General features: G+C 40.5%; 2 protein-coding genes across 6 annotated transcripts; both read left to right on the forward strand.

Moving 5' to 3' along the window:
- The first annotated feature begins 40212 nt into the window (after positions 1–40212).
- On the forward strand, positions 40213–52313 carry LOC119262665. Of its 5 annotated transcripts, none has more exons than XM_037535736.1 (16): positions 40213–40233; positions 41495–41603; positions 42131–42293; positions 42420–42612; positions 43030–43125; positions 43449–43556; positions 44184–44291; positions 44919–45026; positions 45655–45762; positions 46391–46498; positions 47126–47233; positions 47860–47967; positions 48595–48702; positions 49333–49434; positions 49940–50008; positions 50305–52313. In XM_037535736.1, exons 2-16 carry the CDS (start codon positions 41501–41503, stop codon positions 51781–51783), a joined length of 3069 nt encoding a protein of 1022 aa, XP_037391633.1. In that variant the 5' UTR covers positions 40213–40233; positions 41495–41500; the 3' UTR covers positions 51784–52313. The 5 variants fall into 5 exon arrangements, with proteins under 5 accessions (XP_037391633.1, XP_037391632.1, XP_037391635.1 ...); XM_037535735.1 differs by lacking the exon at positions 40213–40233 and adding an exon at positions 40482–40560; XM_037535738.1 differs by lacking the exons at positions 40213–40233; positions 47860–47967; positions 48595–48702 and adding an exon at positions 40482–40560.
- Positions 51886–55894, forward strand: LOC119262666. Its single transcript, XM_037535740.1, has 4 exons — positions 51886–52313; positions 52400–52474; positions 53081–53218; positions 55577–55894. The coding sequence occupies exons 1-4, from the start codon at positions 51905–51907 to the stop codon at positions 55792–55794; spliced, it is 840 nt and encodes a 279-aa protein (XP_037391637.1). The 5' UTR covers positions 51886–51904; the 3' UTR covers positions 55795–55894.
- The last annotated feature ends 8602 nt before the right edge of the window (positions 55895–64496 follow it).

The following is a 64496-nucleotide window of genomic DNA, read 5'->3' on the forward strand; positions in this document are numbered from 1 at the left end:
TGGGACTTCAACTGGGACCGTGTGCTTTGGTCAGATGAAACAAAGATAGAGCTTTTTGGCAACAAATGCTGTAAGTGGGTCTGGCGTAACACAAGAGCTGAGTATGCAGAAAAGCACCTCATGCCCACTGTGAAATACGGGGGAGGATCAGTGATGCTGTGGGCCTGCTTTTCTTCCAAAGGCCCAGGGAACCTTGTTAGGGTGCATGGCATCATGAATGCTTTGAAATACCAGGACATTTTAAAACAAAATCTGGTGGCTTCTGCCCGAAAGCTGAAGATGGGTCGTCACTGGGTCTTTCAGCAAGATAATGACCCTAAACATATGGCAAGATCTACACAGAAATGGTTGACCACACACAGAATCAAGCTCCTCCCATGGCCATCTCAGTCCCCAGACCTTAACCCCATTGAAAACCTGTGGGGTGAGCTGAAGAGGAGAGTGCAGAGGAGAGGACCCAGGTCGCTGGATGATTTAGAGAGATTGTGCAAAGAGGAATGGTCGAAGATACCTCTTTCTGTGTTCTCCCATCTTGTGAAACATTATAGGAGAAGATTAGGTGCTGTTTTGTTGGCAAAGGGGGGTTGTACAAAGTATTAACATCAGGGGTGCTAATAATTGTGGCACACATTATTTGATGTTAAACAATTATTTCTTAATGTGGGATTTTTTTCCTACTGAATAAATGCACTTGAGATAAAGGTTGGATTTTGCTCTTTTTTCCATCGTGGTCCTATATTATTTAAAAAAACCCTCAATTTATTAGAAGCTAAAGAACACATCTTAACCAGGGGTGCCAATAATTATGGAGGGCACTGTATATATATATATATATATATATACACACACACACACACACACACACACACACACACACACACACACACACACGCAAGCCACTTTACTAGGTACACCTTGCTAGTAAAAGGTTGGACCCCTTTTGCCTTCAGAACTGCCTTAATTCTTCATGACACACTTTCAACAAGGTGTTGGAAACGTTCCTCAGAGATTTTGGTTGGTTATTTGAGTTCCTGCTGCCTTTCTATCATCTGGAACCAGTCTGCCCATTCTCCTCTGACCTCTCACATCAACAAGGCATTTTCGTCCACACGACTGACCGCTCACTGGATATTTCCTCTTTTTCGGACCGTTCTCTGTAAACCCTAGAGATGGTTGTGCGTGAAAATCCCAGTAGATCAGCAGTTTCTGAAATACTCAGACCAGCCCGTCTGGCACCAACAACCACGCCACGTTCAAAGTCACTTAAATCCCCTTTCTTCCCCATTCTGATGCTCGGTCTGCACTTCAGCAAGTTGTCTTGACCACCTCTACAAGCCTAAATGCATTGAGTTGAGGCCATGTGATTGGCTGATTAACTATTTGTGTTAACAAGCAATTGTACCTAATAAAGTGGCTGGTGAGTGTATGTGTATCTATATATATGATATAGGTTGTCATGACAGCAAGCTTTATTTGCTCATGCTCTTCTATAGGGGTGGGAATCTTTAGGCACCTCACGATTCAATTCATTTATGATTCAGAGGCTGCGATGCGATTATAAAAAGATTATTGATGCGTCTTTTTTTCTATGCAGGATTTCTATTTTGTGTGGCCTTGGTAGTTTTAAAACAAAGTATTTGAAATGATCCATAATGCATTTACTTGCAATATCTTTTATTAATAAGTCAAATGAAAGTGATCTAGAAGGCTCTCACTCACTGGTCTTGTTTGAAACGCTGCTGCCACTAATCTGCGATAAAATACACTGTTAGGGTGAAATAAGATCTTGTGGTAATGGATGTCCATGCAGCACGTTACAGCCACCCTAATTGTTTAATTCGGTGATTTTATAACTTCAGTTTTGGTCTTGTTGTAGAGACCAATATTTTCAAGACTGGACGCTGTGCGTGTGCAACATAGCGCAAAAGCCCTGGTTCTCAGCAACTGAGAAGACTGCAGGTCACATAGCAGCGCAGTCTCACCTGGCTAGTAGCTACAAAAAGGCAAATAGTGTTAAGACAAAGATTTGGAGATGAACGGACTCACATTTATAAGCACTGTATAACTTTCCTGGAACGTTAAATCAGCAAAGAGACTGTCAAACACTAAAAAGTTGAAGACGCTTCTCTTTCTCTTTCCCCAATCCACCTTAAATGATGCAGCAGCTACATTCTGAGCCTTAGGCAGAATTTAAGGTGGAACAAGAAAATTCGAAAAAGAAGCTGGAGAATTAGAAGCAACTTCAGCCTCGTAAAACAGCCAAACGTTGAGAACCGTTTACAATAAGCTGCTCTACTTCTGAGGAAAAGTGCTCTGGCGGAGAAAAGCAACTATAGCTAAAGCTTAAAGCAGAGCAAAGTAAGTCTGCGCTTTCGTTTAGATTTTTTAGCCTGTACTAGGACATCGGCACATACTGAGACATACTAGACATTAAATGTTGAGGCTCCAAGGTGGTTTGATTTTGTTGAAAGGACAAAATGCCTCTTCTTAACTTTTGGGTTGTGACTCCTGACCGAACCTGGCTTTAATGCAGTGCCGGTCGGATTTCTCACTCATCCAGTTGTGTTTTTGTTATGTGCCACCACAGACTGTCTAGGCACTGTCTTTACCCACTTACAAGTTTCCTCAACATTACAGTATTAATTAAATATTTAGAAAATGGATTTTTGACATTTATGAATCGATTCAGAATCGTTCACGTCCGTATGGCGATGCATCTAAGAATCAGGTTTTCCCAGCACCCCTACTCTTCCATGAGTAATAAGTTTAAAGCCAAGGGACAGTAAGAACCTGCTTGAATTGGATTGAATTGAATTTAAATGAATTGTAAATTCATTGCTTTATGTGCTCTCAAAAACAAATGATCAAAGGACTTATTAAAACACACTTTTTGAATTGTTGTTTGGCAAAAATCTACAGTTTGTGCTTATAAACAACATAACTTTTTTCAGCACTGAGAGAGAAAAATAGCACAAAAGGCAGAAAGGGTTTATATGTGAAGTAGCAGAACATGGCCTTATCGCTGTTAACACTTGCTGTTTGCAATACAATGTTAAGCCTGATGCTATGAGCAGTGGCTCCATCTGACAGCAGTTTGAGTGATGTTCACTTGGCGTCTGACAGTATGATAACCCAGATTTGAGGGAAAATACAATTACGTGGAAATGCAATTAATGGTTCTCCTGGGACACAATTAACAAGAGCTTTAGAAGAGCAGAAGCCAGGTACTTAAGCACAGCAAGAGGGTTTGCATAATACTCAGGCATTTGATATACATTACTCAGAGAAGTCTGCTAGATTGTAGGTATAAATAGCAGTGCTGTCAGACTCTTGCCATCTAGCACATGTTCTTCTGAGAGGAGGACGAAGAATGCAATCGAGCTTTCAGGATTTGCTCATGTTTGCCAAACGTGCAAAAGAATTCGCATCAACAGGTTCAACATAACACGTCCTAAATAATTTAGATATTGCTTTTTAAAATGGGATTTTCCCAGGGAAATTTGCTATTCACCGCAAGCCTGACTCACATTTGAGAGATGTCAGATATAGAAAAGCACCTGCCTGAATATATTCACAATCCAGAGACTGCTAACACAAATAGCTAAGAAAGTTGGAGTGAAATGTGGTCCACTTTGTCTTTTCTGTTGACGCATAATGATGCATCAAAATAACGTTGGAGTGACAGCTGAAAACAAGTTCACAGGAACTAAAATAAAATTCTCTGTCATATAACAGTAAGCCACCTCTTTAAGGCCTGCAGATGGAAAAATAAGGCAATTTACTTAAAAAGGTTTCTTATCACGGATTCTTTCACCTACACATAAATTTCATGAATATTAACCTGTGCTTCACCCACCACTGCACTCTTTCATGTCTGCTGGTGCTAGCCTGGACATGCTTTGCAGAGCATTCACAAACACCTGATGCAACTTGAAGTTTAGCACAGTTTTTGTTCAAATATCTTAGATTTAGTCTGCATCATGAATTTTAAATTAATTTTTCATGCATATGGAACATCACACTCTTAGGATGACAAGCGATCACACTCTTAGGATAACAAGAGATCACACTCTTAGGATGACAAGAGATCACACTCTTAGGATAACAAGAGATCACACTCTTAGGATAACAAGAGATCACACTCTTAGGATAACAAGAGATCACACTCTTAGGATAACAAGAGATCACACTCTTAGGATGACAAGAGATCACACTCTTAGGATGACAAGAGATCACACTCTTAGGATGACAAGAGATCACACTCTTAGGATGACAAGAGATCACACTCTTAGGATGACAAGCGATCACATTAATTGAGCTAACATTAGAACGGTGGCATTGTCATATCTATATGTAATGTAATGAATTGGGTTTCTACCGGGAATGAATTATGGACAAATAGGTAACATTTACTGATGTAAATGCAGAGCAGACACTGTATTAACACATGTTAATGTTACCTGCACTGTGGAGGTACATTTTTATTTATCAAGATACAGTCAATGTTAATGTACCTAAAGTTACAACAGTGGGGTTACAGTCCAGTTGTGTGCCTTAGAAAAGTTTTTTCTAAGATCAAAGGTGCATATCTATATTCATATTTTATTTATTAATAAAATAGACAAAGTGAAAGGCCTGAAGACATAACAAGGTGGATGGAGTGAAAAATAAAAACAACAAATATAATTTTATGGAATATGGTAAAATGAGCTACTAATAGTACTGAAGATGTACTTTTTAGGGTAGGACCCCAGCGATATAAGGGGTACCTCTCCAGTGACTTAAAAGGTACCACCCCAATGAGATCATGGGTACCACTCCAGTGACATAAGGGGTAACACTCCAGTGACACGAGGGGTACCACTCCAGTGATATAAAGCATACCTCTCCAGTGACATGATGGGCACCACTCCAGTGATATATGGGATAACTCTCAAGTAACATGAAGGGTACCACCCCAGTGACATGAGGGCAGGGTTGGGATAATTACTGAAAAATTAGTAGTTAGTTAGTTTGTAGATACTTTCTCAAAATGTGTAGCTAGCTACAATTCAGCTACTTTACCAGAAAAAGTAGTCACTACTTTTCAGCTACTTTTTGAAAAGTAGTGCACTACTTTTTAGCTACTTTCAAAGCGCAATTGTCAAAATATTTGTACACCTGACACATCAAACAAGCCCAACTGACGGTGTGAACAAGACACTGCATTTAATGATGTCCCAGAAAGAAACATACCATTGAAAAGCTGCAAATACACAAAAAGATCACCAAAAAGTGGTGCAGTGCCATATAAGCAGTGGGAGATTGCAAGGAGGCCCTTGGTGGCTTGGTCCCTGTGGCAGAAACTGGATCTTCGTACATGGAATGTCACCTCATTGGGGTGGAAGGAGCCGGAGCTTGTGCGGGAGGTTACCAGCTCTCTGTGTGAGAGGTACCAACTAGATATAGTTGGGCTCACCTCCACCCAGCTGGATAGGGGTTGGTCCCTCTCCTACTCAGGGGTTGCACAGGGTGAGAGGTGCCAGGTGGGTGTGGGGATATTCACTGCAGTTGAAGTTTGTCCTGGTGGACGAGAGGGTCGCCTCAATGTGAATTAAAATCACAGAGAGGAAAACTCTGACTGTTGTGTGTGCTTATGCACCAAACAACAGGTCAGAGTATTCAGCCTTCTTAGAGCAAGTGGGCGGGGTTCTGGAAAGGGTCCCGCCTACAGACTCCATAGTCTTACTGGGAGACTTAAATGCTCACATTGACAACGACTGGGAGACCTGGAGAGGCGTGATTGGGAAGAACGGCCCAATCTAAACCCAAATGGTGAATTGTTATCGGACTTCTGTGCCAGGCATGGATTGTCCATAATGAAAACCAAGTTTGAAAACTAGGATGTTCATAAGTGTACATGGTACCAGAGCTCCTTGGGTCAAAGATTAATGATCGACTTAGTTTTCATTTCATCACACTTAGGACCATATGTTCTGGACACTCAGGTGAAGAGAGGTGCTGAGCTGTCAACTGATCACCATCTGGTGGTGAGTTGAAACATATGGCAGGGAAGACTGATGGTCAGACCTAGTAGGCCCAAGTGAATAGTGAGGGTGTGCTGGGAATGACTGTTGGAGGCCCCTGATCGGAACGATTTCGACTCCCACCTCCAGGACAGCTTTTCTCACATCCCAGAGGAGGTAGAGGACATGGAGTCTGAATGGACCCTGTTCAAAACCTCGATTGTGGAAGCTGCCAGGTGTAGCTGTGACCAAAAGCTTGTGGTTGCCTGTCAGGGCAGTAACCCAAGGTAAATCGGGAGGCTGTCAAGCTGAAGAAAGGCCTTTAGGGCCTGGATGGCCCAAAAGACTCCCACCTCAGCAGATAGGTACTGACAGGCAAAAAAAGACTTTCAGTCGGCCTCAAGGAGGTTCTGAACAACTCTCCTTAAAACTCAGGAGAGGTCAGAGTGGCTGCACCCAAGCTGTATTCGGCAAGGGTAGAGAAACTTTGACTTCGGGTCAGGAGGACACTATCTGCGAAGGCCGGAGGGGGCATCTCTGCTATTTGCAGATGACGTTTTTCTTTTGTCTGGATCACATGGATGCCTCCAGTGCTCACTTGAGCGGTTTGCAGACCATGAGTCCATGGTCTTAGCCCAGAAAAGAATGGTATGCCCACTCCAGGTAAGGGGAAAGGACTTGCCCCAGGAGGAGGAGTTTAAGTATCTCGGGGTCTTGTTTACGAGTGATGGGAAGAGGGATCATGAGATCCGTCGCAGGCTGGGACAGGTGGCAGCAGTAATGTGGTCACTGTACCGGACTGTAGTGGTGAAAGGGGAGCTGAGCCATAAGGTGACGCTCTCTGTTTACCAGTCGGTCTACATCCCGAACCTCACCTATGGTCATGAGCTGTGGGTAATGACTGAAAGAATGAGATTGTGAATACAAGCGGTGGAAATGTGCCTCTTCGCAGGGTGGCGGCTACACTGTATTTGATAGGGTGCAGAGCTCAGTCATGCGGGAGGAGCTCGGAGTAGAGCCACTACTCCTTTGCCTTGAGAGGAGCCAGCTGAGGTGGTTACAGCATCTGATCTGGATGCCCCCTGGATGCCTCCCAGTGGGGGTGTACCAGGCACAGCCTACCAGGATAAGACCCCGGGGTCATTCTAGGACCTGCTGGAGGGATTACATCTCCAAGTTGGCCTGGGAGCAGCTTGGGGGAATGAGCTGGAGGAAGTTGCCGGGGACAGGGTCATCTGGGATTCTCTGCTCTCTCAACTGCTACTGTGACTATCTGGACTAAGTGGTTAACAATGATCAGGGTTGGGATGGCTACTGAAAAGTTAGTAGTTAGCTAGTGTGTAGCTACTTTCCCAAAATTTGTAGCTAGCTACAATTTAGCTGCTTTTCCAGAAAGAGTAGTGGCTACTTTTTGAAAAGTAGTGCGCTACTTTTTAGCTACTTTCAAAGCGCAACTGTCAGAATATTTGTGAATCTCCACCTGACACACCAAACAGGCCAACCGACAGTGTGAACAAGACACTGCATTTAATCCTGTGCCAGAAAGAAATGCACAATTAAAAAGCTGCAAATATACAATAAGATCACCAACCAACAATCAAACTTATACACTCAAAGGCGTGATATCCAACAAAAATTAAGAGTCAATCATTCCAGGTTTTTTTTAATAAAAATCAACAAAAATAACCAACAAACCAGAGAATTTTGTGCAAAGTGTTGTCAACTATTGAAACAAAACTGCTCCAATTGAAATATTCCAGCAAAATACACTGACATAACATTATCCTTGTTTCTACACTCATTGTTCATTTTATCAGCTCAGTTACAGACTGTAGTCCATCTGTTTCTCGGCATATGTTGTTAGCACCCTTTTACCCTGTTCTTCAGTGGTCAGAACCCCCATGGACCCTCTGTCTAACTCTGTCTGTCGTTACTCTTTACTTACCTGCCATATTACCCCACTTATCTGACTGTCACCTCATTGATCCCTTTCTCTGCCACTATATACACTTTAACTGCTGCTACACTCAGCACTTTAACTTTAGACCCATACTTTGCACATTGCAAGGTTTACAGGTATGACTGTGTGTGTGTGTGTGTGTGTGTGCGTGCGTTTGTGTGCGTGCGTGTCTGAGTGAGCGATGGTAGGAATGCATGTTTTATTTTATTTGATTTTGTTATATTTTATATATATTTTATTTTATTTTATTCACTACATGTGAATGTCTGATTCTGTGCTCTGTGAGCTCCTGTAACCAAAACCAAATTCCTTGTATATGTAAGCAGACCTGGCCAATAAAGCTCGGTTCTGATTCTGACTCTTCTTTTACTATTTCACTCTTTGTCTTTCTTTCTTTAGCTTTCTTACGCTTTTGCTTTCTACTGTTCCTCATTCTATTACTTTCTTCTGTTTCTAGATTTTTCTGTCAGTCTTTTGTTCCCTTCTTTCTTTCTTTCTATTTTTAGCATTTTCACTCTTCTTTCACTCTTCATTCTTTCTTTCACTCATTTTTCATTGTCTTTATTTTCTTCTTTTCTCTCTCTCACTTTCTCCCCGTTTCTCTCTATCTCTCCCACCCCCTGTCCCTCTCTCCCTCTCTCTCTCTCTCTTTCTCTCTCTCTCAGGTATGTGTGAGTGAGGAGTCTGTGTGCTGGCTGCTGGAGCGGTGAGGATTTATGGCTGCTGAAAGTGAAGCTGTCATGTCGTGCTGGTGTTTGCCATCGTCCCCCCACTCTCTCTTTCTGCTGAGGCTGAGTTTGTTTTGGAGCCGAGTGCTACTGCATCCTAATGAAGGGCAAACAGCAGATGGGAGAGACCACACCACGCCCTCTGAGACACGGAGAAGATAAAAACCCAGGCACCACCACAAGGAGCTCAGACAGAAGCAAAATGGCGAAAGCGAGCAACAGGGTCAATGCAATGTCATGCGTGGCAGTACTGCAGTATATAGCACTAAAAAATACGCAGAATACTCAGGATGATTAATTAATCTCTACATGACACAGCAATGATTCATTTTTTTATAGTCCAAACCATATGATTCTTGTTCTGTTCTATCTCTCTGTCGGTTCATGGCACTGTGGGATATTTTGCCTACGCCTGAAATAAAAGTGCAGCCAGCCAAAAAGGGCTCTATCAATCTGGCGCTGTCACATTGATTTACATTTTCCTGACAGAGGGGCAATTTATGACTAGCGGAAATCCAAGATTTTTCCACCCCTCCCTCTCCCCCTCCCTGCGCCCCACATTTCTTCCTATGCACTTTTGAATCTATCACAGATGATATAAAGAATCACAGCAGAGGGGAGTCTATCTGAAGAGCTTCCATTGATCATCGCTCATCAGCTGCCTGACATGTTCTTTATCTTAATTAGCGCTTTGCAAAAGGATACTCACATTCACTATCTCAGCTGCAGCTACCTCCATCCTACACCTCCGTCGGGGTGCATCACACAAGCCGCCGAGCCTGAGTCATCGACCCTTACCAATCACCTGAAAAAGATTCATGTTAAATATAGCAATGGTTTAACCAGAATGCTCATTCAAAGAAGGTCTTCTGCAGAAGCCTGTAGTGCTGAGGACAAACAAAAATGAACACGGCAATCCTGCCAAATGAAATGAAGCAATCTTCCTGGAGAAATGGAGAACAATCAGAAAAAGCAAATCACACAGCAGCCCTGACCAGACAAGCATGGCTCAAAGTGCCAAATAAAGATGTGAGAAAGCTCACCACGGAGCTAAAGCTTTTAATAAGCACAAAGAAACTGGCACTTTACAGAGGGACAGCACTCTGTCTTTACTCTCCTCATCGCTGTAGTTCTGAAGATACACAAGAAGATCACTATATCATTGCTGTGGGAACAACATTGTAGTTCAAGTAGCTTTTCATTCATCATAAAATGTTCACACAACATAAAACATTATAAAAAAATGGAAATATATCATTTATGTGCACCCTTGTGGACAAATTACCTGGTTTGTTGAATTTCTAAGTAAAAATAAGTTAACACATCCTCTACAGAGTACACACTTTCTATTTATTTGCTGATTTGAACATTGTGTTCAAATCCTATTTTCAATATATTGGGGATCCCATTGTCTTTGTATATGCAATATTTGAACCTTTACAAAAGTGAACACCCTTGTAAGTGTCAACCACCATCTCCTTTGTCTTGTTCACATTCAGATATTGACTGTTGACTTTGCACTAGTCTGTCAGTCACTGCACCTCCTCCCTGTATGCTGACTCATCGTTCTTGCTGATGAGACCAACCATAGTAGTATCATCAGCAAACTTTATGATATGGTAATACTGTATTCCACTGCTGGTTCTGGTTGCTACCTCTGTGACTACTATGCTCACATAGTGTACCTAATAAAGTGGCCGGTGAGTCTGTTGCTAGTAAAAGGCTGGACCCCCTTTTGCCTTCAGAACTGCCTTAATTCTTCATGGCACACTTTCAAGAAGGTGTTGCAAACGTTCCTCAGAGGTTTTGGTTGGTTATTTGAGTTCCTGTTGCCTTTCTATCATCTGGAACCAGTCTGCCCATTCTCCTCTGACCTCTCACATCAACAAGGCATTTTCGTCCACACAACTGACCGCTCACTGGATATTTCCTCTTTTTCGGACCGTTCTCTGTAAACCCTAGAGATGGTTGTGTGTGAAAATCTCAGTAGATCAGCAGTTTCTGAAATACTCAGACCAGCCCGTCTGGCACCAACAACCACGCCATGTTCAAAGCCACTTAAATCCCCTTTCTTCCCCATTCTGATGCTCGGTCTGCACTTCAGCAAGTTGTCTTGACCACCTGTACATGCCTAAATGCATTGAGTTGTGGCCATGTGATTGGCTGATTAGCTATTTGTTAAAAAGCAGTTGAACAGGTGTACCTAAAGTGGCCGGTGAGTGTAGATCTTTAACAGGCAGTGAACAGTTTTTATTTAAACACGTAAAAAAAAAAAGACAGTTTTATTCAGTTTGAAGGTTTCGTCGATATTCATTAATGATAGAACAAGTTTCAGTGTCTAATTACTTCAGTACTTCAGACACTGTTGCACTCAGCTGGTCTCAAGAATGATTTCTGAGTGCACCTTACCCCGAGACCGAGGCAAGATTGAGACTTAATTTACATTCTTAAGATCACTCATGAGACTCAGAATGGACTCGAGGATAATAGCGCTACTGAGCAGCTTCTTACTGCGGTTTTGTTTAATGGTTGTATTTTACAGGGTAAAGCACAGAGAATGAACACACAGCGGCAACATAACAGCTCTGGAAAAGTTCATTAACCAGCAGCAGGGAGCTTATGTCTGTTTATCATCTAATATCACGTTATGTTTTTAATTTGATAAAGTACATAAAGTTTCATTTCCTCATCAGTTTTTCTGGAAGCTGCTGTCATAGTTCATAGTTAAGGCTGGGCAAGAACAGAAATATCTGATCAATAATATCCATCCATCCATTTTCTAAGCCGCTTCTCCGTCAGGGTCGCGGGGGGGTGCTGGAGCCTATCCCAGCAGTCTTCGGGCGGAAGGCAGGATACACCCTGGATGGGTCGCCAGTCCATCGCAGGGCAGACAGACAGACACAGACAGTCACTCACACACTCACACCTAGGGGCAATCTTAGCATGTCCAATTGGCCTGACTGCATGTCTTTGGACTGTGGGAGGAAACCAGAGAACCCAGAGGAAACCCACGCAGACACGGGGAGAACATGCAAACTGCACACAGAGAGGACCCCGGTCACCCGGCCGGGGAATCGAACCCAGGCCCTCCTCACTGTGAGGCGACAGCGCTACCCACCACGCCACGTCTCATGGTGGGCCCAAAGTGTTAGTGCACGCTTCTATAAACTAAGAATAGTAGTAAATCTTAATATGTAATAAGCCTGGCATTTTAGGGAGTTGTTTAATCTAAAAATTAAGAAAATGCATGCATCTCTTTTTATCCCCTTCAAGGGTTTACATTTTGATATGAATTTTGGTTATTTTATTTGACATTTACTGTTACTACCAAGGCTTTTTAATTTAATATGTCCAAATAAAAAAGTATGGAAGCAAATCTGCTCATAAATAAAGCATGGTGTAATTTGATATTATTTCTAACTTGTAGCTGATCGGAACAAGTGGAGAAGCTCTGTCAGAAGAGCAAATTCTAGATTATTAATAGATGATACAATTTTATAGATAGACTGTGAGCAAATGTTATTGTGTTTACAATCTTGTTTTGCAGGGAAAAAAATTCTTTCTACATTTTCCATGATTTTTTTATTACTTGACCTCAAAATAAACAGGAAAAAGTTAAAAGTGCAGACTTAAATTGTCAATATAGAATGTAAATCAAATGTTAATGTAATTCATTACTACACATGTAATAACTGTAAGTACATGTAATAACTGTAATTACATGTGTAATAATGCATACATATTTGAATAATGTAGCAAAAAAGCAGTAACTTCAAAAGGTTGAAATACACTATATGGCCAAAACCATATGGGCTTGTTGGACATCTCACCCCAAAACCATAGGGATTGAAATGGAGTCGCCAAACCCTGCAGTTATAACAGCCTCCTTCTAAGTAGGCTTTCCACAAGATCCACAAAGTTGGAAGCATTAAAGTGTCTAAAAATTCTTTGTATGTCCCCCCCCCCCCCTGAACTGAGCAGCTGAGCTTAAAACCTAATAAAGAGCCTCTGAAACCATTATCCCTCCTCCTCCAAACTTTACTGTTGGCACTATGCATTTATGTAGGTAGTGTTCTCCTTTTATTTTATACATCCATTAGCAATGAGTGCAGCTGAAAAACCTTAACTCAATAATTAGAAGGGGTGTCTGCATACTTTGCCCTTATAATGTATTTTTTACCCTCTCCCTAACAACCAGCGAAATTTTCCTTTCATGTCTCCACATCATGGAAACAAACCCCCTGATGTCCTAAGGCTGCGTGGTGAATTGGCTCACATCCAGTCATTATCAAAATTGCCCAGCCACCTGCCAGCACCACAACAGCACAAATTCAAAAGACAAACCTTACTACGCCAAAAGGCTTATATATTTCAAGTATATTACAGAGTGTATTTAGGAGTAGTTTTCGATGTGTTGTGTTATTTTCAATTTCTGTACAAAAGTGAATGCAATTTTTTGTGCAGCTCCCAACAGACCTGAGCCACACAATCAGCATTCTGGATCTAGTCTTTGATTACCTGGCTAAAATGTGCACAAGGCCTGCAAGAACTAAACTGTTGATTAGACATTCTGAAGTGTGTAAACCATTGTTCTGCAATAGGACAGACTGTTAGACTAGGCAAACATCATTTAAGCATATTTATTCCAAAAGACTTCATTTGAATTCAAATTCTGGCAGGGGTGGAGGTGGAGAACTGAGGGCCAGAGTCCAGCACAATTTGGTGACTCTCCTGCTCTAGCACACCAACTAAACCTATTAATTAACTGTAAGTAATTAACTGATACGTTGAATCAGGTGCTCCTGAGCAGGAAAATCATCAAACTGGGCAAGGATCAGTACACACGGCCCACCCCAGCACTGTAGTGTCACAGCTTGAACTGATGTCAGAGTGACTGCTGTTTTTGAAATAAGATGGTCAGTTATCGTACATGATTTTAAAAAGTGCCAAAAAATGTTCTTGGGAGCAATGCCAAACAAAGAATGTTCAATAGATGGTTATTTGTATCTGTGTTTTAAACAAATCATCAGAGGCATCTAGCTAGGTTCATGCTTTCGGTCCTCACATAATTCTCATGATTACATTATTTTATATTATGTAGTTATAGTTTCATAAGAGCTACCAAATAATGTTTAGGTACAGCATGATGTTCAAATATTAAAAACTGAACAATGAGACGAAAGTTTAAATGGCTAATAACTGGTATTTTTCTGTGAAATAAAGAATTGTGAAATGTGTTTTCTTTACATATAACATTGCTTCTAAATCTCTTACAATAGGTCACATATGTCAGCTTCAGTGAATGTAACTGGGCAAATAAGACATTGCACTTCATTTTTTATTCAAAAGCAGGCACACAAATTTTCCACTGGTAACATCATGTTAACGTTAACACCAAGTCTCTTTTTTTAATCCACTTGACATGATAGAAAAACGTTGTCTTTCATGAATATAAGCATGAGCATATTTATTCTTTCAACTTCTTTGTGAAAGTAAAACCATGTCAAAAAGATGTAATAATAATTATATTTAAATAAGCTGTGAGCTGTCATTTGGAAGTGGTACAGGGTTGAAGTTCCTCCTGTGCACAGCTACAAGTTATCCCTTCAAGGTACTTTAAATTAAACATCAGTCTTCTGCAGACTATTCCACTGTGTACTTCAGACACATATGCCCACGTTGAAGTAGAACTGCTTTATAACAACTAGGTTTTGTGTTTAGAGGCCTAGAGAGCTGGATACACTGAGGAGAAATAACAAGCCAATCTATAGAGTCTCATAGCAGTGCGTGACAGCTGTTCTTTCAATGCAAGGAGTGTGACACCTTGCAAAAAATATATTTTTTTTACATGATTCTTCTTTTGGATTTTCTGTTTACTGTTCCAGTGTAATTCTCATTCAGTTGTTGGTATAAACACTGGAACACTAGCACCACAGGTAATTGTTCGCCTTGAGTCTGGATCTTTTTTAGAGTGAATAGGAGGGGGCTCAGTACACATCCCTGGAGGCCCCCCCGTGGTCAGGGTGATGGTGCAGGATGTGTTGTTGCTGGCCTGTTACCGCCTGTGGTCTGCCAGTCAGGAAGTCTAGCAGCCAGTTGCACAGTGAAGTGTCCACTGCCCCAGCCTGTCCAGTTTGAGAATGAGCTGCTGGGGGATGATGGCATTAAAGGCGGAGCTGAAGTCTATGTAAATCTATGTATAAATCTCATATGAGTCTTTTTTGTCCAGATGTGTGAGGGCTGAGTGGAGGGCAGTGGAGATGGCATCATCGACCGAGCGTTTAGGCCAATATGCAAACTGGAAGGGGTCCAGGGCAGACATGATGTGTTGCATGACTGGCTGTTTGAAGCACTTCATGAGGATGGGAGTGAGTGCAATTGGACGGTAGTCATTGAAACAGGAGGGTGATGCTTTCTTTGAGACAGGGATAATGGTAGTAGCTTTGACTCAGTGAGATGTTAAAGATATCTGTAAAGACATCTGTGAGTTCCCCAGCATAGTCCCTCAGCACACAACCGGGTTTGCTGACAGGACCAGGAGCTTTTTGAGTGTTGATCCTGCTGAATGATCTCACACTGACTGGGCACTGAGGTCAGCACATGGTCTCCAGGAAGGGGCGGGATCTTCTGTGCAGGCATGTTCTTGTATGCCTCAAACCGGGCGAAGAAGTTGTTAAGCTCATTTAGCAGAGAGCTGGAGCTGTCACAGGTCTGCAGTGGGGGCTTGTAGTCTGTGATCATCTGTATCCCCTGCTACAGGCTCCATGTTTCTCTGCAGTCACTGAAGCAGTGGGCTATCCTCCTGGAATACTGCCTCTTTGGCTTTCTGATGCTGTGGGACAGGTTGGTCCTAGCTGCCCTCAGGCCCACCTCGTCTCCTGCTGAGAAGGCAGCATTCCTTGCCTTCAGTAGCCTGTAGACCTCCACTGTCAACCATGGCTTCTGATTGGCCCGAACCGTGATGTTCTTGAGAACAGTTACATGGAGATGTAGCCAATGACTGTGTCTGCATACTCCTGGAGATCTGTGGTGTTGTTGTAGGTCGCTGCTTGTTTAAACACATTCCAGTCTGTGGTGTTAAAACAGTCTTGAACCGTCTCTGAAGACCCTTCCAGCCACACTTGTACCTGCTTCCAAACTGGTTTAGTGACTTTAGCCAGTGGTCTGTATGCTGGCATTAGCATAACAGTGATGTGGTCAGAGGCACCAAAGTGGGGGAGGGGAATGGCCTTGTAAGCTTCTTTCTGGGAAGTGTAAACATGGTCCAGTGTGTTTTTCCCCTGTGTTGGAAAGTCTATATGTTGATATATTTTTGGAAACATACTTTGGGTTTGCATGCATGAAATATCCAGCCAAGATGAAAAGAGCAAGGTGGGCTGTCAGCTGCTCACTGATGTGTCAATACAGCTCATTCAGTGCATTACTCCTAATATTGTTATTTGAGCTCAAACATATATAAACAGCAACGATTATAATAGCAGTAAATTCTCTCGGGATTTAGAATGGTCTGCACTTAAAAGCCATAAACTTCACTAATAGTGAGCAGTGTTTGCAAACCACAGCAGCGTTATGACACCAGGCATCATTGATGTAAACACAAAGCCCATGGGTCTTACCTCCTTCAACGAGAGTTCTGTCCGCTCGATAGCATGTTAGCCACTCGAGCTAAATGGCATGGTCCGAGACGTTGTTACTGAGCCATGTTTCTGTAAACACAAAACACACAGTCTCTCACAGACTTCTGGGTTGTGCATAGCAGACGTATGTAGTCCAATTTGTTGTCCAGTGAGCGTACGTTGCCCAGTACCATGGTGGGGATGGCCGGCTTGTGTGAGCTAGCTGCTGGCCTAGCTCGGATACCTCTGCGATTACTTACCCCTCTTCTTCTTCTGCTCATGCCTCTTGTGGCGACTCCACTCTGGGCGAGATGCAGGATTGGGGGGCAGTGTTGGTGCTGGACTCCTAAGTTAAAACTCTACTATGCCACGAAGAAATCTTATCCAGAAACAATATCACCTTCTCTGGACATGAGCTCATTTAAATGGACTGAGGTGAAGTGTAAAAGTGTCCTGTGGTCCAACAAATCAACATTTGAATGTCTTTTTTTTTACATCATGGACACTGTGTCCTCCAGGCTAAAGACTACTGTACTTGTTATCGGTGCACAGTTCAAAAGCCAGTGTTCATGATGGTATAGGTGTGCATTAGGATATATGGGAGGGGTGACTGGCACATCTGAAGGCATCATTAATGATGAACAATATATACATATTTTGGCAACAAATATAGCATTGCTCCAGGGCTAAACTGGCCTGCCTGCATTCCAGAAATGTCAACCACTGAAAACATTTGGCACATTATGAAATGAAAAATACAATAAAAAAGCCCCCAAACTATTGAGCAGCTGAAATTCTATGTTAAGCAAGAATGGGAAAGCATTTCATTTTCATAGCTACACTAACTGGTCTCCTCAATTCCCAAACACTTGCACAGAAGAGGCAATGAAACACAGTGGTAAACATGCCCCCTTCCCAACTTTCAAAAACAATGAAATTTCTTAGTTTTAGCATTTAGTATATTGTCTTTGGTCTCTTGTCAATTAAATATATAGTGAAAATAATTTGCTTGTCACTGTATTTTATTTTCATTTACATTTTGCACAGCACCCCATCAACCCTGGAAATAGGGTTGAAAATAAAGGCCTGAAATTTATACAACTACATTTTTTAAATAGTTAAATATTTAAGTACTGGCTGGCATTTACTTGTTGAATTTTATACATACTGTATATAAACCACTACAGATGTGCACATATAAGCACACAGCAGCAAAAACAGTGAAAATGTTGCTTCGCAAAGGCTAAATCAAGGAAAAAGGCTCTAATTACCCCAAGAGACTTTCAGTTCCTAACAACATAGATGAACATGAATTCAGACTATACAGAGAGATGAGCGATTACTGAAAGAAACCTGGTGATGTTGTGCAAGGTCTTTACTGTAACTGTCTTCAGTTTCTGCTTGTTCTTGGTGTGTTTTGCCTTCAGTTTTCCTTTCAGCAAGTGAAGTGCATGCATTATTGGACTGAGATCAAGTGATTGACTTGGTCTTTTAAAATTGATTGACTTCTTGTCTTTTAAAAAGAGTTCAAAGGGTTTTGAAGCATTTGGCTGAATCTGAGCAGATAATAAAGACCTGTACACGTCAGAAGTCATCTTTCTGCTTCATCAGCAGCCACATCATTAATAAATCCAAGGAAATTAGTTTCATTGGCAGTCATACATGCCCATACCATAACACTACCTCCACCATGCTTGACAGAGGAGGTGATATGCTTTGAATCATGAGCCGTTCCTTGATTGTTGACTTTGATACAGATATGTCTACCTCCTGGCGGATGATCTTAATGTGGTCAACTGTTGAGAAGGAAGTTTTCTTCACCAGGGAAACAATTCTTCGGTCACTCACTGCATTTGTTCTCCATAGTCTTCATGGCTTTTTGATGTTTGAGTTCACCAGTAAATAACTAAATAATTACCCTATAATCTATACAGTTATAGTAAAATATCTTAGAGCCTCTGCCCTAAGATGATCTAGTGACCTGTACAGGGCGCCCAATAAGGCCTTAGCTTCCCCGCAACACAGGAGGATAAGCAGTTTAGATGACGAATTAATGAACTAATGAAGGATGAATGTCTTAGAGCCCAGTACCAGCATGCCATATTGTTCAAATCGCCAATAGAATACTAATTGACTAAAAGGCTTGCAAAATATGTACTATTACTGAACAATGGAATATTTTCTCATCATTTTCTTTAGCTCTGTGCCACCTGCACAAGTAGTCCATGAAAAGAAAGGAAATATTAAAAAGGAAATTTTAAAAGGAAAAACTGCAAAAAAAATGCTTGAAGTTACCCTATTAATATGGAGCTATTAAAAATACTTGGTTTATGACTCTACCACATAATAGAACTTGTACCTATATGCACAAGTTGTTATATTGTTGTACAGCTTTCATGTAGCTAAAATATTCTATTCAATGTTTTATGTAAATTGTCTGACTAATGCAGTAGAACAGGGTGGATGCAAAACCGACTGTTCATTCATAGCTTTTTTGATTAGTTCCTGTCCCAACAAGAACAGAACACAGACACAAGCTGGGACAACAGTGGAGGTAGAATCCATCTTTGGGGGAACTAAGGCTGTAGGAAAAGTTTGTTTTGAGCCTCAGTGCCAGCCTGAAAGGAAGTTTATACTAAATTTTTTCTCCTGGTTTTTCTTTGTTAGTGTTGTACTTGGATTAAAAGTCTGGGATCAAGCAGGGAATGTTTTTGTGCTCTATTGGGCCCTTTTTGTGTATGTCAGAAGTAAATCAGTAGCAACTACTGACATTGATATACACTCACTAGCCACTTTATTAGGTACACCTTGCTAGTAAAAGGTTGGACCCCCTTTTGCCTTCAGAACTGCCTTAATTCTTCATGGCACACTTTCAACAAGGTGTTGGAAACGTTCCTCAGAGATTTTGGTTGGTTGTTTGAGTTCCTGTTGCCGTTCTATCATCTGGAACCAGTCTGCCCATTCTCCTCTGACCTCTCACATCAACAACAATCGTCCACACAGCTGCCGCTCACTGGATATTTCCTCTTTTTCGGACCGTTCTCTGTAAACCCTAGATAAGGTTTTGTGTGAAAATCCCAGTAGATCAGCAGTTTCTGAAATACTCAGACCAGCCCGTCTGGCACCAACAACCACGCCACGTTCAAAATCACTTAAACCCTCTTTCTTCCCCATTCTGATGCTTGGTCTGCACTTCAGCAAGTTGTCTTGACCACCTCTACATGCCTAAATGCATTGAGTTGCGGCCATGTGATTGGCTGATTAGCTATGTGTGTTAACAAGCAACTGAACAATTGAACAGGTGTACCTAATAAAGTGGCCGGTGAGTGTACATCACAGTATATTATTTGTTGAAACTAAGTAATCCATTGTGATTTCATTTGATCACTTAATTTAGTTAAACAAAGACAAGCTAAGTCAAGTCACTCAATTTTTCATCCTTGAAGGATTCTGTGTTTGCTTTTGTCTTGGAGCCATTTCTTTATGGGAGTAAGAGTAATACTGCTATATAAGGCTCAAGGTTGTGAGCTACGTGAGTGCAGGGAAAAAAACATCATTAGCCATCAAATCACCCCATGCAACACTGCCTGCTCATTACTAACTCTTTATTTTCATGTGAATCATATGTCTATTTCTGTAAATCAGCAAGGGACTGTTTGTTTGAACACAAATCCTCAGGTACTATCAAAACTGAAATATGATGCTGGAAGCTGTTTAATGTTGATCTGCTGTGTTACAAAACTAAACACAGAAAAATTAAAGGTCTTCCATGAGAATATGTTGGAATTGATCTCAAGAAATTGCAGAACAATCCATCATTATTCATTCTGCCCTGACTTTGGAATAATTCAGCACTTTTTAATCATACACCCACACGACCCATGGGCTCCGAACAGTCCTCGACCACAAAGCTGCTTCTTTCCAACGAATCATTTGATTTATGGTCTTTGCTCCACATGGGGCTACATAATAAGAAGTGCGGTCAAACTAAGTATCACAGTGACAAGTAGAAAATAGGGTTTTGTGGTGCAGGAGACAATAAATGCCAAAAGTTATACAGAAAATAGCTGGGTATTGGTCACCCATGGAGGAATTAATTTATGAGGGGCCAGTCATGTCCACTGTTCCATGAAAAAATAAAGAAATAGTAAAATATTATTTCCAAAAAGTTACAGTTTATTCTGTTGCAAAATGTTACAGTCCAGTCTTAGCCTTGCTTACAATGGTGCTCAACCTAATCCCACAGATACTCCACATGGGCCTAGTTAAATTGGAAAATTTCTCATATCTCATAAAAAAACAACTGCAACGTTGCCTTTAACCCCCATTAAGGAAGCAGGGCATCATAATGCATAATGCATACCACCAAGCAAACACAGGTAGACAAAAAAGTTCAACATTTTTTGTGTGTAAGCAAACAGTTTGGGTAATGATGAGGGTTGGAATCCCAGGGAATGTTGTTGAGCTACATTAAGTCGGTGCACTAAATTAAACCATTACTTACTGACTGTTGGTGGTTTTCTGATTCTTAAAAAAAGAACAAAAATTAGTCTTAAAACTAGCCGTTTAAAATGTTCAAATCTATATCACATTAACAAGCTAACTGGCTTTCTAGTATATACCTAGCTTGAGTCAAATAACATTAACTACAAGCTACATAGCATCAAAGTCCTTATAGGTCCAACAGAAATAGACCAAGGTGTATACAACCAGGGCGTGTCTTAACCAGCAAGCTGGTTGTCTTATTTTACTTTTTTAATTTATGGCATCTTTGACAGAATAGAATTTAGAACCATTTGTCACTGTGTTTGCACACTGTGAAATTAGACCTCTGCATTTAACCCATCCGTGCAGTGAAACACCCACATACATGCACTCTAGTGAACACACACACTAGGGGGCGGTGAGCACACTTGCCCGGAGCAGTGGGCAGCCCTATCCACGTTGCCTGGGGAGCAATTGGGGGTTAGATGCCTTGCTCAAGGGCACTTCAGTCATGGACTGTCAGCCGAGGGGATCAAACCAGCAACCTTCCGGTCACAGGGCTGGTTCCCTAACCTCCAGCCCACGTCTGCCCCACATCATTGACTAGCTAGGTAGCTAGCTAGCATATCTAGCTAAATGATAACAGTATGATGGCCATCTTCACGTATCAGCTGACAAGAAATTATGGGCAAAACCATCAATGATTGAATGTTCTTCTTTTTCTGTGCCAAGCTTGTTGACAACTCCACTATTTCACAGCACCTTTTAAATGACATAATTGCAAAAGTGGTCCTGTGCACAGTTTGTGTGACAAGCTTTAGCTTAAGTACATCAAATGTTAATTTCAGATGCATTATGACTGCATATTGCAGTAGAACCAAGGCAGTGTTTGTGCTGCACTTGCACTTACACATACATAAAGTTGGCAGGATCAAATCTCGCAGCAAAGACGGAGGTATCTTCACTGCTCTCTTGTTAACAGTTTTGCTCTAGGTGATATACAATTGCATGAAAATATTTTATGATTCCTGCTCACACAGCTATTTACACTGAAATTCTCTTCTTTATTATTAGAATTAAAAGTGGGGCAGCAAAAAGGTGTGTTTAACAAAAGTGGGTATACGAGTGTTCCACTTGCTCTAGTATTCAAGTGCCTCAGCACATGTATGTTAGAAGCTGGTCTCAGCTGTATGGGGCACCATCTAGCATGCAAACTCCTTCAGGCATTTTATGCCAGGCTGTTGCCATATGTATTGCATTCTCTCTCTCTGGGGTCTGTTCCACATGGTGTTTCCACAGCGTGCAAGCTTAGGGGTCAAATAGGACACGCTGGCTTCCACAGTAATGCTGACATTTGTGCAGTCTGCTGAAAATCAGGCGTATACACACTAGCCCCAATGGCACAACTCTGGCAAATGCCTGCAGTGGAAGCTCACGATGTCCAGCTCTGTGTGTGCATTCAAGGATGGATGGATGAGTGGAACAAGACACCTGAGAAACAGTACAAGTCATGCAGCATTCTGTGGCTGTGTATTATGACATGGATCAATGCAGCAAGTAGTATTGTGATGGTACAAATAGCACAGTCCACAATCCTGCTTATATTCTCCACATATACCTACAACCCCAATTGCAATGAAGTTGGGACGTTGTGTAAAACATAAATAAAAACAGAATACAATGATTTGCAAATCCTTTTCAACCTATATTCAATTGAATACACTACAAAGACAAGATATTTAATGTTCAAATGGATAAACTTTATTGTTTTTTACAAATATTCACTAATTTTGAATTTGATGCCTGCAACACATTCCAAAGAAGTTGGGACAGGGGCATGTTTACCACTGTGTTACATCACCTTTCCTTTTATCAACACTCAATAAGCGTTTGGGAACTAAGGACACTAATTTTTGAAGCTTTGTAGGTGGAATTCTTTCCCATTCTTGCTTGATGTACAACTTCAGTTGCTCAACATTCCGGGGTCTCCGTTGTCGTATTTTGCGCTTCATAATGCGCCACACATTTTCAATGTGAGACAGGTCTGGACTGCAGGCAGGCCAATCTAGTACCCACACTCTTTAACTACGAAGCCACACTGTTGTAACATGTGTAGAATGTGGCTTGGCATTGTCTTGCTGAAATAAGCAGGACGTCCCTGAAAAAGACGCTGCTTGGATGGCAGCATATGTTGCGTTTCTGAGTGTTGTTGATATACGGCTTTCACTTTGCAAGGCAGAGTTTTAACTTGCACTTGTAGATGGAGCAACGAACTGCGTTCACTGACAGTGGTTTTCTGAAGTGTTCCTGAGCCCATGTGGGAATATCCATTACAGAATGATGACGGTTTTTAATGCAGTGCCGCCTGAGGGATCGAAGGTCACGGGCATTCAATGTTGGTTTTCTGCCTTGCCGCTTACTTGCAGAGATTTCTCCAGATTCTCTGAGTCTTTTGATGATATTATGGACTGTAGATGATGAAATCCCTAAATTCCTTGCAATTGAGAAACGTTGTTCTTAAACTGTTGGACTATTTGGTCACACAGCTGTTCACAAAGTGGTGAACCTCACTCCATCCTTGCTTGTGAACAACTGAGCCTTTCAGGGATGCTCCCTTTATACCAAATCATGACACTCACCTGTTTCCAATTAACCTGTTCACCTGTGGAATGTTCCAAACAGGTGTTTTTTGAGCATTCCTCAACTTTCCCAGTCTTTTGTTGGCTCTGTCCCAACGTCTTTGGAACGTGTTGCAAGCATTAAATTCAAAATGAATTAATATTTGCAAAAAACAATAAAGTTTATCCGTTTGAACATTAAATATCTTGTGTTTGTAGTGTATTCAATTGAATATAGGTTGAAAAGGATTCGCAAATCATCGTATTCTATTTTTATTTATGTTTTACACAACGTCCCAACTTCATTGGAATTGCTCAGATCTGAGTTGAGTCTCAAGTCTTACTGAATTTTAGTTTAGTTTCATTATTAGCTGCAGACATCACATTTCAGTGCCTGCAGGTATTTGAGTACTCAGTATACGCTTTCAATTGCTTGTTAACACAAATATATAATCAGCCAATCACATGGCCGCAACTCAATGCATTTAGGCATGTAGAGGAGGTCAAGACAACTTGCTGAAGTGCAGACCGAGCATCAGAATGGGGAAGAAAGGGGATTTAAGGGACTTTGAACGTGGCGTGGTTGTTGGTGCCAGACGGGCTGGTCTGAGTATTTCAGAAACTGCTGATCTACTGGGATTTTCACACACAACCATCTCTAGGGTTTACAGAGAACAGTCCGAAAAAGAGGAAATATCCAGTGAGCGGTCAGTTGTGTGGACGAAAATGCCTTGTTGATGTGAGAGGTCAGAGGAGAATGGGCAGACTGGTTCCAGATGATAGAAAGGCAACAGGAACTCAAATAACCAACCAAAATCTCTGAGGAACGTTTCCAATACCTTGTTGAAAGTGTGCCACGAAGAATTAAAGCAGTACTTAAGGCAAAAGGGGGTCCAGCCTTTTACTAGCAATTACATTACATCACAGTGCACTAATATTGAGAACTTAAAATAATGAATGAAGATTTTTGCATTTTTCTCTGCAGCTGATTTTGTAGTCAGTTTTCTTCATTTGTTTAACTAACTTAGATTTGTTTGTTTGTCCAGTGTGAGGCTGTCAGTAACATTATTTCTTTAAAAAGGGACACTTTCATGGTAGTTGGCAGATATGATTATCCAGAATTACTTCCAGTCTAATTATGTTACAGAGGTAACTAATGAAGCATTGGGAATCTTTTCCAAGGACTTGTGGCTCCAAGCTTTCCAAAGCGAATATTCAAACCCTGGTCTGGGGTTTGAAAGGCAGCAGTGTTTCGCCCTACAGCTCACTAACCATTACCTAAACAAAAGAATTGGTGTTTTGAATAGCATAGCAGGTAATACTTTTGGTTTCTGATTCATATTTACTTATGATTTCTGATTTATATTCATTTATAAAGATCTAATAAAGTGGCTGGTGAGTGTATTTGAATTTAAATACTGACATCACTATTTGAGTATTTGTTGTGTTTCATCACTGGAAGATGGAGAAAGTATACAGACCAATAATTCAAGAATTTAATATTTTAACAGAACTGTGAAATGTGAAAATGTATGTTATACTTTGCTATTCTGAAACACACGTGCCTTAACATGGCCAGTTTGCCAATGACAGGTTGTGAAAGACATGACTGGAAAGGTGGACAGAATGAGTTTTACTGCTGAATAGGGTAAGCTGATGTTAGTTCCAGAAACAAAATACATTTCTCTGACAAACTAACATGTTTGCACAACATCCACTGAAGAGAGAAACACCTTTACAAGACATTCGCCATCAGCATCCAGTGTTGTGCTGGTTAGCTGCTGTTTTAGTTTCCATTATGTTTCTCTTCTGGTGCAAGAACCTAGATTTTTCTCATGGCTATTTTTGAATCAGAAACATGTTTTGAAATGGATTTCTCTGTGTGATGCGATTTTTGTGCAACATCAGTGCTGTTCTACACTAATTTGTCGATTTTTTTTTTTTCAAATTTTTTTTTTTTTTGGCATTGTATTTGAACAATATTTGTTCTCCTGTTCAAATATCAAAACTAGTCAGAATGCACATCCCTAATGACACTGCACAAAAGTAAACCACAACTAAAATCTGTCAGGTTCAACATGGCTTCAAATAACAGGCCTTTCATTGCAGAACAACTTTCAATATGAGGAACAGAACTAAAGTGCTACACACAGTAAATGCAGTGTTTAGAGACAGGAGGTAAGACAACTCAAAATAGTTGGCTACTCAGTAGTTTGTAAAGATATTATGATAACTGGTTTTAGTACGCTGTAAAGGAATGTGTTCTATGACTGCAACTAAAACTTTAGTTAGATTAGCTGACAATTTCTAGCTATTGCGTTTCTCTTGCACTTGCTTGTACTTGGTAGAAAACGGCTTCCTACAGTTTTGCCTCTTTCCTTAAACCCCTTAAAATCCCAGGCTTATGACATACTAAGGCTTATTATTCATTAACAACAGGGACTCAAACTGATTGAGCTGTTCTTATGTTATAATGTGTAAGTGATCTGAGCATCTTGACCAACAAACTATATTTTTTCGGTATTAAAGAATTAGAAATATAATCTTTACAGAAGTTTCTTTAAAATGTACCAGTGGGAATATGTTCTTTTGTGCCTAGAGCTTATTTGTGTGATGGTCAAGGTTGTCTGGCTTGAGGGAAGCTATCAGAGTCAAGCTCCACACATACACACACACACACACACCTACACGCACACACATACGCACACACATACGCACATATACATACCTACATGAAAACCTCCTCACGCATAGATTAGAGGGGCAACTATCACTTCAATTGACAACATTTCAACGCTTGTTGACAGGGAGGGTCTGTCTGGTGGGGATTATTAGTTAGATTAGTGGTTTCTGTGCCTGGAGGCACTTTCTTTACAATGTTCAAGGCTGTTTCTATCCAGGGAATGGGAAGATATCACATACAACGTTAGGCTCCATTAAGTCTGCACATCATACACACACACACACACACACACACACACACACACACACACACACACACACACACACACACACACCTTTCACCTCAATTGATTACACTTTATCTTTAGGTAGTATAAAAATCAGGTATTACGATGTTCTTAGGTGTACTACAACGTATGTTTCATAATGTGCAGTTGGGTCGTTCATCTCTGTAGGCCCTGACAGTGAGTGCTTGTCTCTCTGGCGAATGCTGACTAGGTGAAGAAAGTCACTTCAGATATGCAGGGCTGTTATAAATTCGTTTGGTAAAACCTTAGCAGGCAGTTCGGGCAGGGGCACAGAGAGTTGGGACTTGGAGAGATAAGCGGGAACTCATTGTCTTGGGAAATTGACTCAAAAAGAGCGAACCGGAGTCCACACTCAGGTTTACTGGGGTGATTGGTGCCCTAAAGGCTCTCAAGCCTATTCTTTCCATTTTATTTATTTTTTCTTAAATTTTTCATATTTAGCATGATTTTTCTATCTTGATTTCTATTTTTCATATGTCCTAATATTATCATAAAACTGTTTTGTCCAGTGGTTTCATCCAATAAACTGGCAAAACCTCTTTTGGACTCTTTGGTTGTTTTTTTTTTTTTTACACCACAATGGACATTTTTTCCATTTTCTTACAAATGTAAGTGTGTAATAAAACTGCACCCACAGGTGGGCCCTGGCACAGCATCTGTCATGTAGCGGTCAATCTCTGTCAATCATTTTCTGTGATGAAAGGCTCATTATCTGAAGCTGTATTGAACCCGATGCTGTGGCATTGCAGTCTGACTGCATATGATCATAGCAGATGTGACAGGAAAAAGACAAATGCATAAAGTTTTAAAAGACAGGCTTTATCCAGTTACTGCTGGAAGGTTGGCACTAAAATTGGTGACAATTTTAATGCTAGACTAAGTCTAGTCATAAGTCAGTCAGCATGTGACGTGGGTGTGATTTGAGTCCTCATCTCTGCAATGTGCAGAAAGAGATTATACCATGTGGATTTCAAGTTTAAATGAATAATTAAAACCGTGAACAATGGAAAGCAATAGTCTCCCTATAGCTTTACCAGCCTACGGAATCAAATACATCATTTTTGATGCATCAGAGTATATTAAAAACGCAAGAAAACAGCGCTCCATGAATCTGGCAGCCTGAAACTCTTCATCTGAATCAGGCTGCACAGTGGCTAGAGCTCAGACAATAGAAACTGCCATCAGCTTTTTTCTGCTCAATGTCACAAGCACTTGTCCACACAGCGAAGTTTCTGCAGATGTAAATTGATTTCATGTGTGCCATGCTGTTGCCATGGTGATCAGTAAAAGAAAGACAGGGTTATTTTTTTTTCCTCCCCCAGCAGTTTAGCAGAGGGTGAAGGTCTAATCCTGGAGCAGGAGAGAAAATGACATCACAAATGCAGAACAAACTCTTTCCTGAATGCAGTTTTTTTGTACCCTGTTATCCCAAACTCTGCTTTTGTCTTATTGTAAGGGCCTTGTGATGACATTGTGAAGTGGACTTTACTGAGGTTTCACATGATTATGCATGATTCATATGTATGCTTCCTGCTTCTTCAAGAGCCATTAGAGATCTTTCCATACCTTGAGCACACTATTGATTTCTTCTTGTTCCCTGCATGTATATATGGTAGTCTTGGGGCAGTTGTGAGCTGGATGTTAGGGAACTGGCCCTGTGACCGGAAGGTTGCCGGTTCAATCCCCAGTGCTGACAGTCCATGACTGAGGTGTCCTTGAGCAAGACACCTAACCCCCAATTGCTCCGCGGGCGCCGTGGATAGGGCTGCCCATTGCTCCGGGCAAGTGTGCTCACTGCCCCCTAGTGTGTGTGTGTATTCACTAGTGTGTATGTGGTGCTTCACTTCACAGATGGGTTAAATGCGGAGGTGGAATTTTCCTGTTTGTGGGATTTAAAAAAATATCACTTAACTTAAAATAATATGGCCACATTTTCCAACAAAATCTCTATGTGGTGGATTACTACACACACTAATTTATGCCCAGACTTTAGATAACTAGAAGTTATATAATGATCTATTTGGGTGGCGCTGTCGCCTCACAGCAAGAAGGGCCTGGGTTCGATTCCCCGGCCGGGTGACCAGGATCCTTTCTGCATGTTCTCCTCATGTCTGCGTGGGTTTCCTCCAGGTGCACCGGAAATTAGCTGAGATTGTCACCATCGAAACATCTGGTGAAGTTTCAAAGGTGTTCTTATTGTATCAGTAGTCACAAAATGGAATGTTTAATAGCTTATTTTAACAAAATAAGCATATTTATAGTATAGAGCATTGAAAGAAATACTGTAGGTTTTTAATATGAAGTCCAAGTCAGTTAAACGTCCAAAACGTGTTTTCAGCTCTGACTTTGAGCCAATTTGGTAGAATGAGGCATATAGTATAAGCCATAATATAAGCCAGTGGGCAGTTACTGAAGCTGGTAGGCAGATACTGAAACAACTGCCCTTTGGTTTTTATAAGTGCACTTTGAGTCTGTTTTTTTTCCCTGAGTACAGAAAAGCACATCAGAACAATTGTCTGTAATAATTGGAACATACCATTCAGATGTAGTGGATTGGAGATCAGGTTGATCAAAGCCTGAGAATCCCCTTAACGTGGTGCAAGAGTAGCTCACCCACAGTGGTGCCCTCCCCAAAAATAAGCTTCACCCAGAGCTGCCACTCTCAATATGTTGTGTTTTTGTTTCCAGGCTGCTATTACAGTATGACAAATATAAACAGGAATTAATTTCCCCCAACAGACCATTGCCAGATTTGCTTGCTGATTAGCGGGTCCCTTGTTCTCCCCCACTCCTATTACATTAATGCCGACAAAATTAATTTCGTTTCATTAGGATGATGGGATGAGAGAAATTAATTAATCAGCCTATTCATAGACAGAGTGGCGGACGCATGTGAACATTGGCTCTTTTAGCTTTGCTTTTGTCATTGTGAGCTACTGTTCCAGGGTGACTACTGTTAAAAGAATACTCCAGCAATTTTAACTTAATCTCTATCCCTGCCCCATCTGTATCACGCCATCGATTACCACAGACAATCATTTTAGACACCTTTCCCTGTTCGTACAAAAGAACAGAAAATCCATTGACTCAAAACTGAATTATAATTAGAAGCCAATGTGCAGCTGCTGAATTCCGTGAGTAAATGTTCAGATATAGGGCTTTCAAATGATTCAAATAATTAATCATGATTACTCACAGTCTTGCATGGAGTTGTTGCGATTAATGGGATCTGTCTAATTTTCTCAAATTTGGCCCTTGTGAAAGATTTTTTTGTCCATTTAAAAAGCACGGAGTGAATAAAATAAGCTTAATCAAAGTGTATTTATTACTATTCAGTGATTCAATAACATTAGTTTTATTTGCAAGATATGCAAGATGCAGCATTCCAATGAACCTGAATAGAAAATCATATGATTTCCAGAGGAAATACAGAGTCACTCTCACACCTATATGTTTGTGCTTTCCACTTTACATTGATTTATTTATTTATTTATTTATTTGATTATTTTTGGTGAAGATTGCTGTTCGTTGGCTGCGTGGTTCTCGTGGTCAGCACTGTTTGGTGTAGTCCACTGAAATATGGATATTGCCTTCATCAGCAGGGTGTTATGTTTGTAGAGAAACTCCTGAATCTATGTAGCTCAGGGGTGAACAAATTCACAGCCTTGTAGTGGCTGGAAATAACTTTTCTAATAGTTTTTTTCTAGAGAGCCACAATGGAACTTGCCTTTTAAAAAGCTGTATTTGAAGGAGGGCTACAGTTGTGGAGTCATAGCAATGGTGCATGAGCAGCTGGACTTCAGGGTGGAGCTATGAATAGTTTGATTGGTCAAAGTAGGAAACACCAAGTTAACAGCATTAATCATTTATCACATGAATGCATTATTAATGTGTTAAAATTTACACCTGTATTTGACACATTTGAATAGTCTGTTATACTCTAACAATACAGGTCTTAGGATAGGCGTAAGAATATCTTACCAAAGCTGTTTCTATAAAGTTTTATACAACGTCATTACACTGGAGCATCACAGTCAGAAAAAAAGCAATTCAGGTCCCATTCACTTACTGGAAGGTTTCCTGCTGTCCATTCATGATCAAGCTCCACTTACACCACTATGTCACAGCTCGATTTACTGTCATTGTAGAATTCGGTAGCACTGCTCCTTAACACTCCTACATAACATTGATATAACCATGCTAGAAGCATGCAAATTTCTTATGCTATCATGAGATGTCATGTCTGGTCGCTAGCAAAACCAGCACATTGTGTCTTTTGGATGCTGGTCATCTGGTCAGCAACAATAGAAGTTAATATGTTAATGACCTGCAAATCTAGAATATGTTATGTTGTGGATGCTGGTAATAGACTGCCATTAAACCGGCACAGACCAGCTTAGACCTGTGCCAGTTTCTCTAGCATGGTTTAGCAGTCATGACATCAAACGTCATGGCATCTCCCAGTAATGGTAGCATGACATTGTTTCTGGACAAAATCGGTCAAGACAACTCATGGCAGCATATGACATCTGCCATGACTTGTTTATGGTATGATTATGTCAATGTTACGCTGGAGTATTCATTTCAAGAGAAAGCAGGTGGACATGGAGCTACACAAACTTTTGGGTCATTTAAGCTGTCTGGAAAAAGGCATTTGCTCGATACTAAGGTGATGTCTCATCTGTTGGAGACGAACCTCAGATGTCTCGATGTGTTGTTTATGCATGGCAGAGGCGGCAGCTCTGCTGCAAAGAGCTCATTTATTAAATCGCTCTGTTCACCACAGACACAAATTTCCCCCACATTATAAAAGGACTGGAGTCAGGCGACAGCCGCGCCTCTCTCACCCAGTGATAAATTCCATTAGGACATAGTATGCTGAAGCCTTAAACATGGCACATGGGTACACTTACACATGCGTTTAACATGCCTAAACACATACTACACAGTGAGCATTACTCCTTCAAAAGTGGTTATTGACCTTTTTGTACCTACTAGGTTCGTGTCTCTATTCCCTGGTCATATTAAGCACAAGTCATATATCAGTCAAAAGACGAATTATTTTCTTGTAATGAATGTGTATTTACACTCACCAGCCACTTTATTAGGTACAGTGTGTACAGAGTGACTTGACTTAGCTTGTCTTTGTTTAACTAAATTAAGTGATCAAATGAAAATCACAATGGATTACTTAGTTTCAACAAATAATATACTGTGATGTACACTCACCGGCCACTTTATTAGGTACACCTGTTCAATTATTCACTGGCTTGTTAACACAAAGAGCTAATCAGCCAATCACATGGCCACAACTCAATGCATTTAGGCATGTAGAGGTGGTCAAGACAACTTGCTGAAGTGCAGACCGAGCATCAGAATGGGGAAGAAAGGGGATTTAAGGGACTTTGAACGTGGCGTGGTTGTTGGTGCCAGACGGGCTGGTCTGAGTATTTCAGAAACTGCTGATCTACTGGGACTTTCACACACAACCATCTCTGGGGTTTACAGAGAACGGTCAGAAAAAGAGAAAATATCCAGTGAGTGGTCAGTTGTGTGGACGAAAATGCCTTGTTGATGTGAGAGGTCAGAGGAGAATGGGCAGACTGGTTCCAGATGATAGAAAGGCAACAGGAACTCAAATAACCAACCAAAGTCTCTGAGGAACGTTTCCAACACCTTGTTGAAAGTCTGCCACGAAGAATTAAGGCAGTTCTGAAGGCAAAAGGGGGTCCAGCCTTTTACTAGCAATTACATTACATCACAGTGCACTAATATTGAGAACTTAAAATAATGAATGAAGATTTTTGCATTTTTCTCTGCAGCTGATTTTGTAGTCAGTTTTCTTCATTTGTTTAACTAACTTAGATTTGTTTGTTTGTCCAGTGTGAGGCTGTCAGTAACATTATTTCTTTAAAAAGGGACACTTTCATGGTAGTTGGCAGATATGATTATCCAGAATTACTTCCAGTCTAATTATGTTACAGAGGTAACTAATGAAGCATTGGGAATCTTTTCCAAGGACTTGTGGCTCCAAGCTTTCCAAAGCGAATATTCAAACCCTGGTCTGGGGTTTGAAAGGCAGCAGTGTTTCACCTTACAGCTCACTAACCATTGCCTAAACAAAATAATTGGTGTTTTGAATAGCATTGCAGGTAATACTTTTGGTTTCAGGTGAAAATTTGAGTTTAATCTTGTGTCTCTGGGGTGCGAGTCAGAGTCAAGTCATGAATCTCTTGAGGTGTGAGTCAGAGTCAAATCTCAAGTCTCTGGAGTGTAAGTCTAAGTTGAATCTTGAGTGTCTGGGGTGCTGGTCTTAGTCAAAGCTCATGTTTCTGGTTTGTGAATCAGTTCTTTAAATAATAGGTCTTATTATGGAAAAACCATCAGTCTGAGGAACAGGACTAAAGCGCTCAGCCCAAAAATACAGTGATTACAATAAAAAGGCAAAACAACTTAAACGACTATCTGTAGTTAGTCAGTGTGCTAGCTGGTTGTGTGAAAGTCATCTGCTTTACCAAGTTTTAAAGAAGTCTGATGTGTAACTTATTAAAATTTCAACTCAATTAGCTGACGATTTCAACTAAAGTAGGTGTAGTTTTGTGTGTGTGTGTGTGTGTGTGTGTGTGTGTGTATAGAGCTATGTGCAGGTTGAAGGTAATGTGATATACGACATAAATCTGGTTTTGTGGTTTGGTCGTTTGGTCGTTCACATTGTTATGGTAATGTGGCCCATATCTGAGCCTGTACAGATCATGTTCCTGAACTGACCCACTTGTGGAAAAGAACACCAAACCACTCGGCCTGCTATCCAACAAAACACAGCTGTGCCCTATATTTCCTTAAGATTAAAAGACTTCAGTGAGACATCAGTATGAACTGTAAGAACAGCTACTTTAAACTTGAAGGACAAATAGCAGACATTCATCCACAGCATGCTGGACAAAGTAACTGAGTAAAAATTGCGAATTTCTGTGCCTGTTTTAATTGTGGGTGCCAAGCAAACAGAGAAAAGAGGGTTAGTTTCTTTCCACCATGAAGAAGAATGCGAGCAAAGGGATGCAGACTCAGTGCCAAAAGTGTGACATTGACTGGATAAAGAAATTTGATCTGTGTCAGGCTCCTCTAGCTCTTTTGTTTCTCTTTTTTCAAAATATCTTTGAAGTAAACATGATTTTGAATAGCTGTTCGTCTCGCTCGTCCTCCAAAGTGAAAGAAGCGAAGTGTAACCATAGTAACGCATGTTGAGGTGGCCATAAAGGGTCTGTTCCTGCAAGCAATTATGATGAACATTCAGTTTGATTGACATTAAAGTCACATGAATTCTGGCTGTTCACAAACGGTCCAGAGGTGACATACCATGCCTATCGGCTTTGAGTACCACATTTGAAAGTGGCTCAAATCTGAATTGAAACTGTCAGATTTTATTTGTTTTACAGTGTCGCTCAAAATATAAAATTTGTGTCACATATAAAGAGAAAAAGATCAGATGTGAACGCAGCCTTTTTGGCATCTTTATTTTCAAGTGTAATACCTGGTAGGACAGGCTCATCTATGCTGCACTCTGAACTCTGGAATTTAACAGGCGTGCATGAGCAATCGCCAACAGGCTTTATTTTGCCTGTATTCTCTAAGGAGCAAAGCTCACAGCTCGGAGAATTGAGCTAGGCCAGAAACTGGGCCTTTTTACACATCAGTGGGTGCATTATAGACTTCATTAATGTGCCATGCAACACAAGAGTAGCTGACTCTGACCTAACCTGTGTGTGTCTTTCCGGGGATGAATAATGTAGGTCTCGCTCTGTGTAAAAATTAATTAAAACCCAGGTAAACACAGAATGCCTTAAACCTCGCTTTAGCTCACAGAGTTTATTCAAGCTTTTGAATCCAGACAGCACTAATACAGCTGATGTTCCTCATTGCTAAAACCCATCTGTGTCAGCAGCGAACCATGAGTATTAGACAATTTGACCATATAACCACTCCTGTGAAATTCTACTGGTTTGTTAGTTCAAAGCTATTAGTGATTCACACGAATATTTTTGGGACATTCTAGATTAAACATTTGAAGCTTCTAAAAGATGTTCCTTGTTTTTAGTTCGAGCTTTGTGACATTCATGTCGTGGTTTCACTGTGAACCTTTCACTAGTGAGCTTGGCATAGAGCTGCTGCCGTCCTTTTCCATGTCTAACGACTCGGTGATTAGGCTGCTGCTTGTATTCGCAGTCTGTGATCTATCTAGGACTACCAGAAGGCCTAGAATGACCCTTTTTTCGCACAAAATTGGTCCGGCCTACTATAAACATTTAAATGAGATTGGTTGATTCCTCGGTCACTTCATAATTAAACTAACACATTAGGACCTGTCTTCAGTTCCTGGAGTTCTAACCAATAGGAGAGCTTACTTAGCTGTGTCTACCTAAATATCTCAATGAAAAACAATTCCTGATTGGCCAGTTTTTGAAGACATTTGAAGACTTTAACCATTTTGTTTCCATGGAGAACTTAACAATGAAACAAAATCAGTACTATAATACTTGAGTTTAAATACCAGCAAGAATACGTTGAATTAAAATTTGTAAAAAAAAAAAAAAAAAACCTTTGAAGTATGCTTAAAATGGGTTGTTTGATTTAGAACCTGAAAATGTGTCAACATTAATTGTAAGTGCACTTACTATATTGGGGTCACAAAGCCACTATAATGACTCCACTTAATTTTTCTCTCTTAGCTTTATTTTAGGCTCATCGTGGGTTTGTCCTTCTCCCTGGTTTGGCAATACTGTTAAGTCTAAAGTGAAAAACAAAGGCAGAGTGATGACTGAATGGTCGTGACACACCAGATGACAGGGTTGTGTTTCTCTACAGTTCTGCGTTTGAACGTTTTTGTTGTTGTTTTTTCTTTTTTTTTTTTTTTTTTTATTAGTATTTCTCACCTGCCTCTCAGCCTGAGCGCTGGGTGTAGAGAGTGTCCACGGGACACGGTCGAGACTTTTCACGGAGGAGCTGGCGTCATTTACCACCTGGGGACCCCCCTCGCTTGTCTGGCTTCCAGAAGCCCAGGAGGAACTCGTTTGGTTTGGGGGCAGGGGGTGTGTTTGAGGGGGAGGAATGGGATGGAACAGGGGGGAACAGTTCAGCAGGGCGGAAAGATAGCGCTTTGTCCCCATCAGCTCCTTCGCGGCACAGCGCTTATCGAGGACCCCGGTGCCTCCAACGTTTCCACTCGACTGGGGCCAGAGCCAGCGAGGAGGATATGCAGAGCAGGAGGGGTGGAGGGGTGGGAGGATGGGAGCTGAGTTATCGCCAGACAAATGCTCTGCCAGATAGATTGCTGTTGTCACTTCTGTTTCATTTATTTACCCTTCGCCCTTATCGCGCTCACCGCGCTAGCATACACGTCCAAACACAACACTGTCACAATTAGGAGCACAGAGCGCTGCTCTAATGAGGGCAGGAAAATAGAGAAATGGGCGAGTCAACGGGAAACAGGCGAGCTTAGCCATACGATCTGCCTTTCTATTAAGGCTTTATATCATTGTGCTGTGCTGGTGGACAGCTCCTGTGAAGTCATTGCTACTATTTCAGGATAATTCTATGCTTGTGTGTGTGTGTGTGTGTGTGTGTGTGTGTGTGTGTGTGTGTGTGTGTGTGTGTGTGTGTGTGTGTTATGGTATTCATCACATTGTGGGGACAAGATTCTGTTTACACAGTCACGTCATGGGGACCAATTGCGGTGTGGGGACAAAAAACCTGGTCCCCATGAGGGAAACCATTTTAGATGAATAGAAGAGCTCTTAAAAAGGTGCCTGTGAAGTTTTTAGCTTTGACCCATACCGCATGTTTGGAACAGAGTGCGCGTGTGTGATGGCGCCCCCTTATAGTCCCCGGCTGGTACTGCACCCACTGCTCTGCACACACACGTATTCCAAATATGGTCAGATACCGCCCACTTCCTGGTCCCCATTAGGAATGATTTCAGCCAAATAAAGACATTTTCAGTGTTAAAGGTGCCAATCCACACTGTGGACAAGAAAGAAGAATATTTGCAGGCGATGCCACCTGAAGAGCTAAGACCTTGTGAAGATGAGCAAAAGTGAAACACAAGGTAAGCACATTTGTATGACAAACCAGTATAGATAGATAGAGAGATAGAGATAGATAGCGAGAGATCACTTTTAATACAGAATAAAGAGGGAAATTCTTCTATTGCAGCAGTACAAATACAGTGTAGAGAAAAACAAGCCCAAAACAGGGGCAAAAGTATTGCTGTACACTATTTACAGATGCATTAATTGAAGTAAAGATTAATAAAACAATAAACTAAAACAACAATAAATAAGTGTTAAAATCACATTCATGTTATGCAGTTGATAATGCAGTGGTGCATGTCCCCTCCAGTAAATGAACCAAGTGACTGTAAATGATAACCCATGTTAACAGTTGTGCAGTATCAAATATTCACGGACGTATAACCAGTGTTCAACCCTTAACTTAGTTAAATAGCTCTAATTATTCTGCAAAAGAGCTAGTTAGCTGTAATTAACTATAGCATCTGGGTGTAAGCCTCAGATGTTTTATTACGTTTCTCCAATTAGTTATTATTATTGATATTGTGAATAATATTAGCTAGTTGCATGTAATTCAATGTGAGTTTATGCAAATCAAAAAGACACAATTTTTTTTAAAGAACTTTCACCTAATTGATTGCATACAGAGGTATGTGAAATTTTAGTAATTTTCTGGCCTTTATAATTTTATGATTTTTATTTCACTATGATAAATTCAGAATCACTTTTACTATATTTCCAAAAGTATTTGCTCATCTCCTTCATAGGCATATCAGCTTGAGTGACGTCCCATTCTTAATCCATAGGGTTTAATATGATCTCGGCCCACCCTTTGCAGCTATAACAGCTTCAGCTCTTCTGGGAAGGCTTTCCACAAGGGTTAGGAGTATTTATGGGAATTTTTGACCATTCTTCCAGAAGCGCATTTGTGAGGTCAGACACTGATGTTGGACAAGAAGGCCTGGCTCACAGTCTCCGCTCTAATTCATCCCAAAGGTGGTCTATGGGGTTGAGGTCAGGACTCTGTACAGGCCAGTCAAGTTCTTCCACACCAAACTGGCTCATCCACGTCTTTATGGACCTGCTTTGTGCCCTGGTGTGCAGTCATGTTGGAGCAGGAAGGGGCCGTCCCCAAACTGTTCCCACAAAGTTGAAATTGTCCAAAATCTCTTGGTGCTAAAGCATTAAGAGTTCCTTTCACTGGAACTAAGAGGCTGAGCCCAACTTGGTTTCAGCGGTGCAGCTGGTAGCTGCAGCAGCCACTTCGGGAACAACAAAATGGTGCTTGTGCTTTTTGCTACTTTGGTTTACTGTTTGTTGTGTAACCCCACCAAGACAAATCATCATGACTGCTTCACCGTCTACCTACACCAGAGCCTGCTACAGCTGAGAAACCAACCACAGTCTCTGCTCACAAACGAACTGTGGGAAGAGCTGTGCGAACTAGGCCTGGTATGATCCACGGCACTGCATGAGCCTGCTGGCAATGCACAAGAAGGCAGAAGCAAGGCAAGTGCTGTTCAGCTCAACGGCCTGTTGTGCTTCCTGTGAGGACAGAGACGTGAGTTGAGCGGTAAGACTCAAGGAGTGGGCCTATGTGTTTACATCAATAGTGAGTGGAGTAAAAACGTGGCGCTAGTCTCCAGTCACTGCTCACTGCTGGTGGAGTTTGCGATTGTCAGAGCCAGGCCTTTTCATTCGCCTAGAGAGCCGAGTTCGCTGTATATAATAGTGGTGCATATAGCTCCCAGTGCTAATGCTAAGGCCGCACTGAACAAGCTGTTCAGTGCAATCAGCGACCTCCAGAACACAAACTCAGACAGTTGCCAGTGATTTCAACCATGCCAATCTGAAGTCAGTACTCCCCAAATTTCACCAGTATGCAGACTTTGCAACCTGTGGGGCTCGCGTGCTGCATCTTGTTTACACAAACATCCCCAGCGTGTACAGGGCTGAGCCCCGCCCCCCACTATGGCTACTCAGACCACATCTCTGTGATGCTCATCCCAGCATACAGACCGCTCATCAGATGTGCCAAACCAGACCAGAAGCAAGTGAGAACCTTGCCACCAGGAGCTCTCTCTGCTCTTCAGGACTGTTTTGAGCACACTGACTGGGAGATGTTCAGAGTAGCAGCTACTACCGGTGACTCCATCAACCTGGAGGAGTACACAGAATCAGCGACTGGCTACATCAGCAAGTGCGTTGATGATGTTACAGTCTCCAAACTCGTCACAAGTCACCCCAACCAGAAACCATGAATGACTGCAGAGGTGTGCATGCTGCTGAGAACCCAAGACAAGGCTTTGAAGTCAAGGGACAAAGCAAGCCTCAGGGTGGCAAGAGCCAAGCTCTCCCAGGCCATCAAAGAGGCTAAGCGCGCCTCCTCAAAAAAAATCCATGATCATTTTCAAAACACTGCTGACACACGGTACATGTGGCAGGGCATCCAGGCCATCACCAACTACAAGTCACCTCCACCTTCTTATGACAGTGATTCCTCCCTTTCAGACATGCTTAATAACTTCTGTGCAAGGTTTGAGGCACAGAACGGCATGATGGTAAGGAAAACCACACCTCCTCCAAGTAAACAGGCACTGTGTCTGTCCACTGCTGATGTGCGGAGAACTCTACATAGAGTCAACCCATGAAAAGCACCAGGATCCGACAGCATACCAGGCAGAGTGCTCAGAGAATGCGCCGAACAGCTGGCTGATGTTCTCACGGACATATTCAACATCTCTCTGAGCACTGCAGTCGTTCCGATGTGCTTCAAGTCCACCATCAACATCCCTGTGCCAAAGAAGCCTCCAGTGTCCTGCCTCAATGACTACTGTAACTGTGAGATCTCAGTTAGTCAGGATGGGTAAGAACACCTCCAGCACCACCACACTGAGCACCAGTGCCCCTCAAGGCTGTGTGTTTAGTCCACTCTACTGATGGCAAAGTACAGCTCAAATCTCATCATCAAGTTTGCTGATGACATGACTGTGGTGGGTCTGATCAGCAAAAATGACAAGTCAGCATACAGAGAGGAGGTGCAGTGGCTAACGGACTGGTGTGGAACCAACAACCTGTCTCTGAATGTGGACAAAACTAAGGTGATGGTTTGGGAATTGCTCCACCTCGGATTGCAAGACCCTACCGTGTATAGTGAGGACAGCTGGGAAAATCATCGGGGTCTCTCTCCCCTCCATCATGGACATCTACATCACACGTTGTATCCGGAAAGCCACCAGCATTGTGGACGACCCCATCCATCCCTCACAGGGACGCTTTGCATTGTGCTTCGTGGTGTAAAGCTTGGATGCAGCTGCTCGGCCATGGAAACCCATTCCATGAAGCTCTCTACGCTGTTCTTGAGCTGATCTGAAGGCCACATGAAGTTTGGAGGTCTGTAGTGATTGACTCTGCAGAAAGTCGGTGACCTCTGTGCACTATGCCCCTCAGCATCCGCTGACCGCTCTGTCATTTTACATGGCCGACCACTTCGTGGCTGAGTTGCTGTCGTTCCCAATCGCTTCCACTTTGTTATAATCCCACTGACAGTGGACTGTGGAATATTTAGTAGTGATGAAATTTCACAACTGGACTTGCTGCACAGGTGGCGTCCGATCACGGCACCACGCTGGAATTCTCTGAGCTCCTGAGAGCGACCCATTCTTTCACTAATGTCTGTAGAAGCAGTCTGCAGGCCTAGGGGCTCGGCTTTACACACCTGCGGTCATGGAAGTGACTGGAACACCTCAATTCAATGATTTGCAAAGGTGACTGAATACTTTTGGCAATATAGTGTGTGTGTATGTATGTATGTATGTATGTATATAAACACACAATTATACATTTACATTTTAGTGACTTTAAGTGAATTCATAGAATACACATAAAACCACAGATTTTGACCTAGAGTGCTTTATAGAGAAATGTAATACAATTAACTTTCTTTTTATCTGCGCGTTACGTTGGCAGACTTTTAATTTGAAGCCACGTGTACCTTCATCATTAACACAGCTGGCATTAAGCTGTACATTCAGCAGATAGAAGTGATTTAAAGCCCAGAGGTCAGCAGGCAGGGAGGCGTTGAGAGGTGTTCAGTAAGTGTCCAATGTTTCTGTGAAATGTACCGAACCGAACCCGGCAGAGTTTTGCGTGTTATGGAGAAACACGTTCATAAACCTTTCTCGTGGTAAGAATCGTGCCCTGGCTAAAGTGGGCTGAAGATGGCTTCCGTTTCGCCAACGTCTAGTTCGAATTTTGCCGTTCCACCTTAAGCGGTGCAGCAATTACATTATGGCGCCTCAGTTCTTATAACATTAACTGCCGCTTCATTTAAGGTGGAGCGGGCCAGTTCGAAACACAAGCCAGTTCCAACCTCGCGGTTAAGCTCTTAATCCCTTCCATTCCCGGCAGCCGCGGCTGAAGTGGTTTGTGCCCTACGACGTTAAAACAACATATTTCGGCGTTGGAGCATCAGCAAGTAACAAAACCGAAGGGAAAAAGTCAAAGCACTGAAAGCTAAACCGAGCTAAACCAAAGTGAGAGCATTGGGCCAGCTATTTAACTGAGCTCGAGGTCTTAGGCTACTACTTTTTACTGCACAGACCAGGTTGACTTTGCAGCCCAATTTCATGGTGTCATTCACTTTACTAGGTTGTTAAAAACAAACAAACAAATAAAACATCTTGATTATAGTTTATTTCACAGCTATATTTTATATAGATATTGGCCCTGAGTGATTTAACACTGGGCATGGTAAACCAGAAGCTGGATTATACAAACCTGTTTTTACACTGAACTCTACCACATTCCCATTTTTGTTTTATATTTGAGTTTCATATGTTACTCAAAGGCTTTTCAGAGGTGGTGGCCTGAAAAAATGAGAAATCTTGAAAGTATGCAGTTCCTTTGCTGTTGAAGTATCTGGGTATAAGAAATAAATTTTAAAAATCATATATAGGTAATCATTGTAAAGTTCTCAATCCTTAATTAAATCCATTGATAACTAACTTGTGAAATATTTCCCTGCAGTTTGAAATGCCACCCCGTATCAGTCCCCTTAAGGATGCAATTCAGCACGTTGTTTCAAAGACAGACAAAACATGCAGACTAGAGGTGAAATACATCAATGCAGTGAAAGGTAAGGTGGTGTCTGATAGATTTATTAGTTAGTAATTATTAATCTAACACTGGTTGGGTGATATACCAGTTCATGTGGTTTACCAGGTGAAACTCTTTTTAAGGTATTAGTTTTGTCATTACTTTTATACCAGTGTGCATGTAAATGCAGATAACACAACATACAAACAGTGCAGACCTCACTGACTCCCTCACCTCTTGTGTAGTGAGCTGCAGTAAAAGTCAGTCCTTTGTGGTAGCCATTAATGTAAATATACTAAACTGTGATATACACCAAAAGCATCAGTAATCTTAATTATACCATGATATAAATTGTTGCCCATACCGCCCATATGAGCATCTGATGCAAACCTTCAGGGTACATTAAATAGGCACTATATTGCTGTCTATCTCAAATGAGCGACCATCTGTTGAGGTCAATTTTTGTGTTTTTTTTTTGTGGTTCATATTACCATAGACAAATGAATAATGGTAGAATAGAGAAAAGTTTTCCTGTTTTGTTGAAAATGTTTTTGTTGTGTTTTACAGGACGTGGTGTATTTGCAAAGGGTTCAATTTGCAAAGGAGATTTTGTTGTTGAATATAGAGGAGATATGATAAATGATGCAGAATCCCAGAGAAGAAGAAAACTTTACCACCCGTCATGTGCTGCATTTATGTTTGCGTTTAAGTGGAGAGGGAAAACATGGTGGTAAGATTTCAAGTTGTTCCTAAACTACACTCCTTATACTGAACTATACTACGCTAAACTAAGTGATACTCTAATTTTGGTGTAATATATTGTGTAAGCCCTTTTTTATGTTTCCATCTTTATAAGTATTGATGCCGCTAGAGAAGATGGATCATTTGGACGGCTAGTTAATGACGAACACCAACATCCAAACTGTAGGATGAAAAAAATTGACGTGAATGGAAAACCCCACCTTTGTTTGTTTGCCTTGAATGACATCAAAGAAGGAGAAGAAGTAACTTATGACTATGGAGGTGAAGATTGCCCGTGGAGAACAAAGGTATGTTGCACAGTACACAGTAAACAGAACGGCTATCAGTGTTTCAGAATGTATTAAATAACCTTGTGCTTGAATTATAGTTTGAATAAATTAGAAATATGTTTGTCTCTATTACTTTGAGAAAAAAATCTGCATAACAAAATACCAATCAAAATACCAATTATTTTAGATTAGTGAGTGTGTTTACATGCACTTAATAATCTGATAACTGCAGAATAACAGACTGTGTCAGTAACTGATTCACTTTGTGTACATTTAATAATCTGATAATTGCAGAAAATCAGATTGTGTCAGTATCTAATTCAATGTGTTTACATAGTCTTGAATAATCAGATAATGGTGAAACTCTGGATCTGCATGAGTTAGACAGGAATCGGATTTCTGCTTTATAACTAATTCTTATTAAAAATGTTGCAGGTGGGTGAAGAAACAGCTAATGATGCAAATGTAGAGAACTCCAACCATCCCTTCCATTTAAAGACTGGGGATGAACATAATGTGAAAACTCAGCAGGTATAATAACAATTTTAAATCAAATGTTTAATTGCATACAGATTATGTAAAACAGTGTGGTTGGTTAGTGTAGTGGTTAACACCTCTGCCTTCTATGCTGTAGACTAGGGTTCAGTCCCCGCCTGGGTAAACACCCTACACTATACCAATAAGAGTCCTTGGGCAAGACTTCTAACACTGCCTTCGCCTACTTGTGTAAAATGATCAAATGGGTTAGGGTTAGGGTTGAATTTTAAGTCGCTCTGGATAAGAGCATCAGCCAAATGCCATAAATGTAAATGTAAACAGAAACAGAAGCATATCACTAAAAACTGCCTTTATAGATAAGCAGCATACAAGCTGATACTATGGCGGCATGCAACTTCGGACGGACCCTCCTCTCAAAGTCTCAGATGGATGATGCTACTGGTCCAACCAACACTACTCAACAGGTACGTTCATGTTCATAGCTTCAATTTGACCTCTACAGTCTTTCTTTGTCAAGTTTTTTTAGTTTTATTATTTTAAGCATCGAAAAGGAGGAAGAAATTTATTTAGACTATGATCTAGTGTGAGGCAGTAGACCCAAACACAATTTAATGTTGTATGTCCAGTAGCTTAGTGGTAGTGGGACAGGTAGAGCAGATTTGAACTTTCACAGGGATTTTTATCTTGGTTAATTATCACTCTATTCTGGACGCTCACGATGTCCCCACAACACACCTTCAGTCAGTGTGTGAGCAGAAGGTGTGTTTGAATGGATCGAAACAGCGTTTGAAAACTTGGATAAAAACTGGTCCCCACAAGTAACTTTAGCATAGAGTGTGAAAGGTGCCCATAAAACCTGTTTAGGGTGTGTAAAGGTGGTCAGAGCTTGGCTGGGCAGAAAGAAATTTTTTATGATTTTACTTTTTTTTTCTCTGAAGTCTGGTGTATGTTGCCATGCATCTCCTCTAAGAGATTTTGTCTGAAGAAGTAGTTAGTCTTTTTGTCTGTCATACAGCATTTTCATCAGATTGATTTTTGTTTCTATATTTTAGTTTTCTAAAATAGTGTCTTTATGAAATATGCATTTACAGATAAGCAGCGTTACAGATAATGCTATGGTAGCGCACGACTCCCGTCCTTCCCACCTTTCAAAGACTCAGATGGATGATGCTACTGGTCCAACCAACACTACTCAACAGGTACATTCATGATCATAGCTTCAATTTGACCTCTACAGTCTTTCTTTGTCAAGTTTTTTTAGTTTTGTTATTTTTAGCACCTAAAAGGAGGAAGAAATTCATTTTGACTGTGATCTAGTGTGAGTCAGTAGACCCGAACACAGTTTAATGATGTGCATACAGTAGCTTAGTGGTAGTGGGACAGGTAGAGCAGATTTGAGCTTTCACAGGGATTTTTATCTTGGTTAATTATCACTCTATTCTGGACGCTCACGATGTCCCCACAACACACCTTCAGTCAGTGTGTGAGCAGAAGGTGTGTTTGAATGGATCGAAACAGCGTTTGAAAACTTGGATAAAAACTGGTCCCCACAAGGAACTTTTGCATAGAGTGTGAAAGGTGCCCATAAAACCTGTTTAGGGTGTGTAAAGGTGGTCAGAGCTTGGCTGGGCAGAAAGAAATTTTTTATTATTTTACTTTTTTTTTCTCTGAAGTCTGGTGTATGTTGCCATGCATCTCCTCTAAGAGATTTTGTCTGAAGAGGCAGTCAGTGTTTTTGTCTGTCATACAGTATTTTCATCAGATTGACCTTTTTTCCTATGTTTTAGTTTTCTAAAATAGTGTCTTTATGAAATATCCATTTACAGATAAGCAGCATTACAGATAATGCTATGGTAGCGCACGACTCCCGTCCTTCCCTCCTGTCAAAGACTCAAATGGATGATGCTACTGGTCCAACCAACACTACTCAACAGGTACGTTCATGTTCATAGCTCCGTATAGAGTTTTACAGTCTTTCTTTGTCACGGTTTTTTTAGTTTTGTTATTTTTAGCACCTAAAAGGAGGAAGAAATTTATTTAGACTGTTATCTAGTGTGAGTCAGTAGACCCGAACACAGTTTAATGATGTGCTTACAGTAGCTTAGTGGTAGTGGGACAGGTAGAGCAGATTTGAACTTTCACAGGGATTTTTATCTTGGTTAATTATCACTCTATTCTGGACGCTCACGATGTCCCCACAACACACCTTCAGTCAGTGTGTGAGCAGAAGGTGTGTTTGAATGGATCGAAACAGCGTTTGAAAACTTGGATAAAAACTGGTCCCCACAAGTAACTTTAGCATAGAGTGTGAAAGGTGCCCATAAAACCTGTTTAGGGTGTGTAAAGATGGTCAGAGCTTGGCTGGGCAGAAAGAAATTTTTTATGATTTGACTTTTTTTTTCTCTGAAGTCTGGTGTATGTTGCCATGCATCTCCTCTAAGAGATTTTGTCTGAAGAAGTAGTTAGTCTTTTTGTCTGTCATACAGCATTTTCATCAGATTGATTTTTGTTTCTATATTTTAGTTTTCTAAAATAGTGTCTTTATGAAATATGCATTTACAGACAAGCAGCGTTACAGATAATGCTATGGTAGCGCACGACTCCCGTCCTTCCCGCCTTTCAAAGTCTCAGATGGATGATGCTACTGGTCCAACCAACACTACTCAACAGGTACGTTCATGTTCATAGCTTCAATTTGACCTCTACAGTCTTTCTTTGTCAAGTTTTTTTAGTTTTGTTATTTTAAGCATTGAAAAGGAGGAAGAAATTTATTTAGACTGTGATCTAGTGTGAGTCAGTAAACCCGAACACAGTTTAATGATGTGCATACAGTAGCTTAGTGGTAGTGGGACAGGTAGAGCAGATTTGAACTTTCACAGGGATTTTTATCTTGGTTAATTATCACTCTATTCTGGACGCTCACGATGTCCCCACAACACACCTTCAGTCAGTGTGTGAGCAGAAGGTGTGTTTGAATGGATCGAAACAGCGTTTGAAAACTTGGATAAAAACTGGTCCCCACAAGGAACTTTTGCATAGAGTGTGAAAGGTGCCCATAAAACCTGTTTAGGGTGTGTAAAGATGGTCAGAGCTTGGCTGGGCAGAAAGAAATTTTTTATGATTTGACTTTTTTTTTTCTCTGAAGTCTGGTGTATGTTGCCATGCATCTCCTCTAAGAGATTTTGTCTGAAGAAGTAGTTAGTCTTTTTGTCTGTCATACAGCATTTTCATCAGATTGATTTTTGTTTCTATATTTTAGTTTTCTAAAATAGTGTCTTTATGAAATATGCATTTACAGACAAGCAGCGTTACAGATAATGCTATGGTAGCGCACGACTCCCGTCCTTCCCGCCTTTCAAAGTCTCAGATGGATGATGCTACTGGTCCAACCAACACTACTCAACAGGTACATTCATGTTCATAGCTTCAATTTGACCTCTACAGTCTTTCTTTGTCAAGTTTTTTTAGTTTTGTTATTTTAAGCATCGAAAAGGAGGAAGAAATTTATTTAGACTGTGATCTAGTGTGAGTCAGTAAACCCGAACACAGTTTAATGATGTGCATACAGTAGCTTAGTGGTAGTGGGACAGGTAGAGCAGATTTGAACTTTCACAGGGATTTTTATCTTGGTTAATTATCGCTCTATTCTGGACGCTCACGATGTCCCCACAACACACCTTCAGTCAGTGTGTGAGCAGAAGGTGTGTTTGAATGGATCGAAACAGCGTTTGAAAACTTGGATAAAAACTGATCCCCACAAGTAACTTTAGCATAGAGTGTGAAAGGTGCCCATAAAACCTGTTTAGGGTGTGTAAAGGTGGTCAGAGCTTGGCTGGGCAGAAAGAAATTTTTTATGATTTGACTTTTTTTTTCTCTGAAGTCTGGTGTATGTTGCCATGCATCTCCTCTAAGAGATTTTGTCTGAAGAAGTAGTTAGTCTTTTTGTCTGTCATACAGCATTTTCATCAGATTGATTTTTGTTTCTATATTTTAGTTTTCTAAAATAGTGTCTTTATGAAATATCCATTTACAGACAAGCAGCGTTACAGATAATGCTATGGTAGCGCACGACTCCCGTCCTTCCCGCCTTTCAAAGTCTCAGATGGATGATGCTACTGGTCCAACCAACACTACTCAACAGGTACATTCATGTTCATAGCTTCAATTTGACCTCTACAGTCTTTCTTTGTCAAGTTTTTTTAGTTTTGTTATTTTAAGCATCGAAAAGGAGGAAGACATTTATTTAGACTGTGATCTAGTGTGAGTCAGTAAACCCGAACACAGTTTAATGATGTGCATACAGTAGCTTAGTGGTAGTGGGACAGGTAGAGCAGATTTGAACTTTCACAGGGATTTTTATCTTGGTTAATTATCACTCTATTCTGGACGCTCACGACGTCCCCACAACACACCTTCAGTCAGTGTGTGAGCAGAAGGTGTGTTTGAATGGATCGAAACAGCGTTTGAAAACTTGGATAAAAACTGGTCCCCACAAGGAACTTTAGCATAGAGTGTGAAAGGTGCCCAAAAACCTGTTTAGGGTGTGTAAAGATGGTCAGAGCTTGGCTGGGCAGAAAGAAATTTTTTATGATTTTACTTTTTTTTTCTCTGAAGTCTGGTGTATGTTGCCATGCATCTCCTCTAAGAGATTTTGTCTGAAGAGGCAGTCAGTGTTTTTGTCTGTCATACAGTATTTTCATCAGATTGACCTTTTTTCCTATGTTTTAGTTTTCTAAAATAGTGTCTTTATGAAATATGCATTTACAGATAAGCAGCGTTACAGATAATGCTATGGTAGCGCACGACTCCCGTCCTTCCCACCTTTCAAAGACTCAGATGGATGATGCTACTGGTCCAACCAGCACTACTCAACAGGTACATTCATGATCATAGCTTCAATTTGACCTCTACAGTCTTTCTTTGTCAAGTTTTTTTAGTTTTGTTATTTTTAGCACCTAAAAGGAGGAAGAAATTCATTTTGACTGTGATCTAGTGTGAGTCAGTAAACCCGAACACAGTTTAATGATGTGCATACAGTAGCTTAGTGGTAGTGGGACATGTAGAGCAGATTTGAGCTTTCACAGGGATTTTTATCTTGGTTAATTATCACTCTATTCTGGACGCTCACGATGTCCCCACAACACACCTTCAGTCAGTGTGTGAGCAGAAGGTGTGTTTGAATGGATCGAAACAGCGTTTGAAAACTTGGATAAAAACTGGTCCCCACAAGGAACTTTTGCATAGAGTGTGAAAGGTGCCCATAAAACCTGTTTAGGGTGTGTAAAGGTGGTCAGAGCTTGGCTGGGCAGAAAGAAATTTTTTATGATTTGACTTTTTTTTTCTCTGAAGTCTGGTGTATGTTGCCATGCATCTCCTCTAAGAGATTTTGTCTGAAGAGGCAGTCAGTGTTTTTGTCTGTCATACAGTATTTTCATCAGATTGACCTTTTTTCCTATGTTTTAGTTTTCTAAAATAGTGTCTTTATGAAATATCCATTTACAGATAAGCAGCATTACAGATAATGCTATGGTAGCGCACGACTCCCGTCCTTCCCTCCTGTCAAAGACTCAAATGGATGATGCTACTGGTCCAACCAACACTACTCAACAGGTACGTTCATGTTCATAGCTCCGTATAGAGTTTTACAGTCTTTCTTTGTCACGGTTTTTTTAGTTTTGTTATTTTTAGCACCTAAAAGGAGGAAGACATTTATTTAGACTGTTATCTAGTGTGAGTCAGTAAACCCGAACACAGTTTAATGATGTGCATACAGTAGCTTAGTGGTAGTGGGACAGGTAGAGCAGATTTGAACTTTCACAGGGATTTTTATCTTGGTTAATTATCACTCTATTCTGGACGCTCACGATGTCCCCACAACACACCTTCAGTCAGTGTGTGAGCAGAAGGTGTGTTTGAATGGATCGAAACAGCGTTTGAAAACTTGGATAAAAACTGGTCCCCACAAGGAACTTTAGCATAGAGTGTGAAAGGTGCCCACAAAGCCTCTTATATTTTTGGTGTGTAAAGGGTAGACAGGTCTTGGCTTGACATAAAGAAATTCTTTGTTTTACTTTTTTTTCTCTGAAGTCTGGTGTATGTTGCCATGCATCTCATTGTAGAGATTTTGTCTGAAGAAGTAATAAGTCTTTTTTCATGTCACGCAGCATTTTCATCAGATTTTTTTTTTTTCTATATTTTCATTTTCTAAAATAGCATTTAATATGAAATTTCCATTTACAGACATGCTGCATTAAAGTTAATACTATGGCGGCGTGCAACTCCCATCCTTGTCTCCTGTCAGAGATGGATGATGCTACTGGTCCAGCCAACACTCCTCAACAGGTACTGTAGATTGAATTCTCCAGTCTGTCCTTGTCACTTTTTTGTTGTTTTGTTATTTTAAGCATCTAAAAGGAAAAAGGCATTTAATTGTAACTGTGATCTAGTTTGAGTCAGTATACCTGCGCACAGCTTAATGTTATGAGTGGTATTGGAACTTTTCCAGCAGATTTGAACTTTCACAGGGATTTTTATCTTGGTTAATTGTCATTCTATTCTGGACACTCACGACGTCCCCGCAACACACCTTCAGTCAGAGTGTGAGCAGATAGTGTGTTTGAAAAATTGGACTGGTTCCCACAAGGAACTTTAGCATATAGTGTGAAATATTCTCAGAAAGGTTATTTTGTTTAACATGTATGAATGCAGAGCTTGATTGGACAAGAAGAAATATTCTGTTATGAATTTGATGTTTTTCTTTGTTCATTTTTTTTCAAGTAATATGTGTGTATGTGTCTCTCCAAATAATGGTGTTAAATGTTATTTATTTTGTTTGTTTCATTAACAGATTGTGACATGTTTTGAAAACAAAAATGAAGTTTTTGTACCAAGACTGAGACGGACTAAGAGTGTCATAGTAAGTTTTCAATTAAGTGGCAAAACGAAGATCTGAGGTTGTATTTACAACTTCAAACAACAACCTTTTTCATGATCAGTTATTCAGTGTGTTGAATTATTCATTGATAAATCATTTGGTCTGTAAAATACCAACAAACAGTGAAAATCCATGCAGTACTTTTTTTTGTACAAGAAGTAAAAAATCAACCCTTATACAATTGTCAGAATAGTTGCTGATTTACTTGTCAATTTACTGATAAACTGTTTAACTAATTGTTGCAGATTTACAGATTTCTCATTATTTTTGTTTTTTAGATAAAAGACACAGATCTTGAAAATTCTGATGAACTGTATGATTCTACATCAGAGGGTGAAGATGATTCTACACCAGACAGTTCAGATAATTACATTCCAGATACTACTTCTGAAAGGGACAGTGATGATAGCCTTAAACCAAAATATAAGTCTCATGATGATTTACTGGATGTCTATGGCTCAGTGAGTTCCCCTGTCTGTGACTCCACAACTTCAGACAAAATGATCTCTGATAGGCACAGACTTACATCTGAAGTGTCTGGATCAGATGAAGAACCATGTTCAAGTCAGAATGTAAATGACAGCATTGTTGTTGGTGCATGCACAAAAAAAGGTGGGAAGAGAGTGTACAACAAGAGACAGTATTGCTTGTATTGCTGTATCCCTTATGCTAAGATGGCAAGGCATCTTGAACATGCACACCAAGATAAATCTGATGTGGCTAAAGCTTTAAGCTTTCCAAAGGGTTCCAAGGAGAGAAAAACCCATCTAAACTACATTCGCAACCGAGGAAACTATGCTCACAATGCTGCTGTCATGGAGTCAGGAAAGGGAAAACTAGTGCCATTTAAACGTCCACCTAAAGAAGTGCAAGGAAATGACTTCATGCACTGTGCATACTGTCAAGGACTTTTTACAAGAAGGGTGCTATGGCGACATGTGCGCAGTTGTAGACTTCGACCTGGATCGGTTGCCCCCAAACCAGGAAAGAACCGTGTTCAGTCCATGTGTACATACACAGGGCCTGTACCTTCAACTATTAGTAAACAACTGTGGGGAGTAATCAGTGCCATGAATCCTGACCCAATTACAGATATAGTAAAAAATGACCAAGTCATTATTGATGTTGGGCAGCACTTGTTAAACAAAGGTGGAACATCAGCCAAAAATCAACAGTCTGTGCGAGAGAAGATGCGAGAAATGGGAAGGCTGATTCGCAATGCTAGAAAAGTCACCACCTTAAAAAAAATGGAAGACCTCATAAATCCAAAGAAGTACATGGAGACTGTCAAAGCTGTCAAGTTGACATGTGGGTATGACAGTGAAACAAATAAGTTTTTGATTCCATCACTAGCAAACAAACTTGGGAATACCCTGGTTAAAGTAAGCAAACTCTTAAAAGCTCAGGGATTAATCTCAAACAATGACAAACTTGTGAAGAATGCCAGTGAGTTTCAGGATGTTCATCAGGAAAAGTGGAATGAACTGATCTCGGCTACAGCTTTGAGGAACATCAGGGAAGCAAAGTGGAATGTGCCTACTGTCATGCCCTTTACCGAAGATGTCCAAAAAATGCATGCATATCTCACTCAAGTGCAAGATGAGTGGTACAATTCACTCTCTGAAAGTCCCTCTACAAAGGCCTGGATGGAGCTGGCAAAGGTGTGTCTGGCCCAGATCATACTTTTTAACCGGCGCAGGGAAGGAGAGGTGGCAAGCATGCCCTTATCTGCAATATTCATCAAGAGACACTTCTGACCCACATGTGGATGTGGACTGGGCGCTCTCTGAAGTGGAAAAAAAACTCTGCAGACACTTCTCAAGGATTGTTATTAGAGGAAAACGCGGTCGCCCGGTTCCAATTCTTCTGACTCCAAAAATGCTGGGTGCGTTAGAACTCCTTGTTAAGCAGAGAGAGGCTTGTGGGGTTCTAAAGGACAATGGTTATATGTTTGCAAGACCAGAAGCTATGACACATTTCCGAGGTTCAGACTGCATTCGTGGCTTTGCAAAGGCATGTGGTGCAAGGTGCCCCGAGTCGCTAACATCTACCAGACTGCGAAAGCATGCTGCAACCCTTTCAACAGTCCTGAACATGACAGATACAGAGATGGATCAGCTTGCCAATTTTCTTGGACATGATATAAGAATCCATCGTGAGTTCTATCGACTACCTGAGAAGACGCTGCAGCTCGCCAAGATCAGCAAAGTTCTAATGGCACTGGAGCAAGGAAGATTAGCAGAGTTTCATGGCAAGAACTTGGATGAAATTGGGATAGATCCAGATGGTGAGTTATTTGACTTTCATTTGTTTATTCTCTATTCCTTTTTGTTTAATCACATTGTTAAGCTATACTTTGTATATGTCTCACAGAAAAAATTCTGGACAGTGATGAAGACACGAGTGCACAGGAGGAAAAGCGTTCATCATCAACATCTACTGTTGATGGTATGTTTTGTCAGTAAATTACTGTTGAAACAGTATATTTTGCCTCTATCGTGATAAACTTAATTTCTTGCTTTTTATTGTAAGTCCCAACACATAGGAGTTTCAGCTATTATTATATAGTTATTTAGCTAACTAATGGATAATGACAATGATTTGTTGTCATTATAGTGTAATATAGTTTGTCAAATGTGCATATCTTTAGGATATGGAATGACTGTAAAAAAAACAAAAAAAACAAAAACAGTGATGTAAAAAAAAATCAAACATAATTAATGGGATACTTAAATCAAACCTACTGTAATTCCATGACAGTCATACTTTCATGGTTAGGTCTGTTTTTTGTCTAAACACTTTTAGCTGTCTAGACTACCCAGGTAAACTGAGTGAACTTGAGCCGGTTGGCACTTTTTGTCGTGGCTTTTTATTGTACACTGATTATAATAAAAAGAAGATGAATATACTTATAAAATTTATGCTTTAATTGCACAATTATGCTTTAATGGTTTAATGCACTTAAATGCACTAACTATAACTCAAACATCCTTAATGTATTGTCAGCATTCTGAGGCATTTTGAAATTATTCGATTATGAATTAATTTCTATAGAGCCATCAGCAGAAGAGTCACTTTCTCCCACCAAGAAGAATGAAATGCCGCCACCACCACCACCTAAGAAATACAAACGACTATCAGATGAAGATGAGACACCTTCAAGATTCGGTGCTATGAGGCATTCTTCCAAAGGTAATCTCTTTACACATTTTTATTTTGTATGTTAGAGACATACTGTCAGTGTATGAATTAAACTAGAAAATGCTGTGGCAGCCACATGGGAATATAAAAAGACTGCCCACCTTTGAATCACTGACCACCTGACATCTGCTTGTAATTTTATTGGTGCATCAATACCATTTTTTTCCAGACTTAGCAAAAGTACATGTTTCTTAGTACTTGCCAATACTGATTTTGCCATACAACACCATAACCTCCTTAGAATTGTTTAGTTCTTAGAGAGAATGACTGCATGTGCATCTGAGTTTATGTCTGGTGGGAATCTGCCAAGGAGGAACGCTTAAGGTTACAGACGGATTTTGGTCTGACTCTCATGGAGTCTGCAACTTTTCTCTGTGAGAGCAGAACCTCCTTCACTGCCAGCTGGTGTCATTTGTTCATTTGTGCAGCAGTGCACACTTGGCTTATGCCACAAGGTATCAGCTGGTATTGGATTTTGATAACAGTAAATTTTTTTGAGGTCAAGTACAAGTTAATGAGCATGGTATCGGCTGGTACAATGTTATTGATTATATTATTGTGTTATTGATGCATCCCCAGTAATTTTGTCACTGAAAAATTAAAAATCTGTGCTATTTAAATTTTTGTTACTTTTCTCTGTAAAGGCTAAAAAATGAGCAGTACAGCAATTTACAGATTTCACAAACTGTTGCTCACTCATTAAACCAATCATTAACACAGTAACAGAGGGAGTTCTTTAACCAGGTACACTATATTGCCAAAAGTATTCAGTCACCAATCCAATCATTGAATTCAGGTGTTCCAGTCACTTCCATGGCCACAGGTGTATAAAGCCGAGCCCCTAGGCCTGCAGACTGCTTCTACAGACATTAGTGAAAGAATGGGTCGCTCTCAGGAGCTCAGTGAATTCCAGTGTGGTACCGTGATCGGACGGTATGTGCAGCAAGTCCAGTCGTAAAATTTGCTCACTGCTAAATATTCCACAGTCAACTGTCAGTGATATTATAACTAACCGGAAGTGACTGGGAACGACAGCAACTTAGCCACGAAGTGGTCGGCCACGTAAAATTACAGAGCAGGGTCAGCGGATGCTGAGGTGCGTAGTGCTCCGATGGACGAGTCTGGGTTTGGCAGTTGCCAGGACAACAGTGCTTGTCTGGCTGCATTGTGCCAAGTGTAAAGTTTGGTGGAGGGGGGATCATGGTGTGGGGTTGTTTTTCAGGAGTTGGGCTTGGCCCCTCAGTTCCAGGGAAAGGAACTCTTAATGCTTCAGCACCAAGAGATTTCATGCTTCCAACTTTGTGGGAACAGTTTTGAGGACGGCCCCAGTGCACAAAGCAAGGTCCCTAAAGACATGGATGAGCAAGTTTGTTGTGGAAGAACCTGACTGGCCTGCACAGAGTCCTGACGTCAACCTGATAGAACACCTTTGGGATGAAGTAGAGCGGAGACTGCGAGCCAGGCCTTCTCGTCCAACATCAGTGTCTGACCTCACAAATGTGCTTCTGGAAGAACGGGGACCTGTCAGAAATTCCCATAAACACCCTCCTAACCCTTGTGGAAAGCCTTCCCAGAAGAGTTGAAGCTGTTATAGCTGCAAAGGGTGGGCCGAGATCATATTAAACCCTATGGATTCAGAATGGGCTGTAACTCAAGTTCATATGCATGTGAAGGCAGATGACCAAATGCTTTTGGCAATATAGTGTATTTATGTGCTCACCAATTTCTGGGCAAAAGCATTCACCTACTTAATAAAATCCATACTAAGTCAGCTAATGCTGTTTTTGTTTTTTATTGTTTCCCTTTTAAGATGTTTCCATAAATACCTTTATGGTTTGAACACTTTGCTGCCGAATTGTTGTGCCCAACTGCTTTAAGTGGTTCTGTTCTGTATGCACATGGATCTCAAGATCACAGTGCTCAGAAATCCATCTGTAGTTGTTGGTGGGGTTACTTGAATCATTGGTAGAGTCTTCTAGGTGCTTGAAATGGGACTCGTAACAGTAACTGTTCTAATACTTAAAATATTAGCAATAACTAGCCCCTATACCAACTGCCAGTGCTGGATGTTCACAGAGGCTCGAGCAGTTTAATGAGTGGATGGATGCATAGTATTACTTGTACTTGCAGTATTACTTATACTGTAAAAGCAACACAACATGAAGTAACTTTAATATCACCTGAAATCATTTTTAACAAAGCTAAAGTTGATACTGTACTGTGCTGTAGCACTGTATTTTAGAGGCTTACATATGTACTGATATAGGATTAAAACTTCAGATCAGAATTCCAGCTCAGAATCTTCCTTATCCTTTCAATTACAGATTTGTTTTTTCTGACCGCTTTCAGGTAAAGCTACCCAGAAGAAGAAAAGACCCTGGAAGCAGACAGAGGTGCAGGCGGTGGAAAGGCACATGAATCGATTCATAACAGCTTGCACTGTACCAGCAAAGAGTGACTGTGAGAGGTGCTTAAGGGCTGAACCAGAAGCTCTTAAAAACCGGGACTGGCAGAACCTGAAGTTCTATGTTTACAATCGCATTACGGCCTACAAAAAGAAACTGTAGCATACATAATGTGAAGATTACCAACTCTACGGTATGGTCATTTTTGTTTCTCATATTTCAGCAAAAAGGTGGAGCTTATTTCCTGTTGTTTTAAAAGCATTTCCACATTTTGTTATTTTGTTCTGAAGTGAAAAAAAATAGCAAAAAATGCTAAATGTTTATTGGCAAATGTTTTTAGAAAAGAATCATTTGCACCAATCAGGCATAACATTCTGACCACCTCCTCGTTTCTACACTCACTGTCCACTTTATCAGCTCCACTGACCGTATAGTTCCACTCTGTAGTTCTACAGTTACAGACTGTAGTCCATCTGTTTCTCTGATACTCTGTTACCCTGTTCTTCAGTGGTCAGGACCCCCATGGACCCTCACAGAGCAGGTACTGTTTGGGTGGTGGATCATTCTCAGCACTGCAGTAACACTGACCTGCTATGTGAGGGTAGATGGCGTCCTGACCCCTGAAGAACAGGGTAAAAGGGGGTAACAGAGTATCAGAGAAACAGATGGACTGCAGCTATACAGTAAGTGGAGCTGATATAATAGACAATGAGTGTAGAAACAAGGACATGTGGTCATGTTATGTCTAAAGATTTTATTTGTTTTTTTTTCTTTTTGTATGCGGAACGCCTTTGAAAAAAGTTGGGCAAAAAGTGAAATTGAACTTATTAAAATTTTAATTCTGCAATTTAGATGTGTGTAATGTCTTCAATGAGCTTCAGGTTCAATTAGTAGATAGCAATAATAGTTGTATTACAGTGATAAACAGTAGCAAACTATGACTCAAACTTCGGCTCTCTGACCCCCCTTCCCACATCTGAAGAAAAAAAAAAAACAGTCTCGTTTACGGTGTCCTCTCCAAAAGTGCTGCAAAAGTTAAGAAACAAAAATTAAAATGATAGTTCAGCTTCAGAATTGCAACGAGCAAATAGCACAGAGAGGATTATCACCTGAACTAAACAGCTAATTTCTTAAGCAGTGTGCATCATACAAGTTCTGTGTGCACTCCAGAGGAATATGGAAATGATGGGCTGGAATTCAAAATGCCTGACAGTCACGACCTTATACCACACAAAACCAACATTTCATACAAGCGTTCACATCACAACAGCACGCACACAGCCGAGCAGATTGACAAAGGGGCTTCTTTAATTTGACACTTCAAATTCCAATACAAACTGAATAGGCTTGCTGATTTTTTTGCTCTGATTTGTATTTGTTTAGATGTTGCTTGCCAGAAGATGATCAGATAAAATTAGAACTGCTCAATTTTAAAGCATACAGGAGGTCCTCGGGTTACGTCAGTCCCGAGTTACAATGTTTCGTGGTTACGACACGTCTCCCATTTACTGTATAAAGCCTTGTTTTGACTTAAGTGGTTTTGCGTCGTAAACGTCGTAACGCGAACTTCGTGTTTGGTGTGCGCAGCGAAAGAATACACGGTTACGCGGCTCAGGACCGAGGAGGACGGCGTCACCCCAGTCGCATTGTACGCCATTTTAGTTTTGATAAGTGCTTACAGTATGTTATTTACGTACAGTATGTACGTATGTTCCGACTTACACCGAAAATCGGTTTACGACGCGACATAGGAATGGATCAACGTCGTAAGTCGAGGACCCCCTGTATTTAGAATATCTTAGGTCCTCTCTGAGGGTGTAGAGGGCCATGACAGTTCCCCTTTAGTGATAAGAAGTGTGAGGTGAACAGGTAGTAGTTAGCTGATGTTGGGTGGTTGAGTGGTTAAAAATATATTTGAAAAAAATGAGTTATGACTGTATGAGAATTAAAGAAAGAGTAGCTCTAACAGTGAAAAGCAGAAGGGATTAAAGGTTTGAGTTGTTGTCCATCCATCCATTTTCCAAGCCACTTCTCTGTCATGGTCGCGTTTTTGTATGATATAAAATATTCAGACATTAATAACTGCACTTTCAGTGCTTTGTGTGTGAATAGAAATATACTTTCACTGCTTCATCTGTTAATATTCACTTTAATCACACTGATATTCCTATCAAAACTAGGAATATCAGTCATTCAAACATAAATTCTGCTGTTATGAAGATGGACAACATGCACAGCACTAGTTGTTATAGGTATGTGTAATGCTTTGCATCACTAGCACCATTTGCAGGCCTCATGCTACTTACCTACATTGTGAACAGCTAAGCTATATTTTAGAACTTGAGCTGTTATTGGTGTACTACTGCTGTCTTTTAATTCTTAGCTATAGATTAAACCTTTTTTTAACAAATGCAATTTTGGAGTATTTACTTTATTTAAATTAATGTAATTTTTCATTAGTAATACACTTATGTTTTTTTTGAGGTCCCCACAAATCAAATGGGAATTTGTGTGAATTATGCAAATAATATGTAAATTTTGTCCCCATCAGCCATGTTCACTAGATTTTTCATAAGTCCCCATATAGCATGGGGAAAACATTACTTCATCGTTTCGGATGTTTTAAGTCGTGTATAGGCTTAGAATGATGCGGTTAGTGTTCCTGATTTTTTTCAAATGTCTAGGACCTTTAGAAAGGGTGGTCCCCGCAAATGATGGTCAGAAAGTTGGTCCCCATCCAACATGGAAACCAGTATGTGTGTGTGTGTGTGTGTGTGTGTATATATATATATATATATAGAGGTATATATATATATATATATATATATATATATATATATATATATATATATATATATATATATATATATATATATACACACACACACACACACATATATATATATATATATTGGTATATAGGTACATGAAATGCAGCATAAATTGCATGTCGTTTTTACCAAATGTCGTCTTAAACTGAACATCTATACAAAACTAATAGAAAAACACTGTGCTGTGTGCCACATTCAATGTCTCGAGGTATAACCAGACAGCAAGAGGACTGCGGACTACTGTTGGCACATTAATGGCAAAGTTGGTGGCCCACTGGTGACTGCCACCCATGGTGCCCTGGCTTTTTTGTTTTTCTGGGTGGTGCACTAGTGGTAATGCAGAAAATGCCACTTTTTCTCCACTGATTTTCTGTATGCATTGCTTCAATTGCTTGTTAACACAAATAGCTAATCAGCCAATCACATGGCTGCAACTCAGTGCATTTAGGCATGTAGAGGTGGTCAAGACAACTTGCTGAAGTGCAGACCGAGCATCAGAACGGGGAAGAAAGGGGATTTAAGTGACTTTGAACGTGGTGTGGTTGTTGGTGCCAGACGGGCTGGTCTGAGTATTTCAGAAACTGCTGATCTACTGGGATTTTCACACACAACCATCTCTAGGGTTTACAGAGAACGATCCAAAAAAGAGGAAATATCCAGTGAGCGGTCAGTTGTGTGGACGAAAATGCCTTGTTGATGTGAGAGGTCAGAGGAGAATGGGCAGACTGGTTCCAGATGATAGAAAGGCAACAGGAACTCAAATAACCAACCAGAATCTCTGAGAAATTCTTCCAGGACCTTGTTGAAAGTGAGGCATGAAGAATTAAGGCAGCTCTGAAGTCAAAAGGGGGTCCAACCTTTTACTAGCAAGGTGTGCCTAATAAAATGGCCGGTGAGTGTATGTACTATAAACTTCAAGATAACTAAATACAGAAACGGTCATGTAGATTTAAATTTCTTTCTAAGAACATTTCCTTTCCTTTTACAGATTCACTTTGGGAGTGTCCCTTCTGTGAGGTAGGGTGACCAGATAGCCCTGTTTTCTGGGGACAGTGCCCATTTTTGGTGGCCTGTCCCTGGTTAGATCTGTGATTTAAAAACATAGACGGTCCTAAGAAAGACCTGGCAGCAGAGCGGAGGGGCAGGCTCACATTGTGCTTGCTACCATGTGATCTACAAATAGTGATTCTTTTAAACTGTCGCTTTTCCAGCCGTGCCTATATGACATGTGGTACATGTTGATAGCAGCCATCTCAGTCTCTCCAGAGCTGCAGCTACAGCCCAGGGATGTGTTTATTCTCTGGCCATTGGGCTATATCCATAGGCCTTTTTCACTGCCAACATATTTAAAATGAATATGAATTATAGGCTCATACAACCACTGAATCTTTTGTAATAAACATATTACTACCTCATGTCTACCTAAACCACTAGACGTAATGACTTTTGAAGCACTTTTTACTTTGCAACTGTATTTCTAAATGGTGACAAGTGACTCATGAGGGGGGAAGCTGGAAATCTTTAATAGGACTATTCTAATTTATTTCTATGCATGCTGACCATTTTCTTTATTTAGTGCTCCATAGTTTATCATAGCCTCACTCTTCACGATCAGCTACTGTACGATTTCCTGACATCGTTTGCAAAGTTACAGCCAGCTTTCACCACAGCTTGTGGTGGTCAAAATACATGAAGATGGAACTATTCCCCCTTTATTATTATATAGATAAAACATTGGAAACTTTTAAAGATAATTTAACCGAACTGGAAATTCTTTAACATAAACACTGAACAACGAATAAACAAAGCCATGCTTTTAAAACAAGTTAATTAGCTAAGAGATGTTAATCTTTCTAAGCAAACAGGGGTTTCTTTATCTGTATCTGTCAGTTAAATGTTGAATGCCAACCTTTTCTAAAGCAGTTCAAGAACAGCTTCCCTTAACTATTCAACTTGGAGAGTTTACCTTAATTAACTTATGTTTTTTTTCCAAAATGTACATTTAAAAAACTAGTAAGGCCATACATGCAGGATAATAATCTGGGTGGTCCAAGGGTGGCAGTCAGTGGGGTGCTGAACTTACCAGGCCACCGGACTGATGTATGCTTCCTATCTGGGAATTTACATATCACCATCTCAACTGTTGAAGGTTTTCTTCTCCTTTCAGTAGGCCAAGTCAAATGAACTACTCAAGCTCCACCCACAAGCACACTGAGATTTGTACTGGAAACTCAAGTATATAGTGAGTTAAAACAAAGCGCACCGCACTCTCTCATCAGGTTGAATGGAACTCTTGCTAGTGTTACAGAAAACATAAATTAGGTACCAAAATGTTAAGTTAGTGACCTGATTGTTTGCTTTTGTTATAACCTAAACGGTTAAATGAAATCTTATTCTACTTTCGAATACACGAACAAAACAACTCCTAAGCCGCTTCTCCCTCTGGGTCGCGGGAGGCGCTGTAGCCCACAAAATAATATTAATTAAAAGTCCTTTTAAATAATGTAAAATCAGAATTACACAATCTAGATCACTATGAACTACAGTATGTGTACAAACAACCTGCTCTTCCGGAATATTTTCCAAAATCAAGAGTACTTTTAGAGATTTTGCCTCCTTTGCTGCAGTAAAAGCCTCTACCCGTCTGAGAAGGCTTTACAAAATAGGGGCTCTAGGGACACCAGGGGCTCTGTTTTTGTGCCTATTTATACCACCTACTTAAATATAAATAGGTTTCCTCTCTCACACTACATAAATGCATTTGATTTTGCATGCTGATTTAGTCATTTTTCTATAACAAATACAGTAAGTACAAAAAAACAACTCGGCTGTAGCTACTAAACGGCACTGTTTTTTACCCATTAAGCATTGAATATGATTTTATATTAAGCAAAGAACATCAGAGGCAGTGTGCACTCACAAATGGTAATTTGTGATAACACATTAACAGCTTCTTAACTAACAAGGATTAAAACAGGCAATAACAGGTTTAACTGGCTATCCAGAATAGATGCAGGTATGAAATGAATTTAATGGCTATCCAAGATCAAAAACAGTCAAAAATTTGACTACCCTGGTTATCTAGTATCAATATAGTCATGAATTGGATTCTCTCTCTATCCAGGATCAATAGAGTCATTAACTGGACTAACTGCCTATCCAGGATCAGTACAGTCATGACCTGGATTAAGCGGTATTCCAAGATCAATCATTTGACTACCTGTTATCCAGAATCAATAGTCATGAGTTGGATTACCTGTCTATTCAGGATCAATACAGTCATAAATAACTGGATTACCTGACTATCCAAAAACAATACAGTCATTGACTGGATCATGACAGTTCATGACTGTATTGACTCTCCTATTAATCTACTCATCAATTAGATTAATTGGCAATCCATGATCAATACCACTAGTAATAGGATTAATGGCCATTCAGGGTAAATACAGTCATAAATGTCACTAATTGACTATTCAGCATCAATACGGTCAACAAAAAGATCAATTTCTCTCTCACAGTCATTAATTACCTGTTCAGGATCAGCCGCTATTGGCCACTCAGGGACAAGCAGCTTATCTGCTGTGCAAGGTATTACTAACACCCCGCCACCAAGAAGGATAAGTGGGTTAGAAAATGTTTGTGTGTATTTGTTAAATATAACCCAACTATCTAGATGCCGGTTAGCAATTTTGCTTGGTAAGATAACAGGCCAGACTGTGTGAGAGACTCAGCATCATCTATCCACACTATCTGCCAATGTCCCATTTGTTTTATCTTAATGCCGTCCAGTATGGAAATAACTGAAATAATGTATTTGTGGAGTTCTCTGTTGTTCTGCATGAGCAGGAGGCACTTGCAGGAATTTGAAAAACAAATGAAGATGAACAAGATGAAGACTGATTGTCACAAATCAGTGACTGGACAATAGAAGTGTTTATCCACGAAAGGAAAATGAATGATGCAGATTCAAATCATGCAGATTTGATTACATTCAGCCATAAGAGCACAAGTGAGATTAGGTACTGATGTTGGATGATTTGCTCTAGATCACAAACTCTCTAGCCCATCCCAAAGGTATGGGATGGTGTTCCGTTACTCTAGGGAATGCATTTCTACCGTTCCATAGCCCAATACTGGGGGACACCACACCGCTGTAGCTGAGTTCTGGTATTGGACATGGTGCCCTTATGCTCATATGCTGCTACTCCAGTTTTTCCTATTCAATACAAACCTTTTTTGTGCAACTGAACCCCCTGTGTCAGCAAAGGTTGCACCTTGAGGAACTGAATTAATTTGCTATTTAGAAAGGTGTGTGAATACCTTTGGATATGTAGTGTAACAAGCAGCACAACAGTGAAACCTTTGTGCCCATGCTGCCTAGACTACACAGAGGTGGAAGTCAACACATATTCTATACTAAACTAGTCAGATAAGATGTAATTAACAGCATCAGGACTGCTAAACACTGATGAATTAAGTAAGAATGCAGTAACATCTATGGTGTCTGATATGTCCATAGCTTCACAGTCTCTTAAGTGTACTACAGGTCAGAATGAGGATAGTGTTGAGGAAGATCACATGAAAGATAGCAAATAAATAATGCTAGCAGTTCCATTCAAGTCAGATTACCACACTGGCAGTGGCTGTCAAAAGGCAGTCGTAAAGGAGCAGCAGGCCTTGATGGCACAGGCTTGTGCAGAAAAAGGCCAAATGTCTGTAATGAGGTTCTCCATGACGATGTTCTGATACGCTTTTGTTGTAGCAGACAATCAACAGTGATTTATTCCATAGGTCACATACCATCCTTACATGCTTCAAAGTAAAACAGCAGCATTCTGGCATGGTACATAAAAGCCTAATTGTTTTCAAGTAAGCGAATCACCAGTGGAAAATTATTCAGCCTCCCACATGTACTGAGATACTATGAAGCCATCAGTGTTTCTCTGTGTTCTAGATGCCAGTAATAGACAGCAGGAAAAAAAGTGCGTTTTGTGGACTGCGTACATTTATCTACTTTGTTGGTTTAAAAAAGTTGCATCACTGTTCTTCATTTTCTTCTTATTCTACTGAAAAAAATTGCAGTGCTACTCCTCCTACAGTTTTCAAGCCAGAACCACAAAACCCATCAGCTACTGCATCTGAATAGGTTGCTTGTGTTTTTCCTTTTTATTTTATTACTCTGGGACAAACAGAACAGTGTTCATTCACATCATCAGCACAACAACACCCAACAGCCACCAAGCAAGCACCTATCAACAAGCTGGAACACCGTAGCAACCTCGAAGCGACAGGATAGCAAATCCTAAGAATTACTGTGTATCCTTCTACCAAAGTGGTTCAAAGTTAGAGTTGAACACACAATTCAGGCTTTTAACCAACTTGGGCTTAGAAGAAAACTCTTTTGCTTTGGATAACCTTATACCCAAATTATGTTAAAATATTTTTTTTTATTATTCATGGAATGTTCAACTTGTTTGTCACTAACAAAAAAAAAACACAACACCACTGACACTTTAGTAAATGTTTCAACTGGGACAATTTCTGTAGTGGAAAGTTTAGCTAATTTTGAGCATGACTCTAAAATGCAAGCCAGTACATGGCTAGGCAACACAGCTTACAGTTATTCAAGCATAAAACCATCATATTTTTCATTTTAACACAGTTAAAGTGCACAAACTGCACAAAATGTGTGTTTTGGTAGTGACAATTCTTAATGTACACCGATTTTTTCAGGCTTTGGGACACATTTACCTGAAAACAATGGGATCTAACTGCTCCTGGACAAAGACTCTGTTTTGGTAGTGACATGAAAAATTTTTTGAAACCTTTTTTTACTTAATTTTTTACATTTATGATCAATTAAATTTTTTAACTTTACTGAACAAAAATTTTAAGTATTATTTTCAGAAGTTGAAATTTGGAGACAGTCACCTCCCAATAGAAAGTACCCTATAAATGATGATCTTGTATAAATTTAGATTTCTGTCCCTTGTTTTAAACAAGTCATAATACAATCCTTGTAAGTTATGA

The sequence above is a fragment of the Pygocentrus nattereri genome, chromosome 28 (genome assembly GCF_015220715.1).
Source record: "Pygocentrus nattereri isolate fPygNat1 chromosome 28, fPygNat1.pri, whole genome shotgun sequence".
Taxonomy (NCBI): domain Eukaryota; kingdom Metazoa; phylum Chordata; class Actinopteri; order Characiformes; family Serrasalmidae; genus Pygocentrus; species Pygocentrus nattereri.

Coding starts and splice junctions, on each gene's coding strand:
- LOC119262665 (XM_037535736.1), top strand. CDS start 41,501: ATGCCACCCCGTATCAGTCCCCTTAAGGATGCAATTCAGCACGTTGTT. Junction 44,292..44,918: donor CAACCAACACTACTCAACAG/GTACATTCATGA, acceptor ATCCATTTACAG/ATAAGCAGCATTACAGATAA. Junction 47,234..47,859: donor CAACCAACACTACTCAACAG/GTACATTCATGT, acceptor ATGCATTTACAG/ATAAGCAGCGTTACAGATAA.
- LOC119262666 (XM_037535740.1), top strand. CDS start 51,905: ATGCTGGGTGCGTTAGAACTCCTTGTTAAGCAGAGAGAGGCTTGTGGG. Junction 52,475..53,080: donor ATCAACATCTACTGTTGATG/GTATGTTTTGTC, acceptor TAATTTCTATAG/AGCCATCAGCAGAAGAGTCA. Junction 53,219..55,576: donor TATGAGGCATTCTTCCAAAG/GTAATCTCTTTA, acceptor GACCGCTTTCAG/GTAAAGCTACCCAGAAGAAG.